The sequence below is a fragment of the Cherax quadricarinatus genome, chromosome 46 (genome assembly GCF_038502225.1).
Source record: "Cherax quadricarinatus isolate ZL_2023a chromosome 46, ASM3850222v1, whole genome shotgun sequence".
In the NCBI taxonomy this organism is placed as follows: domain Eukaryota; kingdom Metazoa; phylum Arthropoda; class Malacostraca; order Decapoda; family Parastacidae; genus Cherax; species Cherax quadricarinatus.
The window spans coordinates 6,462,881-6,527,844 of NC_091337.1; the positions used below are offsets into that span (position 1 = coordinate 6,462,881).

Here is a 64,964-nt window from a genome sequence, read left to right on the forward strand (position 1 = left end):
GCCTACACAGTAGGCTTCTTCAGTCAAGTACAGAAAAATTGACTGAAGAAGCCTACTGTGTAGGCGAAACGTTTCATAATAAAGATACCTAACTGTTGCATATGTGTCTTACCTAACAACCTGTCGGTATTTTATACCATTTTAATGTTCAACCTTTGTAACTAGTTCACCTATCATAACTTTGGGGTCCAGTCCCTGGACCCATTATGTACCTTTGTAATCTTTTGACTACCGCCCACAGGATGGGTATGGGGTGCATAATAAAGATATTAAACTAACTAATATCACAAGATGGTTTTCCGTTATTTTCATTCGCTTGATGGTTTTGTTGTCCATTTTATTGAATACAATATTGGTAAGTTTTGTCAAACGGGATGGTTTCCTTCAATACTCCAACCAACGGGTGATAATAATAATAATAATAATTTTTATTTCTATAAGTATATGAAGTCTGTCGGTCTCATTATTATTATTATAATCAAAAAGAAGCGCTAAGCCACAAGGGCTATACAGCGCTACTGTCGGCCTCAACTTTGAGGTGTATGATCCACATAAACATCCTGGATCATCTATAATATGTTCAAATACCAAGTAATGTATATCACCGACTTTCATTATTTTGTAATGTTTTAGTTTAATAATTGATGTATCAATACAAAAGGTTCATTATTGATAATCTATAATAATCACAATACCAGTTACTATAACAAGATTAGCAATAACACTAATAATCATTATACAAGTACTTACTAAACAGTGAAGAGACGTGTTTCCAGGTAGACAGCAGTGTGTTCCTGCTGTGATGCTTCTTCATTTAGTGATGTCTCTTCAGCCAGTGATGCCTCTTCAACCAGTGATGTATTTTCAGCCAGTGATGTATTTTCCAGCCAGTGAGGTCTGTTCCTGCCAGCAATGCTTCACCCAATCAGTGATGCCTCTGCCTATTGCAGTTAACTCATAAACACTTCAATCCGGCCCATGGCCTGGCAGGCAAAGCTCTCGCTTCACACGCTGAGGATCCGTGGTTCGATTCCCAGCAAGGGTGGAAACATTGGACGTGTTTCCTTACACCTGTTGTCCGTGTTCACCCATCAGTAAAATGGGTACCAGGGTGTTAGTCGACTGGTGTGGGTCGCATCCTGCGACAAAATTGACTCGATTTGCCCTAAATGTTCTGCATAACAAAAGGTTTTTTATATAGTAGTATGTTATTGATGTCAGCTATATAAATAAGTCATTACAATTATTATCGGATAATTAATTTGCAAGTAATTCATTACCACATTAACTTGCTTAAGGAAGAGTTGCTGGGATTCTTAGGATCAAGATGTTAGTTGTGTTGCCTGAGTATGTTTATTTCGGTACAGGTCCAGATAGGTACACTTATCATACATGGTAACATACGTGTAAATTTCCTTGGATAACCCCAAAAAAGTCAAAGTGATTTACTTCCAATGGGGCAGAGCTAGAATTTCTTTGCTGTGGGAGACATAGTGACGACTCTGGTTAGAAAGGGGTCGGGGGACTCGAGAAAACTTGTTTTGAAATTGTTTCTTTTTGAAACTTATAATTATTATTACTATTTTATTTGGGAGGGCATTGGTTGGCTGAGAAAATTTTGGGCGGGTTGAGTTCATTCAAGTATAGGTACACATAAATAGTTACATAAATTATCATACACAGCAGCATACGTATGTGTAGATAACGAGGATAATCCTAAAAAAAGTCAGTGACTTATTTGTACTGGGGTCCTTTTACTTCCATTGAGGTCCTAAAGTCCACCCAGGGTCCAGTCTCCTCTGGCGCTGCTTGAATAAGTTTATTTAGGTACAGGTACAGATACACATAAATACAGTTACATACATTATCATACATAGAAGCACATGAGCAGATTACCAGGGATAACCCAAACAAGCCAGACTGACTTATTTCCACTGGGGTCCTTGTGAGCGGTAGTTCAGAATAACAGGATTACAGAGGTCACAATGGGTCTTTATCAGACCCCACTGGGCATAACTACATCACAAAATGAGAAGTTAAGTTCACCGGCATCAAGCAATCCATGCCTTGAAGTTTGGCCATGGAAGTGCAACCTGAGAGTCGTCCAACAGATGGCAGGAGGTGTAGTGTCGCGTCCTGCTGGCTGCTGCTGCTGCTGCTGCTGCTGAGTTTGTTGGTAAACAGGCACTGGGACAGACATGACCACCTCTCTACTGGAAGATTCCTGACCCCATAACTTCCCTCCACCACTCTAGTTAGTCCTCATGACCTTCCTTACGTGAGCTGCAACTGGTGGTGGATGTGTGGTGTGCTGGGAGCTGTGTCTGGGATGGAGCCATGTGTTGGGTTCTCTGAGTGAATGGTTACAAAGTTTGTCACTGTTACTTTTAATGCTCACTATTGCCTCCTAATTAACAATAAGGAATGATATGCTGCAGAATAATAGAGGTTCAATTGAAGACTGATATTCGGAGGAAATCAGACATTTTATATTTAGCAAAAAAGTATACCACGGAATAAACGGTTATTTCTTGGTGAATTTATTTTCGGAGATGTTAGTAAAAACATTTTTTTTTTTTTTAGCACAAGCGAGATGTTCGAGTCAATTAACATTTATTATTAAGACTTGGCCAGTCACAGCCATGCAAACAAAGACGCAGCGAATGTAAAGGAGGACTGAATAAACCTATCATCAGCTTTGGCTGACAGATTCAGCATCAACCCTGAGACTTCTTGGTGATTCTAATAAATCCTGACCTCGGGTTTGTAGTGCTGAAGATCATCTGTATGTTCTCATGGTGCATCTATGTAGTGGACACACCTGACTGCCAACACATGTCATCACGTTACAACTGGAGAACAGCCACACCTGCCCTTGGTACCCCATGCAGGATGATACAGTTGAACACTTTCTACTTTATTGATCAAAGTTGTACTCTACCAGTTCCAAACTCCTCCATGGTTTAGTGCAGAAAAAGAAATTGACATCCTACTGTTTCAGTCCTCAGTTCTCTGGTTTTACCCCAGATTCGTATCTATGTTCTATGTGCTTCTTATTCCTTTCTCTGCATTGGCAGATTGAGCAATATCTAAGTACTGTACTAATCGAAAGCTTCAGTACCAGTCATCTAGGAGCAGGGCTTGTACAGCATAAGTCATCATAGCCTTACACATAACTTGCACATAGGAGAGAGAAGCTTGCCATGATGTTTTGGTCCGACTGGGCCAATGGTGGAGTAAGGTTATGATAGGTTATTTTAGATTGGGTTAGGTGGATTTCATTAGATTTAGTTACATTTCTTAACATTTACAAAACAAAATATCTCAAATGTAAAACCAACTTAAGATTGCACAATTTAAAATATGTTCACTGCTGTATATAATCAATTGCTAAAATCCACCAAGGAGCAGTCTTCAGTTATTTCCCTTTTTTTTCACAGGATTATAACAGTTAAACAGTTATTTTTGTGGTAGATGTAGAACTTTAGGGGTGCCTTAATGAACTAAACTTATATTTAAGCTTTGTATACATAATTTTATTTTGCAATGATCTTGAAGAGTTTCATGTTATGGGTACTTAAAAAGTGCCCAGTGATTTAATCCCATTGGAAATAAGTTACATCATTTTATATTTTTTACTAGGTTTAATCTACATAATGTACATATGTGCTCATAACATTTAGTATTATAATTGTCCAATAAGCACATGGAATGGGTTATGGGAAGATGAGCTAAAAATGTGTTATGATTTTTATAGTAGCAGGTGTAGGGGTAGTGTTTCCCATACCTCAGTCACATTTTAAACTCCATCCCAAAAGGAAGTGTCTCATTGGGTATTGCACAGCTTGTATGTTTATGGCATATAGAACTTTATAACTCATGTAGTGCCCATTCTAGAGTAAAGTGTGCATCTCCAGTTAGAGGCCTCTATATACCTGTATATAGAGGCCTCTAACAGCATCTTGCCTAGGTTCAAAATACAAGAACCTTTATCCCCGTGGTAGGTTAAAAGCTTCCCAACAATTTTTATTTAATTATTGTGCTGAGCCCATTTGATAACCTTGCTCATTTAAATAAGGAAATTTGTATTATGCCTTGTTTGTGTGTTAATTTATTTTAGGAGAATGTATAATAGTTGTAATATCTTTAACATTTAATTTTTTCCAGATTTTTATGTTATGGGTTTTGACCTGACAAGGTTCCAGGGGGAGGTGGATGAGGAGCTGCTTTGTCCTATATGCTCTGAAGTTCTGCAAGATCCACTCCAGGTAATTTTTGTAGTATTTAGATTTGCAGATTTGGCTTGAATTATTATGTTAACCATTAAACTGCTGAAGAGTCTAAAATAAATGCACCCTCAGGGCTGGCAATTTTGAAAAATAAAGTGATTGTCTTATAAAGAAATTCTCCTTGACTTTAGAAGTGTAACTAGATAACAAGAAACGCCATTACGCTGGACTTGGCTTGTCCAGTATGGTGACAAATTTCCTTTATGACGACTTTTTCTTGTCTTCAAGCCAATATACAGGCTTTTTCTTCACTGATAATCTTTGAACTACCCATATTTATCCACTTGGTACAAAATTTCATGGTGCTAAATACAGCTGCAAATTCTGAGCACTTGAGAGTATAGCAGTACAACAGAACACCTTTGCTCATTGCTACATGCTGGTCCACTGAGAGGCAGTAGATAGCTTAAACTCTTGTATTAACTCAGAGAGTTGATGAATATGAAATAGAAGACATTTAGATATGTATAGCGTCAAATATGTAATATGAATTCAGATCGGATTATTTTTGCAATCACTGCATATTTTGCTTAATGAGGAACAAGACATTATCTTGTTTTCCTGGATCTTTGGTGACTGTGACACCTTGTACTGACCCCAGAATAGGTAGAATACAAAACTGTTTTTGAGCAGTCTCTTGTTCAAAACTGGTACCAATGTTCTACCTAACCTCTCTGGTACCCCTGACTTCTGCTGTATCTTAACTTTGGAACTGGGTTTTCCTATAATGCAGCCATCTTGGCTGATGGCCATTTGCCAAAAGATGACAATTAGTTGATGATGCTCACATAGTACACACACACACACACACACATTGATCACACACTAAGAAACTTCTTCTATTAACAGGAATCTTGCAAAAACATCTGATAATTTTTTTTCACTATAATTAATAAATCCCAAAGCATGCTTGAGTGACTACAAATTTGCCAAGAACTCTTTGACCCAAGTTGGCCAAGATATATTCCAGCCTCTAGAAAAAAGTGGAATGCACATCATCCAGGTTAACGATGCTGACCAGACTGAAAAAGTAAGGAGTCTCCACATCATTGGGAGGACCACAGTAATCATACACTGACATGCCACCCTCATTTCCTACTAAGGGACTATTGTCTTCCTTACACAGTCATACTACAAGATTTCACACTGCTGTGAAAACCCAAATAAAATATAAGTCATAGTACCTCTCATAAACACACTAGATAACAGGGATATCTTGCTACTCCTACTTACACTTTGGTCACACTTCACAGACACGCACATGCATATATATATATATATATATACATACATCTAGCTTTCTCCTTTTTCTAAATAGCTCTTGTTCTTCCTTATTTCTTCTATTGTCCATGGGGAAGTGGAAAAGAATCTTTCCTCTGTAAGCCATGCGTGTCGTATGAGGCGACTAAAATGCCGGGAGCAATGGGCTAGTAACCCCTTCTCCTGTAGACATTTACTAAAAAAGAGAAGAAGAAAAACTTTATAAAACTGGGATGCTTGAATGTGCGTGGATGTAGTGCGGATGACAAGAAACAGATGATTGCTGATGTTATGAATGAAAAGAAGTTGGATGTCCTGGCCCTAAGCGAAACAAAGCTGAAGGGGGTAGGGGAGTTTCGGTGGGGGGAAATAAATGGGATTAAATCTGGAGTATCTGAGAGAGTTAGAGCAAAGGAAGGGGTAGCAGTAATGTTGAAGGATCAGTTATGGAAGGAGAAAAGAGAATATGAATGTGTAAATTCAAGAATTATGTGGATTAACCCCTTCAGGGTCCAAGGCCAAAATCTGAAGTGGTGCCCCAGTGTCCAAGAAATTTAAAAAAAATTTTTTATATTTTTTCTTATGAAATGGTAGAGAATCTTTTTGTGAAGGTAATAAAACAAAAAGTACGAAATTTGATGGAAAATTGACGAAATTATGCTCTCATGAATTTTGATGTGTCAGCGATATTTACGAATCGGCGATTTTGCCGACTTTGACTCCCATTTTAGGCCAATTACATTATTCCAGTCGACCAAATTCTTAGCTATTTCACTAGTATTACTTCTATTTTATAGATTGAGCACAAGAAATCGCCAAGTCAACTGTTTCAACTACAAAATAAAGCAACTGGAAATTGGTAATTTGGCCAATTTAACACAAAGTTCAAAATGTTCCAATTTCAAAATAGGGTCCAGAATAAACAATGTAGATATTCCTGGCACTAAACTAACATTTCCTCTGTTCATTAGTTATGTTTTGAAGCTTTACAAATAAATTCCATTTTGATTTTTTATTCACTTAATGAATTTTTATTCACACCAAAAAATAGAAGATTTACTGTTATGCAATATTGTAATAATTGTATAAATATCATCACCACATTTGTGAATGTATATTAGAACCACCAGCTGGCGTGTATTAGACGTGTGAGGTCGTTTGTTTACTCTTTAACATCAGAAAAATTTAACATTTCCGCCACTTTGAGCTCAGTTTCAAGCCATTTCCAGTGCTAAAACCAATCAAAATTATCTCTATTTCTGTAAAATGTCTTCCATTCTATCAAAGGAGACCAAGAAATCACAAATACAACTATAAAAAACATAGGAAAAAACACTGCAAAGTAGCTGTTTTAGTCGAAAATCAGTCTCAGTTTTTTTCTCTCATTATACACAGTGTGCTGCAGGATTTGTTTTATGTGGTGCACACATACCACATAGATGTATTCTCTCATACCTAGGTCCAAATTTACCACTCACAGTTTATCAGAGTGAGCTGAGCTCATGACATAGATCTACAGTTTGGACCCTGAATATAAAGCCATAGATCTATGGGATGGACCCTGAAAGGGTTAAAGTAAAGGTTGGATGCAAAACGTGGGTCATAATAAGCATGTATGCACTTGGAGAAGAGAGGAATGTAGAGGAGAGAGAGATTTTGGGAGATGTTAAGTGAATGTATAGGAGCCTTTGAACCAAGTGAGAGAGCCATTGTGGTAGGGGATCTGAATGCTAAAGTAGGAGAAACTTTTAGAGAGAGGGTGTGGTAGGTAAGTTTGGGGTGCCAGGTGTAAATGATAATGGGAGCCCTTTGATTGAACTTTGTATAGAAAGGGGTTTAGTTATAGGTAATACATATTTTAAGAAAAAGAGGATAAATAAGTATACAAGATATGATGTAGGGCGAAATGACAGTAGTTTGTTGGATTATGTATTGGTAGATAAAAGACTGTTGAGTAGACTTCAGGATGTACATGTTTATAGAGGGGCCACAGATATATCAGATCACTTTCTAGTTGTAGCTACACTGAGAGTAAAAGGTAGATGGGATACAAGGAGAATAGAAGTATCAGGGAAGAGAGAGGTGAAGGTTTATAAACTAAAAGAGGAGGCAGTTAGGGTAAGATATAAACAGCTACTGGAGGATAGATGGGCTAATGAGAGCATAGGAAACGGGGTCAAAGAGGTATGGGGTAGGTTTAAAAATGTAGTGTTAGAGTGTTCAGCAGAAGTTTGTCGTTACAGGAAAGTGGGTGCGGGAGGGAAGAGGAGCGATTGGCGGAATGATGTAAAGAGAGTAGTAAGGGAGAAAAAGTTAGCATATGAGAAGTTTTTACAAAGTAGAAGTGATGCAAGGAGGGAAGAGTATATGGAGAAAAAGAGAGAGGTTAAGAGAGTGGTGAAGCAATGTAAAAAGAGAGCAAATGAGAGAGTGGGTGAGATGTTATCAACAAATTTTGTTGAAAATGAGAAAAAGTTTTGGAGTGAGATTAACAAGTTAAGGAAGCCTAGAGAACAAATGGATTTGTCAGTTAAAAATAGGAGAGGAGAGTTATTAAATGGAGAGTTAGAGGTATTGGGAAGATGGAGGGAATATTTTGAGGAATTGTTAAATGTTGATGAAGATAGGGAAGCTGTGATTTCGTGTATAGGGCAAGGAGGAATAACATCTTGTAGGAGTGAGGAAGAGCCAGTTGTGAGTGTGGGGGAAGTTCGTGAGGCAGTAGGTAAAATGAAAGGGGGTAAGGCAGCCGGGATTGATGGGATAAAGATAGAAATGTTAAGAGCAGGTGGGGATATAGTTTTGGAGTGGTTGGTGCAATTATTTAATAAATGTATGGAAGAGGGTAAGGTACCTAGGGATTGGCAGAGAGCATGCATAGTTCCTTTGTATAAAGGCAAAGGGGACAAAAGAGAGTGCAAAAATTATAGGGGGATAAGTCTGTTGAGTATACCTGGTAAAGTGTATGGTAGAGTTATTATTGAAAGAATTAAGAGTAAGACGGAGAATAGGATAGCAGATGAACAAGGAGGCTTTAGGAAAGGTAGGGGGTGTGTGGACCAGGTGTTTACAGTGAAACATATAAGTGAACAGTATTTAGATAAGGCTAAAGAGGTCTTTGTGGCATTTATGGATTTGGAAAAGGCGTATGACAGGGTGGATAGGGGGGCAATGTGGCAGATGTTGCAGGTGTATGGTGTAGGAGGTAGGTTACTGAAAGCAGTGAAGAGTTTTTATGAGGATAGTGAGACTCAAGTTAGAGTATGTAGGATAGAGGGAAATTATTTCCCAGTAAAAGTAGGCCTTAGACAAGGATGTGTGATGTCACCGTGGTTGTTTAATATATTTATAGATGGGGTGGTAAGAGAAGTAAATGCGAGGGTCTTGGCAAGAGGTGTGGAGTTAAAAGATAAAGAATCACACATAAAGTGGGAGTTTTCACAGTTGCTCTTTGCTGATGACACTGTGCTCTTGGGAGATTCTGAAGAGAAGTTGCACAGATAGGTGGATGAATTTGGTAGGGTGTGCAAAAGAAGAAAATTAAAAGTGAATACAGGAAAGAGTAAGGTTATGAGGATAACAAAAAGATTAGGTGATGAAAGATTGGATATCAGATTGGAGGGAGAGAGTATGGAGGAGGTGAATGTATTCAGATATTTGGGAGTGGACGTGTCAGCGGATGGGTCTATGAAAGATGAGGTGAATCATAGAATTGATGAGGGGAAAAGGGTGAGTGGTGCACTTAGGAGTCTGTGGAGGCAAAGAACTTTGTCCTTGGAGGCAAAGAGGGGAATGTATGAGAGTATAGTTTTACCAACGCTCTTGTATGGGTGTGAAGCATGGGTGATGAATGTTGCAACGAGGAGAAGGCTGGAGGCAGTGGAGATGTCATGTCAGAGGGCAATGTGTGGTGTGAATATAATGCAGAGAATTCGTAGTTTGGAAGTTAGGAGGAGGTGTGGGATTACCAAAACTGTTGTCCAGAGGGCTGAGGAAGGGTTGTTGAGGTGGTTCGGACATGTAGAGAGAATGGAGCGAAACAGAGTGACTTCAAGAGTGTATCAGTCTGTAGTGGAAGGAAAGCGGGGTAGGGGTCGGCCTAGGAAAGGTTGGAGGGAGGGGGTAAAGGAGGTTTTGTGTGCGAGGGGCTTGGACTTCCAGCAGGCATGCGTGAGCTTGTTTGATAGGAGTGAATGGAGACAAATGGTTTTTAATACTTGACGTGCTGTTGGAGTGTGAGCAAAGTAACATTTATGAAGGGGTTCAGGGAAACCGGCAGGCCGGACTTGAGTCCTGGAGATGGGAAGTACAGTGCCTGCACTCTGAAGGAGGGGTGTTAATGTTGCAGTTTAAAAACTGTAGTGTAAAGCACCCTTCTGGCAAGACAGTGATGGAGTGAATGATGGTGAAAGTTTTTCTTTTTCAGGCCACCCTGCCTTGGTCTTCCTTTGCAGATGACACCCGAATCTGCATGACAGTGTCTTCCATTGCAGACACTGCAAGGCTCCAGGCGGACATCAACCAAATCTTTCAGTGGTCGGTTCCTGACCAGCCGGGCTGTGGCTCGTACGTTGGTTTGCGTGCAGCCAGCAGTAACAGCCTGGTTGATCAGTCTCTGATCCACCAGGAGGCCTGGTCACAGACCGGGCCGCGGGGGCGTTGACCCCCGGAACTCTCTCCAGGTAAACTCCAGTGTGATAATAAAAAAAAAATAACCTCTCATCACCAGAGTTGAAACTTATGTCTGCCCAGTGATAGTACCCAATCAAGGTAACTAATCTGATACTTGATTGCCATGAACTTCCCTCACTCTCAGTGAGAAAACTCAAACCAACACCACAACAGTGCCACAAATGCTAGCAGTATAGCCAGCCCTCAGAATATTGATGATCACCAGAAGAATATCCACTCTGCAGAAACACATCATAATGACCAACTATATATATAGTATATAAAAAAGGAGGAAATTGTTAAGGTTACTGCTAACTGACCTCTCAAAAGAGGCTCCTTGAAAGCATTGGTCAGTTAGGACTATTTTTCCCTTACATTGTTTGACCTGCATAATTTAACTTCCTCTTGATGACACTAAAGCTTTATTTCAGGCTCCTTCATGTGAACATGCTTTCTGCAGTGGTTGCATCAATGAATGGTTGTCCAGGCAGCAGACTTGTCCGGTTGATCGCCAACCTATTACCTCTTCTCAGCTTAAGTCCGTACCGAGGATACTTCGTAGTTTACTTTCAAAGTGAGTTTAATTTTACTGTAACCACTGTTGAGGAATGTGTGAAATGCATTATTCTTGTATTGAAATTATGAAAAAGTTACATTCTTAAGCTTTATAAGACAGGAGTAACATTTTGAGATGTTTTAAAAGTGAAATAAAAATTTTTTTATTTTAATTAAGAATTAACTGGTTGGGTTAATGAAAAAATAGTTAAATTTTTTCATTATGGAAGTATCATTGTGAAGCATAAAAAACATCCTAAAAGGCTCATTTCATAATCTTGCCTGAAGATGCTTAATAATATTCCTTGTTTGGGATAATGGTTCTTTGGGAAGGGAGTTATTTTTTAATTTGAAATACAGCAATTCTGAGTACCGTGCATTGCATCTGATCCAGTACAATTACGACTTGGACCCTTTTGATTAAAAAAAAATTGTAGTAGAAAAAATAAAAACAATATGGAGTTGAGCTCTAGTTCCTAAGCTTATTGTGTTGAGTTCCTGCTTCTGGCACTACATGAGTGATATCTTAATAAATCACTTAAATCAGTAGATCAAGTGATATGTTATTTGAAACATATCTAGTCAGCAGTAATTTAATGAATATTAAGTTGCAGTTGTGGTACAATGTGTTCTTTGATCGACTTGACTGTGTTGCTGGATCAGTATATGTTGTTTAAATGTTAACTATCAGAGTTGGTTACTTTAAAATGATAGAATAGATGACATTTCTACTTTGCAGGATGTTTCTTTCATAGTAAGAAACTGTGATTTATCTTAATAGGAAGCTAATAAAAGTCATACTTCTACTGCTAAATTGTTCTCATTTACCTCAGGCTATATATATCCTGTGACAACAAATCTCATGGTTGTATATCAGTTGTAAAACTTGATGCCTTGAGTTCTCACTTAGAAGAATGTGAATTCAACCCCAAGCGTCCGGTTCCATGTGAACAAGGGTGTGGCCTAGTTGTTCCAAAGGATGAGTTAAAGGTATGACCATCTTGTTCTCAAACCTATTTTAATATACCATTTAAATAAGACTAAATTATGAGAATGTTATTTGGTATGCAATTGCCTGTGAAAATTCACAAGGGGTTACATTTTGGAGGTCATGTGAGACTAAAAACTGTGAATAATACAAAATTGCCTTTATAACAAATTTAGTTGAAGAATTGTTTTAAGAATTAGGTTCATTTTGCATTATAGAAACCATTTTTATAATATATCACACTAATCTGGCTAATTTGGATAATCATAAGGAATATTGGCAAGAATAAAAGAGAAATTTTGGGTATGGGAAAGCTGTTGAGCCAGAAAAAACATTGAATAATCAAATCTATTTGTTGGTTGCCCTAAAGAGTAACTAGTGAATAGATAATTAATATCCAAATAATACTGAAGCCTTTGGATTTGTAAGAATGACTGCATTATACTGGATTTATCCTATACATATATAAAATTCTAAATTATAAAGTTAAGCAAGTTTGTATATAGTACTTGTTAAAGTATTCTGGGTGGAAGGTACCCAACATACATTAATGTCCACCTAGTAGGCATTTCTGTGAGACAAAAAGTTATGCTGGCCTTGTAACTTATAGGGGGACATTCTGGGATTGCTGAGGCTACTGGCTGCATCCTAAGTGCCTTCTATGCTTGTGTAATGGCCAAATTTGTGTCTGCAGTTTCCCTGTTCATGGCTGCGTATAGAGCCAAGCTCGTTGGACATTTTTGGCAATTTACAATTTAACATGAGTAGGAATAAGTCACTGACTCAAGAGACAGATGTGTAGCTCATTGGTTTACTTAAAACAGGTCATCAAATGAAAGAAATACTAGAAGTTTTTTGATGTGTGAGCACTGAGTGAGAGCTTGGTTGCATCAGTTTCTTGAGGATGGTGTTGATGTTATTCTCACACCAAAAGCATTCTCAGAAACATCCTTACTAATGTTAACCATATTTACTTACCTAGAATCACTTGAATCTTTCACACCACAGTGTGATGTGAAGATTTGTATGGAAGATGGTGCTCCTTGCCACACTGTGAAATCTGTTATTTATTGGCTTCATGACTGTGAGATACCCTTCTTTGATGACTAACCATGAAATTTCCCAGTCTTGAACCCCATTGAGACTCTTTATGCTATTATAAAGTAAGATCTACTAAGGGAAGGATATTGGCCAACTCCCATGGCTGCAGGATGCCATCTGTGAGTCAGGGGAGAATTTACCCATGAAACCCTGGAGAATGTATATTAATGACTTCCTAGACAGTTGAAGGATGTTGTAAAACATAAAGGATGACCTGTTTTGTGGTCATGGTATGAGAGGGAGGGCTGGCATACTTTAATGACAAACACTGTACCACTTAATGAGCTGTAAGGTAATATATTATCATGTTAGAATGTGCCATTTTTATTAACAGTGGACCAATCCATAATACAGAATAACAGTATTTTCTAAGTAAAAGTGGTATGAACTGTAGAGTAACTCCATATACTCTGTATATGCCATATACAGTTTCATTCAAGGTTCTAAACACTTCAATAGATTTTTCTATCATATTGTTCGGAAGTAATATGTGATCTTCCGATTTTGACCATATATTCAGTAGGGCTTTGATGTAGGATGTACCAGCTTAAAAAAATTAAACAATTAAGACATTAGCACATGGAACCAGTTAGTGACATATAAATACTAATCTCCAGTTACACTCGTTGCACATACAGCCTCTCCTCACGTAACAACGTATGTACTAGTTTACTGAGGACTCAGACTTACGACGGGCCCTCTGACCAGTATACATACCTAAATAATGTATATTAGAGCTGATTTCCTCAGTTCTGTTTATTACAATATACAGTACACTGCTGTATAAACATTTAAATTTTTTTTTTTTTTTCCAACAAGTCGGCCGTCTCCCACCGAGGCAGGGTGACCCAAAAAAGAAAGAAAATCCCCAAAAAGAAAATACGTATACTAAAAATGTTATAAATGGTGCAAAGGTGACATTAAAACAATATCAAAGATGGTTGACACACACCCACTACCATTATAGTATGCTCCTTGCTTAGCAATGAATTCATTTACAGATGTGGTCTTAGGAACGGAACTCCATCGTTAAGTGAGGAGAGGCTCTATTAAAATAAGGTTTTAAGACATTGGCACTCTGGAATTGATTAATTGCATATAAATGCCAATCTGCAGTTATGATCATTGCAAATATTGATTTAAGTAGTACTGTAGTGAATGCATCATCTCTCGAGTCTCATAATATGCACATTTCAGGATCATAATTGCCTTCGAGAGTTACGAAGTTTGATACAAAATCAGTCGGGTAAAATTGCAGAGTTACAGCAAGAGCTCGCTGAAAACAAATACCAACTCAATGAACAAAAACGGGAAATTCAACTTCTAAAGGTATTGCTGTCAAGTTTTAGCCTTTTTTTTTTTTAAGTAGTACTTGATCATTTACATTCTGGCAGTCTATCTGTCTACATTCTTTGTTTCTTCTCAGAAATTCCAATTCCTGAAAGAGTTGCTTTTGAAATGCAGTATGCTGTTCACTTTAGTACTAATCATGTAATATTCTTCAAAAGTTTACTATTCTTAAAATGTGGTGTAGTCCTGACAGAATGTGAGAATTAAGTACTGTATAAAGTTTCAGTGTGTGTTTACAGAAGAGGACACCCCAGATAAAGCAGATTCAAAATCCTTGACGGTTCACTGAAATATCCAAAATGTGTCATTTTTCAGTTTTTTGTCAGTTTGTAATGAAATCTCAAAAAATTTCCAGAGTAGATAGCATGGTCTCCTAAGACCCATGGTTTTATCTTTTCTATTTTTTTTTAACACACTGTCCCACTCTCACTAAGGTAGGATGACCCGAAAAAGAAGAAACACTTTCATCATCGCTCACTCCATCCCTGTCTTGCCAGAGGCTCTCTTATAGCACAGATCAGATGCCCCTCCAAACTGCAAGTATCCCCACCCATCCTTCAGAGTGCAGGCATTGTACTTCCTGCCTCCAGGACTGGCTAACTGGTTTCCCTGAATCCCTTCATAAATATTGCCTTGCTTACACTCCATGGGAGTATGAAGAAAAATCCTTCCTCCATAAGCCTTGCTTGTCATAAAATGCAACTAAAATGCCGGGAGCAAGTGGCTAGTAACCCCTTCTCCTGTATTAATTACTAAATATAAAAGAATTTTTTTCTGTGTCTTGATTTAAATCAGTTTCAACCAGTCTTGTTTCAATTGCCCAAAATGCTCATCATAACAAGGGACTTTTTATAAAAAAAAAGTCTTCACCATTGTCTTCATTTTGTTTAGACTTACTCTGTTTCTCATCTGTTTTAACAAGTGTTTAGTGGTTTTGTTAATCAAATTCTATGCACAAATTCCAAAAGTAAATGCATCACACATTGACCGAAGCATGAATAAAATAAGGCAGTATTACTATAGGCATAAAAAACAAAGGTAATAGGGAGAAAATTAGGAGAAATCTCTCATCATCTTCTAATCAATCCCCCTCTCTCAACCCTTCTAGTCAGTTTGGCTGCACTCTGATGTTTCATCTTTTCCTATGTCCAGCACAAACCAGTAAGATGCTACTCAAGGTGGCTACATGGTCAGTGTACTACAGCATCCACAGTGAGTTCTTTCTAGATTAGGTGCTTTCAATGCCAGACATTATTAGCATTGGCCCATTAGCAACCCTGTGGGTATCTACACCTGCAGCTTATCATGGCAACTGAACTTAGTATATTGCTCATTACACAGGGAGAATAAATTGTGAAAAATGGATTACACCTTAAGATTCATGAAAGAAAGTCAGCTCAGGTAGGAGACCAAGGTGAAGTTATTGAACCAGCAGTAACATCACACTTTTCTTCCAGTGGCCAAGAGCTACCATTCACTGTTACCCAGTTTCACAGCTTGCACAGGGAATGTGTGCCCACACCTGCAATGAAAATACTAGAAGTCTGCATGACTTAATTGAGGCTCCTGGATCTCTGGTATGTTAGAAGTACATCAGACTGAACTGCTGATTCCTGGGGGTGAAAATAAAGTACATTAATACATTACACTGTTCATATACATACAGCCTGTCACTGAGAATTTAGCAGCATTGGGACTAGGAGCTTGTCAAAATAAGAAAGTTTTCCAAGTAAAATCATAAAATTTATGGGACATAGAAAGAAAATTAACCACCCAGGAAGGTACTACTGCCCTGCCAAGTGAGTGTGAAATGGAAACCTGTAGTTGTTTTACATGATGGTAGGATTGCTGGCATCTTTTTCTCTATGGAACAATGCTCTTCTCCAGACTGAGGGACTGACCACCTCAAAACTTTAAGGGTGATGGACTGATTACATCGTCTTCAAGTATCTTCTGCTTCTATCAACTTTTCTGTACTTGACTGAAGAAGCCTACTGTGTAGGCGAAACGTTTCATAATAAAGATACCTAACTGTTGCATATGTGTCTTACCTAACAATCTTTTTTCTCTTCCATAAACATGCAAGGTTGCAGGTATGTCTTGCTACTCCTACTTACACTTAGGTCACATTACACGTGTATGTACAAGCATACATATACACACCCCTCTGGGTTTTCTTCTATTTTTTTCTTGCTTATTTACTCTTATCTCCATGGGGAAGTGGAGCAAAATTCTTCCTCCGTAAGCCATGCGTGTTGCAAAAGGCCACAAAAATGCTGGGAGCAAGGGGCTAGTAACCCCTTCTGTATACATTGCTAAATTTAAAAACAGAAACTTTCATTTTTCTTTTTAGGTCACCCTGCCTCGGTGGGATATGGCCGGTTTGTTGAAAAAAAAAATTCAATTTAATGTCAGGGCCAAGTTTGTGACTGATCTCAAGATCTGTAGTGTTTCTTGACTACTTATACATAAGAACATAAGAACATAAGAACGAAGGAACACTGCAGAAGGCCTACTGGCCCATGCGAGGCAGGTCCAAGTCCCTACCGGCTTAAGCCAATGCACCCAACCTAGTCAGGTCAGGTCACATTGACTTAAGGGAGGAACACGGCAACCGACCTGTTAGCACAAGCTATCAGGTCCAACTCACACCCACCCACATCTACTCATGTATTTATCCAACCTATTTTTAAAGCTACACAACGTTCTGGCCTCTATAACGGTACTTGGGAGTTTGTTCCACTCATCCACAACTCTATTACCAAACCAGTACTTTCCTATATCCCTCCTGAATCTGAATTTTTCCAACTTAAAACCATTGCTGCGAGTCCTGTCTAGGCTAGATATTTTCAGCACACTATTTACATCCCCTTTATTTATTCCTGTCTTCCACTTATAAACCTCAATCATATCCCCCCTAATTCTACGTCTTTCTAGAGAGTGCAGTTTCAGGGCCCTTAGTCTATCCTCATAGGGAAGGTTTCTGATACATGGGATCATCTTTGTCATCCTCCTTTGTACATTTTCCAGAGAATTTATATCCATTCTGTAATACGGTGACCAAAACTGTGCAGCATAATCTAAATGAGGCCTAACCAAGGATGTATAGAGTTGAAGAACAACCTGAGGACTCCTATTATTTATGCTTCTTGATATGAAGCCAAGGATTCTATTAGCTTTATTGCGAACACTTATGCACTGTTGTCTTGGTTTCAGATTACTGCTAACCAGAACTCCTAAATCTTTTTCGCAATCCGTAATATTAAGATCTACATTATTTAGTTTATATGTGGCATGGTTATTGTCCTGTCCAACATTTAGAACTTTGCATTTGTCTATATTAAACTGCATCTGCCACTTCTCCGACCACTGCATCAGTCTATTCAAATCTTCCTGGAGTGCTCGAATGTCCTCGTCAGAATGAATTCGACGGCCTATTTTGGTGTCATCGGCAAACTTGCCGATGTCGCTCTTTATGCCCTCATCTATGTCGTTTATGTAGATTGTGAACAGCAGGGGGCCCAACACTGACCCCTGTGGAACACCGCTCGTGACGCTTCCCCACTCTGATTTCTCCCCATTTATGCAAACTCTCTGCTGCCTATTTGTCAACCATGCCTCTATCCAGGAAAAAATTTCTCCTCCTATTCCATGTGCTTTAATTTTCCTCAATAGTCTCTGATGTGGGACCCTGTCAAAAGCCTTACTGAAGTCCATATACACAATATCATATTCATTACCATGATCTACCTCCTCAAATACCTTAGTGAAAAAAGTTAATAAATTCGTAAGGCAGGAACGCCCCTTTGTAAAACCATGCTGAGATTCGTTGATTAATTTATGCTTTTCAAGGTGGCTACGAACTGCCTCGGCAATTATTGATTCCATAAATTTTCCCACTATGGAGGTTAGGCTTATTGGTCTATAGTTCGAAGCTAAGGACCTGTCACCTGTTTTGAAAATAGGTATCACATTTGCCATTTTCCACTTATCTGGCACCATGCCAGTTTGTAGTGATATGTTGAAAAGAATTTGCCAAAGGTGTGCTAAGCTCCTCTTTACATTCCTTTAGAACCCTTGCATACAGTTCATCAGGGCCTGGGGATTTGTTAGGTTTTAATTTATCTATTTGCCTAAGGACCATGTCACTTGTGACCCTAATAGTGCACAGTTTATTATCGTCCTGTTCTACATAATTTATCATTACTGGAATATCGCTGGTATCCTCCTGTGTAAAAACTGAGAGGAAGTATGTGTTAAAAATTCTACACATTTCCTTATCACTGTCAGTGAGCTGACCCGAGGAACTTTTGAGTGGGCCTATCTTGTCCCTGATCTTACTTCTGTATACCTGAAAGAATCCTTTTGGGTTAGTCTTCGATTCTCTTGCAACTTTAACCTCATAATCTCTATTTGCTTTTCTAATTCCCTTTTTTATTTCTCTCTTTAACTGAATATATCGATTTCTTAATTGCCCCTCTCCTCTTTTGATTTGCCTATATATGCCTCTCTTTTGACCAATCAGATATTTTAATCTATTGTTCATCCATTTAGGATCATTTTTGTTTGATCTGATTTCCCTATTTGGAACATAATTTGACTGAGCAGCTAGAACTATGCCCTGGAAAGCATCATATCGGCAACCATCACCACCTACCTGACCCCTAGTCAGGTCATTCCAGTTCAGCCCACCTAAGTAATTTTTCAGTCCTATGAAATCAGCCAAGCGAAAGTCAGGGACGGAGACTTGATTGCCATTATTAGGGGAATTCCATGATATGTTAAAACTGAGTGATTTGTGATCACTCTCCCCAAGCTCATCATTAACCTCAAGATTATTAATTAGTGTTTCCCTACTGGCAAGAACCAAGTCAAGGAGGTTATTTCCCCTAGTTGGCTCTGTCACAAACTGTTTTAAAAAACAATCCTGGATCGTATCAAGAAAGTCACCCGACTCTAAATTTCCTGTCAAATTGCTCCAGTCAATCTGTCTATAGTTGAAATCTCCCATTAGCACAACATTTTCGTATGTAGATGCCTTACGAATTTCGTCCCATAGAAGTTTACTGCACTCCCTATCAAGATTTGGGGCCCTGTAAATCACACCCAAAATTAGTTTTTCTCGGCCCTCGAGAAGCTGTAACCAAACAGATTCAGTGGCTGACGCTTCTAATTTAATATCTTGTCTAACACAACAATTTAAATTACTGCATTTTGTGGTGAAAACATACAGCATTGTATTTTGCTGAAAATAATTAGACACCTCAAATCATCCCATTGTTTAATAAAATTGACACTGCATTTTCCTTCACATTGTAAGATAAAAAAAAAAAATATATATTAATGTAGTATGTAGATGGATGGGTGGAGTAGAAGTTATTTTTTTTGCTTATTTGAAATTATGTTAGATGTGCAACACAGTCAGTCTAGAATGATTGGGCATGAAGTGCAGTGAGAGGAAAGCTGGGGTGAAATGAAAATAATAGGGTACTTATTAATACCTGTAGTTGTCTTTTGTCAAATACTGTGCAGTACACACAGCTGTACATTATATATATCATGTATAGTAGTAGCAGGCATGGGAAGTGGATAATTACTGCACACTGTATATGTAACAGTGTTTGCTGATAAGATCATTGATTACTATATCATTGTGTTGCTTGTGTGTTTTGTTTTGGTGGCTTACCAATCAACTGTTAGAGATTTTTTTTTTTTTTTTTTTAGATCCCTGTTGCTTAAATTACATAACTCACTTATAAAAACCAACATGTTAACTCTTGAAACATTGTAGTTTAGACCATGACTGGGAAGAATGTCGTACAAACACACACACCTTGCCAATTTTTTTTTTCCTGTCCACTCACCCTTGGGAACACCCATAATTTTTGGGGAAACTATTGGTAAATATTATAAGAGATTTCCTGATAGTTCTCCATGGGAAAGTGGAGAAGAATCCTACCTCCGTATGCCATGTGTGTCAAAAGAAGTGACTAAAATCCTGGATGCAAGGAGCTAGCGACCCCTTCTGTAGGTTGGTAGACAGCAACCACCCAGGGAAGTACTACCGTCCTGCCAGATGACTGTGAAACAAAAACCTGTAACTGTTTTGCATGATGGTAGGATTGCTGGTTTCTTTTTCTGTCTCATAAACACGCTAAGATAACAGGGATATCTTGCTACTCCTACTTACACTTTGGTCACACTTCACAGACACGCACATGCATATATATATATATACATACATCTAGGTTTTTCTCTTTTTTCTAAATAGCTCTTGTTCTTTTTTATTTCTTCTATTGTCCATGGGGAAGTGGAAAAGAATCTTTCCTCCGTAAGCCATGCGTGTCGTATGAGGCGACTAAAATGCCGGGAGCAATGGGCTAGTAACCCCTTCTCCTGTATACAATTACTAAAAAAGAGAAGAAGAAAAACTTTATAAAACTGGGTTGCTTAAATGTGCGTGGATGTAGTGCGGATGACAAGAAACAGATGATTGCTGATGTTATGAATGAAAAGAAGTTGGATGTCCTGGCCCTAAGCGAAACAAAGCTGAAGGGGGTAGGAGAGTTTCAGTGGGGGGAAATAAATGGGATTAAATCTGGAGTATCTGAGAGAGTTAGAGCAAAGGAAGGGGTAGCAGTAATGTTAAATGATCAGTTATGGAAGGAGAAAAGAGAATATGAATGTGTAAATTCAAGAATTATGTGGATTAAAGTAAAGGTTGGATGCGAGAAGTGGGTCATAATAAGCGTGTATGCACCTGGAGAAGAGAGGAATGCAGAGGAGAGAGAGAGATTTTGGGAGATGTTAAGTGAATGTATAGGAGCCTTTGAACCAAGTGAGAGAGTAATTGTGGTAGGGGACTTGAATGCTAAAGTAGGAGAAACTTTTAGAGAGGGTGTGGTAGGTAAGTTTGGGGTGCCAGGTGTAAATGATAATGGGAGCCCTTTGATTGAACTTTGTATAGAAAGGGGTTTAGTTATAGGTAATACATATTTTAAGAAAAAGAGGATAAATAAGTATACACGATATGATGTAGGGCGAAATGACAGTAGTTTGTTGGATTATGTATTGGTAGATAAAAGACTGTTGAGTAGACTTCAGGATGTACATGTTTATAGAGGGGCCACAGATATATCAGATCACTTTCTAGTTGTAGCTATACTGAGAGTAAAAGGTAGATGGGATACAAGGAGAATAGAAGCATCAGGGAAGAGAGAGGTGAAGGTTTATAAACTAAAAGAGGAGGCAGTTAGGGTAAGATATAAACAGCTATTGGAGGATAGATGGGCTAATGAGAGCATAGGCAATGGGGTCGAAGAGGTATGGGGTAGGTTTAAAAATGTAGTGTTAGAGTGTTCAGCAGAAGTTTGTGGTTACAGGAAAGTGGGTGCAGGAGGGAAGAGGAGCGATTGGTGGAATGATGATGTAAAGAGAGTAGTAAGGGAGAAAAAGTTAGCATATGAGAAGTTTTTACAAAGTAGAAGTGATGCAAGGAGGGAAGAGTATATGGAGAAAAAGAGAGAAGTTAAGAGAGTGGTGAAGCAATGTAAAAAGAGAGCAAATGAGAGAGTGGGTGAGATGTTATCAACAAATTTTGTTGAAAATAAGAAAAAGTTTTGGAGTGAGATTAACAAGTTAAGAAAGCCTAGAGAACAAATGGATTTGTCAGTTAAAAATAGGAGAGGAGAGTTATTAAATGGAGAGTTAGAGGTATTGGGAAGATGGAAGGAATATTTTGAGGAATTGTTAAATGTTGATGAAGATAGGGAAGCTGTGATTTCGTGTATAGGGCAAGGAGGAATAACATCTTGTAGGAGTGAGGAAGAGCCAGTTGTGAGTGTGGGGGAAGTTCGTGAGGCAGTAGGTAAAATGAAAGGGGGTAAGGCAGCCGGGATTGATGGGATAAAGATAGAAATGTTAAAAGCAGGTGGGGATATAGTTTTGGAGTGGTTGGTGCAATTATTTAATAAATGTATGGAAGAGGGTAAGGTACCTAGGGATTGGCAGAGAGCATGCATAGTTCCTTTGTATAAAGGCAAAGGGGATAAAAGAGAGTGCAAAAATTATAGGGGGATAAGTCTGTTGAGTGTACCTGGTAAAGTGTATGGTAGAGTTATAATTGAAAGAATTAAGAGTAAGACGGAGAATAGGATAGCAGATGAACAAGGAGGCTTTAGGAAAGGTAGGGGGTGTGTGGACCAGGTGTTTACAGTGAAACATATAAGTGAACAGTATTTAGATAAGGCTAAAGAGGTCTTTGTGGCATTTATGGATTTGGAAAAGGCGTATGACAGGGTGGATAGGGGGGCAATGTGGCAGATGTTGCAAGTGTATGGTGTAGGAGGTAGGTTACTGAAAGCAGTGAAGAGTTTTTACGAGGATAGTGAGGCTCAAGTTAGAGTATGTAGGAAAGAGGGAAATTTTTTTCCCAGTAAAAGTAGGCCTTAGACAAGGATGTGTGATGTCACCGTGGTTGTTTAATATATTTATAGATGGGGTTGTAAGAGAAGTAAATGCGAGGGTTTTGGCAAGAGGCGTGGAGTTAAAAGATAAAGAATCACACACAAAGTGGGAGTTGTCACAGCTGCTCTTTGCTGATGACACTGTGCTCTTGGGAGATTCTGAAGAGAAGTTGCAGAGATTGGTGGATGAATTTGGTAGGGTGTGCAAAAGAAGAAAATTAAAGGTGAATACAGGAAAGAGTAAGGTTATGAGGATAACAAAAAGATTAGGTGATGAAAGATTGAATATCAGATTGGAGGGAGAGAGTATGGAGGAGGTGAACGTATTCAGATATTTGGGAGTGGACGTGTCAGCGGATGGGTCTATGAAAGATGAGGTGAATCATAGAATTGATGAGGGAAAAAGAGTGAGTGGTGCACTTAGGAGTCTGTGGAAACAAAGAACTTTGTCCTTGGAGGCAAAGAGGGGAATGTATGAGAGTATAGTTTTACCAACGCTCTTATATGGGTGTGAAGCGTGGGTGATGAATGTTGCAGCGAGGAGAAGGCTGGAGGCAGTGGAGATGTCATGTCTGAGGGCAATGTGTGGTGTGAATATAATGCAGAGAATTCGTAGTTTGGAAGTTAGGAGGAGGTGCGGGATTACCAAAACTGTTGTCCAGAGGGCTGAGGAAGGGTTGTTGAGGTGGTTCGGACATGTAGAGAGAATGGAGCGAAACAGAATGACTTCAAGAGTGTATCAGTCTGTAGTGGAAGGAAGGCGGGGTAGGGGTCGGCCTAGGAAAGGTTGGAGGGAGGGGGTAAAGGAGGTTTTGTGTGCGAGGGGCTTGGACTTCCAGCAGGCATGCGTGAGCGTGTTTGATAGGAGTGAATGGAGACAAATGGTTTTTAATACTTGACGTGCTGTTGGAGTGTGAGCAAAGTAACATTTATGAAGGGATTCAGGGAAACCGGCAGGCCGGACTTGAGTCCTGGAGATGGGAAGTACAGTGCCTGCACTCTGAAGGAGGGGTGTTAATGTTGCAGTTTAAAAACTGTAGTGTAAAGCACCCTTCTGGCAAGACAGTGATGGAGTGAATGATGGTGAAAGTTTTTCTTTTTCGGGCCACCCTGCCTTGGTGGGAATCGGCCGGTGTGATAATAATAAAATAAAAAAAGAAGGAACTGTTTCATCTTTTTTGGGTCACCCTGCCTTGGTGAGAGATGGTCGTTGTGTTAAAAAAAAAATGAGTCAAACATATTTTGATTGACTGCTTTACTAATTCAAAAGCAGACAGCTTCATTAATGACAACTCTTTCAATGTTGTAACGACCTCAGTGTAGCCACTCCAGTCTAGCCTCTCTTTTCTTTGAAACTCTGATATGCTTACTCTGCCCTCCTTTCTGATGATACTTGCTTTTAGTGCGGACTCTCCCATTCTTAACTGACACTGATTTACCATATCAACCATGACCCTCTTCCTCTTCACTAGATTTTTGCTGATGCCCTTCCCCATAACACTTTCATATTTCCCCTCCTACATTTCTCACTTATGCCATGTAGCAGTAAATGGACCTTGTTGGTTAGTGCTTTCCATGAATATAACAGCATGGAGGTAGCAGGTACAGTGCATGCACTCTGAAAGTGGAGTGGAGATATTACAGTTTGGAGGATCACTTGAATTGAATGAGTGATAGTGAGTGTGTTTTGTTTTTGGGTTACCCTACCTTAGTGGGTGACAGCCAGTGTGTATAAAAGTATTTTTCTCCAAAGTTGCACCTTTAATTCAGGCTCTCCTGTAACCTCTTTCCTTTGAAAATGACTTGTCATCAACTATGACTCTCCACAGTTATACCCAACCTTCACATTTCTACTCTAATAACATTAGCACAGCATTTGCCATGCAATAGTGAATAACCCACATATATTTAGTACTTATCAGTGACACTAACAATTATTTTCCAAAATCCTACTTATAATTAAGGAAAAACACAATAGAAGAAGTTATTGTATAACTATATTTTTCTGCAAGGCCTGTATTGTTGGTTTATTTACATGCTTGTTTATTATTATTACGTATAACCAAAACAAGCACTAAACCCACTAGGGTCATACAGCGCTGACATGCTTGTTTTTTATTATTATCACAATGGCCGATTCCCACCAAGGCAGGGTGGCCCGAAAAAGAAAAACTTTCACCATCATTCACTCCATCACTGTCTTGCCAGAAGGGTGCTTTACACTACAGTTTTTAAACTGCAACATTAACACCCCTCCTTCAGAGTGCAGGCACTGTACTTCCCATCTCCAGGACTCAAGTCCGGCCTGCCGGTTTCCCTGAACCCCTTCATAAATGTTACTTTGCTCATGCTTGTATAATCACAATTAAAATAAATATTTAGTTTATATGAGGCGACTAAAATGCTGGGAGCAAGGGGCTAGTAACCCCTTCTGTATATATTACTAAATGTAAGAGGAGAAACTTTCATTTTTCCTTTTGGGCCACCCCGCCTCGGTGGGATACGGCCGGTGTGTTAAAAAAAAATATATATGTATATATATACATGTATATATTTTTACTGCTTGATCTGTCATAAGTACTACAGGTTGAGTGTACCTTTTCCGAAATACTTGGGGCTAGAAGTGTCTTGGATTTCAGAATTTTTCAGATTTTGGAATAGGAGATAGCTTGAGGATGGGATGAAAATCAAAACACAGAATCCATTATATTTCATATGCAGCTTATACATATAAACTGAAGGTAGTTTTATACAGTATTTTTAATAAAAACAACATTTTTAATAAAGGTAGCACAGCAGCAGCAGAATACCTGCATCAGCTGTTAAAAAACAACAAACAGCAGCAGGCTTTCACTCTCCACCTACGATGCTATGTTTTGTATGTTTTTGATTAAAGGCTCTGTACACCTCCTTAATGCTGACTGGAATTTTGCATTTATGGCATCATGTAAGTGCTTGAAAAAAGTTTTGGATTCCAGAGGTTTTCAAATTTCAGAATTTTGTATAAGGGATACTACACCTATACTACCTAGGATTAATGTGCCCAAGTATTGTGTGTGCTTCTTTTATACAAAAGGGTAATGTGAGAGAGAGAGAGAGAGAGAGAGAGAGAGAGAGAGAGAGAGAAGTAGAAAAATAAGTCTGTTAAGTACAGTATATCAGGTGGAGTATATGGCAGATTTGCTATTAATAAAAACTGACTGGAAAGACAGACAGTATGACTGTTGAAGAATGAAGCAGGGAAATCACAGAATGTAGTAAAACAAAAGAAAAATGGCAGGAGTGTATGAGTTTATGAACAAAAAGATTGTCATTGAGTGGAAACAATCTAAATGAACCAAGATAGTGATACGGATGGTTTTATACAAGTATGAAGCATAGGTTGACTATTGCAGCAAGGAGGAATTTGGGTATAGGAAATGTCATACCTAAGATCTGTGTATGGTGTAAATTTTATGCCAGGAATAAATTGGAGAAGATAGGGGTGTTAGTATAAAATATATACCTGTGAGAGAGCAAGTATTGAGGTGGTTTTAGTCATGTAGAAATATTGGAGCAAATTAATTTTGTAAAAAATATGGGTAAATGAAAGGTGCAGAAGCATCTAAAGAAGAATCAGAGGGAGGGTGTGAGAGTTGAGAAGTAGGAATTTACACATTCAATAATATGTGAGGATATAAGACTAGGAAGTAGAAAGAAGTAATGTATGGAATTTAAAATACTGTTGGAATATGATGTAGGTAATAATGTTAATCAAGGAATTTTGGGGATAATTGCAAGTGCAGTATTCTGTTTTTCAGTAATTGTTTGCTGTCTTTAAATATTATCCTCAGTGATTTGCTATCAGAAATAAAGAGTGCCTCCATACGTGTGGAGCATCTAAGTGTCATTGGCACTGCCACCAGTACTGTTGTGCACTGGATATTCAGTTTGTTCAGCAGTTTAAATTATTTTATGCTCAATTTGTCGTTAAACAACATTTCCCAATAACAGCTTATTAAGCACCAATGTAATATTTATTTATTTATTTTTTCTTTTTTTTTTTCTTTTTTTTTTTAGGATTTTATGCGAGCTATGAGAATCAGTAACCCACAGATGAGAGCAATAGCTGATCAAATGGAGCAAGATGAGGTTGTGAGGTGGGCCAGTTCTCTAGCTCGTGCACGGGTCACTCGCTGGGGTGGTATGATTTCCACTCCTGATGCTATGTTACAGGTAAAGTGCTGTATAAATTGGAATACTTTAAAGTTTAGGCTGTTATATTATACACGTACTCTAGTGGTAATGACTTAAATTACCTTGAATTTAACAAAACCTTTAATATACTTTTTATATGTACGGTAGACCCCTGCTTAATGATCATTCACATAATGTAAATTTGTATGATGACCAAAAAAAACGTAGGACCCTCCCCCACTTAATGACCTCCTCAACTGTATGATGACCAGGCAAAGTTCGTGAATACGTATATTGTTTATCACCTCGCAGATCTATAGAGATGGGACTAAATCACCTGTTTTCTGCATCATCCATCAACACAGTGTTTTCATATCTTCTGCATTATTAGCTAAAATGTGAGAAAAGTTGGGATAATGCTTATATGTATACAGGAGGGCCCCGTGCATTCAGCACCTTTTCGGTATTCCACATTTTCGTTGGCTTTCAGTTGATTCATTGTTCATTACGTTCGATGCTTTTACCACTTCTGCCATTTTTTGCACAACAGTTGTGTAAAGACAGGGCGACCACTGCCATATTTTAAGGTAAGTATTGTATGTACTTTTTTTTTTTTTTTTTTTTTATGCCTAGCTGTATTGAGTGCTTAATATATGATAGTGTAAACACGTTATCAGGCATTTTAAATACATTCAGTAATGAAATAAGACTTTTTCCACCTGCTGGCAATTTTCGCTTATTGCTCAGGGTCGGAAACCTAAGACCCATACAGATGGTGTCCTCTTGTAATTTTTTATCAACTTGGGAGAGACAGGTGGAGAATACAAAGAGAAACTGGTGGAGAATACAAAGAGAAACTGGAAAAGAGAACTGTTGGAGGATACAAACTGTATCCTCCACCAGTTCTCTTTTCCTTCACCAGAGACAGGTTCATTGTTTAGTAGATGTATAGTGCTATATCATTCCTCCCATCCCCCATTTTATGGGGACATAACACACGAAAAATGGCAAATTATTAAAATATTGAGAGAAGTGCTATACAGTGGAACCACTACTTACGAGTTTAATCCGTTCCAAGACCTTGCTTGCATCTGGATTTGCTCATTTACAGTCAATTTTCTTCATTTAAATCAATTGAAATGGAATTAATTTGTCCCAGTGGAATTCCGGGCACAAGAAAATACTTCAATAATTTCCCTAATATCAACTCTACAGCTTATTTATCTATCACACTTCATGTAATATGACATAATAAACAATATTAATAACATAGAAACATATACACTAAAATGAATAAAATAAATGTCATTACATATGTGACTAGTGGTGGTGACAGCGGCCGTTGTTGTTGTTGGGGTTTATAGGGCCACCACACCAGCCATTCCTGCTCTTGACTACATGTGTAGAGAATGTAGGATAACCCAGAAAAGTCAGAGTGACTTACAAGTGTTACACTCTTAATGCTACACTTAATTGCTATACTCTTAATGCTACACTTAATTGCTACACTTAATTGCTACACTTAATTGCTACACTCTTAATTGCTACATTCTTAATGCTACACTTAATTGCTGCACTCTTAATGCTACACTTTGCCACTGCTGCTTCATGTCTGCCACTGCTGCTTCATGTTGTCTGCCACTGCTGCCTTGTGTTGTCTGCTACTGCTGCTTCATGTTGTCTGCCACTGCTACCTTATGATGTCTGCCACTGCTGCTTCATGATGTCTACCACTGCTGCTTTATGATATCTGCCACTGCTGCTTCATGATGTCTGCCACTGCTGCTTCATGATGTCTGCCACTGTTGCTTCATGTTGTCTGCCACTGCTACTTCATGTTGTCTGTCACTGCTGCTTCATGTTGTCTGCCACTGCTGCTTCATGTTGTCTGTCACTGCTGCTTCATGTTGTCTGCCACTGCTGCTTCATGTTGTCTGTCACTGCTACTTTGTTGTCTGCCAGTGCTGCTTCATTTTGTCTACCACTGCTACCTCATGTTGCCTGCCACTGCTGCTTCATGTCTGCCACAGCTACCTCATGATGTCTGCCACTGCTGCTTCATGATGTCTGCCACTGCTGCTTCATGTTGTCTGCCACTGCTGCTTCATGTTGTCTGCCACTGCTGCTTCATATTGTCTGTCACTGCTACCTTATGAAGTCCGCCTCTGCTGCTTCATGATGTCTGCCACTGCTGCTTCATGATGTCTGCCACTGGTGCTTCATGATGTCTGCCACTGCTGCTTCATGATGTCTGCCACTGCTGCTTCATGTTGTCTGCCACTGCTGCTTCATGTTGTCTGTCACTGCTGCTTCATGTTGTCTGTCACTGTTTGTGAAGGCTTACTCAACCCTGTAAGATCTTAAGTAGGTCTTACCAAGGCTCGCTCCTCCTTAGGAAAATTAATGCATAGAAAAAAATAATAACATACAAATATAAACACTTTATTGTTATAATTGAAAATATAAAACATTTAAATATGAAATTTTATCCTACGTGAAAGAGAAATGAAAAATGAAATATAAAAATGATATTTGAATTCAGCGCTAATATGTACAGTTAGACTGGGGTGTCTGGTTGATGTTGACACTGCGCCTTGTAGAAATTGTAGCCGTTGCTGAGGATGTGGGGGGGTCACAGCTGTTGAGTGACAACCCAACGACTAGTTCGTCACAGTGTCTCTAGCCTTGCATAATCCGTCAAGATGATAGGAACACAGGTCTTTCACCACTGCAAAGATGAGGGGTAGTTGCCTGGGGTTGGCTACACTCAGGTATGTAGATAGAAAGGTGACGTCCCAGAACTCATGTGAAGTTTGTCTCCTTCAACACTGTTACTGTGGTTGCCAGATGACCCAAGCTGACATTCCAAGCTAGAAAGAGACAAAAGCTAACCACTGCTTGTGAAATCACTCTCCATGATAAGTGTAAGGCACTTTAAAGAATGGTGAGAATTTAAAAGCAAAAAATGGGAACCAGGGCAGAATGAACTAAGTCTTAGAATTGGTTAAAAGTGAAGCTTTTAACCAATATATCCACTAAAATAGGAGCAGAGGCTTTTACTTACATTTGTGTTGGGAGCTGTGGGTCAAGTGATTATCCATATGGTCGGAACCCCACACGTCACTTTTCCAGGTGGAAAAAAAGGGGAGGGGATAGCGGGAGCTAGACACTGACCCTGCCTTAACAAGCAAACTGCTTGTGTCTGGAAAAACTCGCACGTGGATGCACTCGTAAGTAGAGGTTTCACTGTATTGTATTTATTATTGTTGAGTTGGAGGGTTGTGACAGCCCATAGGCCATCTACTCTTGTTGGGTTATCCATTCATTAAACAGGTTATACACTCATTAGAGAGGTGTTATACACTCATTAAACAGGGTTTAACACCACTGTGCCTCTTCTAACACTGAACCCATTTCTAGTGAGCATATATTTGTTAAATTTCATAATTGAAAAAATAATAGGAATTAGATAAGGGATATTATACTCGTGATTCTCATATGAACTTATAACCTAAACTTCTATTTGAAAATGTGATATGTTAATGAACAATTACTTCAGTCCCTGTCTGGGTGGTTAAGCAGCGATCTGCTGTACTTGATTGTTGCCATGTTAGAACTCAGGCCACAAGTTAACTTGGCACTGAAAGTTTGAGTTGTGTTACTGGAAAATATTTGAGTAAATTGATTGCATCATTATTATTACTAAGAGTTTCAAGACTTTAAGATGGCATGTGTTCCCACACACATATACCCCTGCATGGGCCCCTTCAAGCTGACCATATATATTGTAAATTGTTGAGAATCTTTTTCAGAACACTCTCATCAGTATTGACAGTTCTTTTGTGTAAATGACATACACTTCTTTGTGTGGAAAGATGAAAAAGTTTCATTAGCTCTTTTTCAGAATTCTATTTTGTACAACATAGTCACTCTTTATGAGGGCAATATGTAAGCAGTTTATAAAACACTTTTAGCACTAGAACTGTTTATCTTAAAAATAGGATATCTTGCACAAAGGCTCTTAACACCATGTCAGTCTTAATGCAGGTTGAATTTGAAAGGATTTACTCTGCCTTATTGTGAGTCTTAGTGCACCTCTTACACTCAGTAACTGTGAAAGGAATAAGGCTCACTGAATTAACTCTTGAGAAAAAATTAACTAGGTGAGTTATCCAAAGTTTTGGAAAATTACTTGATATGGAAAGGGAGGAGATGATGTGATTTGGAGGGTCATTTGAATGGTGATGTCCACAAATTTCTGCCAGGATAGCTGCTGAGTGAATGATGGTGAATGTGTCTCCTTTTGGTCACTCTTCCATGGTGGAAAATAGTTACTACTGTAATTTTTTTTTTTCAACAAGTCGGCCGTCTCCCACCGAGGCAGAGTGACCCAAAAAGAAAGAAAATCCCTAAAAAGAAAATACTTTCATCATCATTCAACACTTTCACCTCACTTATACATGATAACTGTTGTTGCAGAGGTGCCCAGATACAACAGTTTAGAAGCATATACTATAAAGATATATAACATATCCCTCCAAACTGCCAATATCCCAAACCCTTCCTTTAAAGTGCAGGTATTGTACTTCCCATTTCCAGTACTCAAGTCCGGCTATATAAAAATATGTAACCGGTTTCCCTGAATCCCTTCACTAAATATTACCCTGCTCATACTCCTACAGCTCGTCAGATCCCAAAAACCATTCGTCTCCATTCACTCCTATCTGACATGCTTGCGCATGCTTGCTGGAAGTCCAGGCCCCTCGCCCACAAAACCTCCTTTACCCCCTCCCTCCAGCCTTTTCGAGGACGACCCCTACCCCACCTTCTTTCCCCTACAGATTTCTGACTAAGTGCACCACTCACCCCTTTTCCCCTCATCAATTCTATGATTCACCTCATCTTTCATAGACCCATCCGCTGACACGTCCACTCCCAAATATCTGAATACATTCACCTTCTCCATACCCTCTCCCTCCAATCTGATATCCAATCTTTCATTACCTAATCTTTTTGTTATCCTCATATCCTTACTCTTTCCTGTATTCACTTTTAATTTTCTTCTTTTGCATGAATTTGGTAGGGTATGCAAAAGAAGAAAATTAAAAGTGAATACAGGAAAGAGTAAGGTTATGAGGATAACAAAAAGATTAGGTGATGAAAGATTGGATATCAGATTGGAGGGAGAGGGTATGGAGGAGGTGAATGTATTCAGATATTTGGGAGTGGACGTGTCAGCGGATGGGTCTATGAAAGATGAGGTGAATCATAGAATTGATGAGGGGAAAAGGGTGAGTGGTGCACTTAGGAGTCTCTGGAGACAAAGAACTTTGTCCTTGGAGGCAAAGAGGGGAATGTATGAGAGTATAGTTTTACCAACGCTCTTATATGGGTGTGAAGCATGGGTGATGAATGTTGCAGTGAGGAGAAGGCTGGAGGCAGTGGAGATGTCATGTTTGAGGGCAATGTGTGGTGTGAATATAATGCAGAGAATTCGTAGTTTGGAAGTTAGGAGGAGGTGCGGGATTACCAAAACTGTTGTCCAGAGGGCTGAGGAAGGGTTGTTGAGGTGGTTCGGACGTGTAGAGAGAATGGAGTGAAACAGAATGACTTCAAGAGTGTATCAGTCTATAGTGGAAGGAAGGCGGGGTAGGGGTCGGCCTAGGAAAGGTTGGAGGGAGGGGGTAAAGGAGGTTTTGTGTGCGAGGGGCTTGGACTTCCAGCAAGCATGCATGAGCGTGTTTGATAGGAGTGAATGGAGACAAATGGTTTTTAATACTTGATGTGCTGTTGGAGTGTGAGCAAAGTAACATTTATGAAGGGGTTCAGGGAAACCGGCAGGCCGGACTTGAGTCCTGGAGATGGGAAGTACAGTGCCTGCACTCTGAAGGAGGGGTGTTAATGTTGCAGTTTAAAAACTGTAGTGTAAAGAACCCTTCTGGCAAGACAGTGATGGAGTGAATGATGGTGAAATTTTTTTTTTTCGGGCCACCCTGCCTTGGTGGGAATCGGCCAGTGTGATAATAAAAAAAATAAAAAAACTTTTATTAACTCCACACCTTCTCCTAATTTCCACACTCCGAATTTTCTGCATAATATTTACACCACACATTGCCCTTAGACAGGACATCTCCACTGCCTCCAACCGCCTCCTCGCTGCAGCATTTACAACCCAAGCTTCACACCCATATAAGAGTGTTGGTACCACTATACTTTCATACATTCCCTTCTTTGCCTCCATAGATAACATTTTTTTGTCTCCTCATATACCTCAATGCACCACTCACCTTTTTTCCTTCATCAATTCTGTGGTTAACCTCATCCTTCATAAACCCATCCGCTGACACGTCAACTCTAAAAACATTCACTTTTTCCATACTCACTCCCTCCAATGTGATATCCAATTTTTCCTTATCTAAAAATATATATACGTATTTAATAAAAACCTTAAAAATTCTTTTTTTTTTTTTCATGGATTGTGCATTAGCTCTGTTTTTTTTAGGCTGTGATCCGGCGTGCTCTGAGTGAGTCTGGATGTCCCCCACATATTATAGATCAACTTATGGAGAATGCCCATGAACGAAGGTGGCCACCAGGGTTGTCTACGCTGGAGACCAGGCAGGTAGTGTGTACCTTAGAGAAGTTTGAACACTTTTATTTGTAGTCTTATTACATATTTGTTTATATAGGAAACAAGCCATCAGGTGGAAAGAATAAGACATAATATGCAAGGAAATTAACATAGAGTATTTCATTCATGAAGGGGCTTTGTGACATACATGAAGAATATATTGTATAAAATATCTTAGAGTAGAGTAAGTGAGGTTAAGGGGGTTGACTACAGTACTTAACATGTGTTGTGTTACCTGACCTGTACCCTGACTTTACCACATGTTTCATGTGTTCTCCATGTACTTGATTAAACCCATTTGTGGGTGAAACATTGTACATTAAAGATTTCTCAGAATATTATGTCTTATTCTTTCCTTAGTATATATTGTTCTGATATTCTTAATATTTTTTGAAAAAAAAATAATCCATAATTTTGTTATTTTATATATTGTATTCATTGAATAGCACATCTGTGAAATATACCTTCTGAAATTTGTAGAAACTCAGGTTCAGTTACTTATGTCCTTCAGATTTCCATATCCCGCCTTATCCTTGTTTTAGGCTTTTTATAAGGTTTTTTAAATCATGCCTGTTATTGCCTAAATTTATGATTTACCTCTTGTGTACCAGTATATTATGTTATTATTGATGGCCATGCACCTCTGACAATACAACTGTTGAATGAATGACGGTGAATGGGTTTCCTGATTTTTTCAATTACTTAAAAGACAAAGAAGGAAATTTTGAAATTGGGTGGTTGAATGTGTGTGTTGTAGTGCAGATAAGAAGGAAAATTGATTATTAATGTTATGAATGAAGAGAAGCTCAATGTCCTAGCAGTAACTGAGATAAAGCTAAAATGTGTGGAAGAATTTCATTGGGAAGGGGTAAATGGGATTAAATCAGGTGTAAATGAGAGAATCAGAGCTAAAGGAAAGAAAATTGGGGCTGTAAGTGTATAAATTCAAGACTTATGTGGATTAGGATAAAGATGGATGTGAGAAGTGTATGCATTTGGGACAAGAGGTTTGTAGAAGAGAGAGAAGTCGAGATTTGGAGAGGTCTTAGGTGATTGTTTAGGGAGCTTTGAACCAAATGAGAAAATAAGATTGTGGGAGGGGACCTAAATGCTAAAGTTGGTGAGACTGTTATTGATGGTATAACAGGTAAATTGGGAGTGCCATAGGTAAATGACAATTGGGTAGCCCCTTAATTAAAGTTGTGTATAGAAAGGAGTTTGGTAATAGGTAATACTTATTTTGAAAATAAAAAAAAAAGCATAAATAAGTATACGAAGTGAGTGTAAAACAGAAACCTGTGATTGTTTTACATGATGGTAGGATTGCTGGTGTCTTTTTTCTATCTCATAAACATGTACATGCATATATATATATATATATACAGGGCCAGATTAAGAAGTCTCCGGGCCCTAGGCTATTCAGATTGGCGGGGCCCCTTTGAGTTACGGGCAAGCGAAGCAACCCCTTCCAGTTTGGGGGTGGGGGGTCGGTGTGAGCCTGTTTAAGGTCTAATTAAATACATTCTGGCTATTTAGATTAAATTTAATAGGGAAAGTACATCAAGACAACCAAAACCATTTACCAACAGCCATTATAACTATCTTGTTAAATCATGCATTTTAAAGAGAATAAACTCAAGACAGCATAGTATTACTAGATAACGTGTAATTACTACAGAAAATTGGAGAGGAATCTCCCATACTCACCCATTAGCGGGAAAACACAGCTGTTCTGATGTAAACAAAGGCGTGTTGAGTGTTGCCATCTATGGTTAGGTTTATTTATTTTTATTTTATTTTATTTCATTATTTATTTTTGTTTTGATTAATTTTTAAAAATCAATTTTACTCTCCAAACACTTGAACTTTTTAGGTAGGGACCCCTTTGCACTTGCACCATGTGCGCAGTCTTGGATGAGCCCCTGAACCCCTTGGACCGCAGGGCCCCCAAATGCGCGGGGCCCTAGGCAAATGCCTAGTTTGCCTATGCGGTAATCCGGCCCTGTATATATATATACAAACCCCCTCTGGGTTTTCTTCTATTTTCTTACTAGTTCTTGTTCTTGTTTATTTCCTCTTATCTCCTTGAGGATAGAACAGAATTCTTCCTCCATAAGCCATACTTGTCGTAAGAGGTGACTGACATGCTGGGAGCAAGGGGCTAGTAACCCCTTGTGTATACAAGTACATTACTAAAGTTAAAAGGTGAAACTTTGGTTTCTCTTTTTGGGCCACTTTGCCTCGGTGGGATATGGCCAATTTGTTGAAAGAATAAGAAATAAGTACATGAGATATCAGTTTATTAGACTGTAGTAGTAGTAAATAAGTGGTTAATGGGTAACCTTATGAATGTGCATGTTTTTATAGGGGCAACAAATATATATCAGAAAATTATTTAGTGGTAGCTACAATAAGAGTAAGGGATATCTAGAGTACAGGGAGAATGGCATCACTGGGTAAGAGAAAAGTGAAGGTGAATGAACTAATGGAGGAGACAGTTTTGGAAAGATATAAGCAACTAGTGGAGGAAAGGTGAGATAGAGAGAGCACAGGAAAAGAGGTCAGAAAGGTATAGGAAAAATTAAAGAATGCAATACTAAATAAGTACTGGATAAAGAATTATTGGTGGAATGATTAGGTAGAGAGGATGGTAAGGGAAAAGGTTACAGACTTCAGTCCTTCCTTCATACCAGACTGATGCAATATTCAATAGCGTGCCTGAGCGTGTTAACCTTTTCTGGGTTTCGGACGTACTAGTACGGCTTATGCACCGCGGTTTTTGACGTACTAGTATGCCTAAATTCTAGCACCCTCAAATCTAGTGAGAGAAAGCTGGTAGGCCTACATATGAAAGAATGGGTCTATGTGGTCAGTGTGCGCAGTATAAAAAAAATCCTGCAGCACACAGTGCTGCAGAAATGTTCGATTTTTACCAAAGTTCAAAAGTAAACAAATCATGCCAAGCGTCCAATACACGTCAATTGGTGAGTCTAATATTCTTTCACAAGTGCGCTGATATTATTTATGCCATTTCTACACTAATGCAGTAGTCTGCATAACAGTAAATCTTCTACTTTTTGTAAGAATAAAAATTGAAAGTGGAAAGCCAAAGTAATATAAGAGGGGCCTGGGGATGTGACTAACGAACAGAGAACTTGTTATTTTAGTGCCAGGAATGTCTTTCTTGTTTATTCTGGACCCTGTTCGGAAATTGGCATCTTTTGAAATTTGTGTGAAATTGGCAAAATTGCTAAATTCTGACCACTTTATTGGATAGTTAAAATCGGTAAATGGGTGGTTTCTTGTGCTCATTCAATAGAAAAAATGGAGTTCTAGCGAAATAGTTATGATTTTTGTCGACTAGTACACTGGAATTGGCCGAAAGTAGGGCACAAAGTGGGCAAAATCGCCGATGCGTAAACATCTTCGAGACCGCTAACTTCGCAAGAGCATAATTCTGTAAGTTTTCCATCAAATTTCATACTTTTGGTGTCATTATGATCGGGAAAAGATTCTCTATCTTTTCATAAGAAAAAATATTTTTTTTTTTTTTTAAATTTGACAACCCTGAGAACAAGTCTCAGAGAGGGCCTGGCGACCCTGAAAGGGTTAAATAGGAGTGAATGGAGACGAATGGTTTTTGGGACCTGATGAGCTATTGGAGCGTGAGCAGGGTAATATTTTGTGAAGGGAGTCAGGGAAACTGGTTAGCTGGACTTGAGACCTGGAAATGGGAAGTACAGTGCCTGCACTTTAAAGTAGGGGTTTGGGATATTGGCAATTTGGAGTGACTATCTAAACTGTCGTATCTGGGCACCTCTGCGAAAACAGTGATTATGTATGAGTGATGGTGAAAGTGTTGACTGATAATGAAAGTTTTTTCTTTCTTTTTGTTTTTTATCCTTTTGGGTCACCCAGCCTTGGTGGGAAACATCTGACATATTAAAAAAAAAATAAAAACATTTTTCTTTCTTAAATTCAATACCCTTCTTAGCTGATAATATACTGTTGAAAAACTACAGTAACTTGAGGCCAGAAATATCTTTTAATGAACTTTATGAAAGATATCCCTCCCACTCTCATCATTGTTTGATTATAAGAAAAAACTTATTACTGTAATTGGATTTTAATTATTCTATAAACTTTTGCCTCTTCAAGGGGGGCTCCTTGCTGTGGTGAAGAGGCTCTTGGTCTGAGGAATCAGACCTGTTGGTCTCCTTCCTCAGACCGAACCTAATTACCCCCCAATCCCCCCCTCCCTATCCCATCCTCCCCTTTTTCCTTTCCTCCTCCTCCTCCCCACCCCTCCCTTTTGCCCTTCCTCTTTTTGGCCTTTGGGATTTCTCCCACAGGCGTGCTAGTTCCTAGGTAGGGGAAAGGATACCGGGGTCCATCCCATTCCGTTGAGGTTCTTGGCGGTGGCGTAGTTTGCCGTGGAATCTGGATCGCCTGGGGATATCCCGATCCCTCTCTGGTACCCCGGAGTAGCTTTGGGTGTCTTTCGGGCGACGGGTGTATCTCTGGAAGCCACCTTTCGGATTCCGGGGGTGGTGGCCGAGGGAGGTATGCTTTGTGGCGGATATCCGGCCGCCCTCTTTTTTGACCACCGAGGTAGCTCGGCAGATGTGAGGTTGCTATCCCGGATTGCTGGTTTACTGGCATGAAGGGTAGGGTATGGCACGGGTTCCATGCTGCATCTGCGCTACTAGCGGTGCTGAGGTCCTCTTGGGTGCGGAGGGAGATTTCCGGCCCTTTCATTCCTCCTGGGAACTATTCCTCCCCGCTCCCCCCTCTTTTTTTATTCTTTTTTTTTATTTTTGTTTTCTTTTCTTCTTTCTTTTTTTTCTTAAAAACAAAAAGCAAAGGAGTAACCTAACCATGGAGAACCCAATCCATGAACCCACTACCCCCGGGCCCCTTCTTGATACCGCACCCCATTCTGACCCTGCCTTGTTTTTAGACCACTCTTCGGACACTCCTGATGCCCCTGTACCTCTTGCTGGTGCTGTTTCCTCACCTGCTTCAGGTACCGGGGCTTCGACTGACTCCTGCGATTTGTCTGAACTCCGCTCTCCTTTGACTATGCTTCCGGCTTCTCCCTCTACGGTATGGCAATTTTCGAATCGCCCGCCCATTTCACACCGGACCAACTCCGGTCCTACTCCTAAACGCCAACGTCAATCTCCTGATGATGCTCCTTCGTTACCTTCCCATTCTACTCGGAAAAGACCGACACGTCATGCACTCCCTCTCCACGCTCAGTTTCGGACCACACAATGGACTAAATTCTTTACTTTAAGACCGACTTCTTCTGCCTACCTTTCTGACCATAGTATTGGCAAAGCGCTCCTGCGTCATGTTGGTAGAGATATTTCATTTCATGCTCTCAAGAGCGGTACGCGCATCGTCACTGTCCAGAATGCTACCCAAGCTCATGATCTTTCTCTCCTTTCGAATATCGATACTACTCCTGTCACTATTGAAAAACATCTTTCTCTCAATTCTTGTAGTGGTACTGTCATTCTGCCCCATACCATAGTCCAACAGAATTTCCAGTCATGTGGCAATGACATTCTTGAACAGCTGGAACTCCAGGATCTCCCAATCCTCAAAGTAGACACTTATGTCCTTCCTGCCCGTGGGCGGAGACGTTACCCTTGCAATGTGGCTCGTTTAACTTTTGACAGCCGAGAACTCCCGTCTTCTGTATATGTCGCGGGACATCAGTTACAAGTTCGAAAGGTGATACCTACACCGCAACAGTGTAGAAATTGCTGGTGTTTTGGTCACCCAGCGAAATATTGCAGATCTACAGCCGAATGCCCAGTCTGTGGTGCCGACGACCATTCTAATACATCTTGCAGTCAACCTCCATCTTGCCTTAATTGTAATGAAGCTCACCCTTCGTACTCCCGACGTTGCCAGGTCTACTTAAATGAACGTGAAATCCGTTGCCTCAAAGAGGCAGGTCTCCCTTATGCTATGGCAGTTACTCATCTCCGCCTCCAAGGGAGACTACCCCGTGTTTCTTATTCTCGTGTTTCAAAACATCCCCCCACTTCTGGGGTCCCATCTTCTGCAGCCTCCTCTGTTGTTACCCCTCCCAGAGCCACTCCGGCATCTAATCCTTTTGCTGTCCTTGGCTCTGACGTCCCGACTACAATTCAGTCTGTTCTTACATCTTCGCGTCCTTCCTCACAAGCCCCAGTATCGACAAGACCTCGTACGACACCTCATACCAATTGCCCCTCTACTTCTCAGAAGTCCAAAAAATCCACATTGCTCAAATCTTCTTTGCCCCTTCCTTCCCTTCTTCCACCTCCACACTTTACCTCTCCAGTCTCTGGGCGTAGTTCTTCCCCTCTCTCTGGCTCTATTACAAGTGTGGAGATTCACCCTCCTCCTCGTACTATGCCTTCCACCCCCGTCCCCTCTCAAGTTTCTGCCTCTTCTGCCACCTCCCAGGTTTCTGCCTCTTCTGTCCCCCCCCCCCCCCCGCACTTCATCTCCAGTCCCTTACACTCTTTCCTCCCCCTCTACTTTGGTACAGTCCATTACTGTCCCAATCTTTACTCACCCTCCCCCTTCTATCTCCAATATGGTCTCCCATACATCTTTGAATTCAGAAACACTTGAAGCCATTTCAGAATATATTGCAGAGACTAAACCTTCAATGGACACTGATTCACTTCCTGTTCCTTCTCTTCCCTCTTCTCCATCTTCACAACCCCATTCTTCGCAACGCTCTGTTCCTTCGCTGCTTGAACGTCTTCCAATGCCACCACACGTTGACTTTTCTAACCCCTCTAGTCCGTAGGTGCCTTTCCCTACGGATTCCTGGTATTTTCTTCATCGCCAATCATGGCCTATTTACAGTGGAATATCCGCGGCCTCAGGGGTAATCGGGGCGAGCTTCAGATGTTGCTTTCCAGGTTTTCCCCTGTTGGTGCTTGCTTACAAGAACCAAAATTACACTCGGCTGTTTTCCAACCTATCTCAGGCTATAATTTATTGCATTCTTCGGATCCTTTCTCAGATGGGACCTTTAATGAAAGTGCCCTTCTTCTATGCAATGATATTCCGTACTGTCAACTATTTGTCCATACCTCGCTGCATTACACTGCAGCCCGTATCCACTTGAATAAGTGGTTTACAATATGTGCTTTATATCTCTCTCCTTCTCGAGCATTTTCTATCCCAGACTTTGCCTTTCTTGTTTCATCCTTACCACCACCACCACTTCTGTTACTTGGGGATTTTAATGCCCACCATTTCCTCTGGGGGGGGGGGTCTCATTGTGACTCACGTGGCGTCCAGTTGGAGGCTTTTCTCGCCTCTCACCCCCTCCATGTTTTAAATACGGGTACTCCCACCCATTTTGATCCTCGTACTCATTCTCTCTCCTGCATCGATCTATCAGTCTGCTCTTCCTCCACTGCACTAGACTTCACCTGGTCTGTTCTACCGGACTTACATGACAGCGATCATTTTCCAATCATTCTTACTTCCCCTTCCTATTCACCACCTTTCCGTAGCCCTCGCTGGCAATTTGATCGGGCAAATTGGGATCTTTACTCACACCTCACTGCTTTTAGTGAGGTTCCTTCTTCATCCTCCATTGATGAGCTCCTACACCTCTTCTCGACGTCAGTTTATACCGCAGCTTCTCATTCTATACCCCAAACCTCAGGCAGGCATTCTCAGAAGTGCATGCCTTGGTGGTCTCCTGCTTGTGCTCGTGCAGTACGTTTGAAACACGCTGCATGGGGCAGGTACCGGTACAATAGAACCGCTGAGAGACTTCTTGATTTTAAACAGAAGCGTGCGATCGCTCGCCGTGTCATCCATGAAGCTAAACGCACTTGTTGTCGAGACTATGTTTCCACCATCACCTCTGCTTCTTCTATGAGTGCAGTCTGGAAAAAAGTGAGGAAATTGAGTGGTAAATACTCTCCTGACCCGGCTCCTGTTCTACAGGTCGCTGGTGTTGATGTAGCAAACCCTCTCGACGTTGCCATTGAACTTGGCACACATCTGGTCTGTATTTCCCGGGGGCTCCATCTATGCCCCTCGTTTCTTTCCTCAAAGTCTGCCAGAGAGTTAGTACCCTTGGACTTTTCTTCTCTCAGAGAAGAACAGTATAATGTGCCTTTTACACTTCAAGAACTAGAGACAACGCTCTCAGCTTGCCGATCATTGGCAGCTGGGCCAGACGACATTCATATTCGTATGTTACAACATTTACATCGGTCAGCCCTTGAAGTCCTCTTACACCTCTTCAATCTTATTTGGGCACAAGGAGTTCTTCCCCAGCTGTGGAAATCTGCCATTGTTCTCCCTTTCCGCAAACCGGGTACTACAGGACATGATGCCTCCCACTATCGTCCCATCGCTCTTACTAGTGCAGTTTGCAAAGTGATGGAACGTCTCGTAAATCGACGTTTAATGTGGTATTTAGAGACACACAACAGTCTCTCCGCTAGTCAATATGGCTTTCGTAAGGGTCGTTCTACCATAGACCCCTTACTATGCTTGGATACGTATGTTCGTAATGCCTTTGCGAATAATCACTCAGTTATTGCCATATTTTTTGACCTTGAGAAGGCATATGACACAACTTGGAGGTATAATATTTTGGCCCAGGCCCATTCCTTAGGCCTCCGAGGCAATCTACCATCCTTCCTTAAGAACTTTTTAACTGACAGACATTTCCGTGTTCGAGTCAATAATGTTCTTTCCCCGGACTTTGTCCAAGCTGAAGGTGTCTCTCAGGGATGTGTTCTAAGCACAACACTTTTTCTCCTTGCTATAAATGATTTGGCCTCTGTTCTTCCACCCAATATTTGGTCATCACTCTATGTTGATGACTTCGCTATTGCTTGTGCAGGCGCTGACTGTCATCTTATTGCAGTTTCTCTCCAGTATGCGGTCGACCGTGTTTCCACTTGGGCCACCACGCATGGGTTTAAATTTTCAAGTACCAAAACTCACCAAATTACTTTCACTAGACGCTCTGTCATCTCCGATCATCCTTTGCATCTCTATGGCTCCCGTATCCCAAACGTGATACAGTCAGGTTTCTAGGCCTTCTCTTTGACCGTAGGTTATCCTGGAAACCTCACATTACCTCTCTGAAGGCAACTTGTCACAGCTGGCTAAACCTTCTTAAAACCCTTGCTCATCTTTCCTGGGGAGCTGATCGTCAAACTCTGCTTCGCCTACATTCAGCCCTCGTTTTATCGAAACTCGATTATGGTGACCAGATTTATTCCGTGGCCTCTCCTGCTACTCTCTCTAGCCTTAACTCTATCCATCACCAAGGATTACATTTGTGCCTTGGTGCTTTTCGCTCTTCCCCTGTTGAGAGCCTCTATGCAGAAGCGAATGTTCCATCCTTGTCTGATCGCCGTGATGCCCATTGCCTTCACTACTATGTACGCTCTCACGATCTCCACAATCCTTCCATTTATAGAATGGTCACCGATATTAGTAGACATTCTTCATTCGTTAGCTGCCCCTGTTTGCTCCGTCCCTTTTCTCTTCGCCTACATTCACTCTTGTCTTCCCTTCATTTACCACCTTTATATGTTCATGTAGAATCTCACTTTTCCCTACCCCCCTGGGAAGTTCCAGCTGTTCGGGTCTGTTCTTTCTCACTCCCTTACTCGAAAGCTCAACTGCCTACGGTGGCTTCCCGCTCTCTTTTTCTTGATCACTTCCACTTCCATTCTCATGCCACTGCTGTGTACACAGATGGCTCTAAGTCTTCAGACGGCGTCGGATTCGCAGCAGTGTTTCCGGACAGCGTCGTGCGGGGGCATTTACTATCTTCGGCTAGCATTTTTACTGCTGAACTGTATGCCATTCTTGCAGCACTTATTCGTATCGCATCTATGCCTGTGTCATCATTTGTGGTAGTCTCAGACTCCCTTATTGCTCTACAGGCTATACGAAAATTTGATACATCTCACCCCCTTAGCGCTTCTTTTTGATTATTTATTTTATTTTTTTTTTTTATTATCACACCGGCCGATTCCCACCAAGGCAGGGTGGCCCGAAAAAGAAAAACTTTCACCATCATTCACTCCATCACTGTCTTGCCAGAAGGGTGCTTTACACTACAGTTTTTAAACTGCAACATTAACACCCCTCCTTCAGAGTGCAGGCACTGTACTTCCCATCTCCAGGACTCAAGTCCGGCCTGCCGGTTTCCCTGAATCCCTTCATAAATGTTACTTTGCTCACACTCCAACAGCACGTCAAGTATTAAAAACCATTTGTCTCCATTCACTCCTATCAAACACGCTCACGCATGCCTGCTGGAAGTCCAAGCCCCTCGCACACAAAACCTCCTTTACCCCCTCCCTCCAACCCTTCCTAGGCCGACCCCTACCCCGCCTTCCTTCCACTACAGACTGATACACTCTTGAAGTTATTCTGTTTCGCTCCATTCTCTCTACATGTCCGAACCACCTCAACAACCCTTCCTCAGCCCTCTGGACAACAGTTTTGGTAATCCCGCACCTCCTCCTAACTTCCAAACTACGATTATAAACTTTTGTGTGCTGGAACACACTTAATATAGCCTGGACTTTCCTATAAATGATTTTAAAAAAACTTACTCCCCTAAGTAAGTTTTTTAAAATTTTGTAGCACTTATTTCCCAGAGTAGAGGAAGAATTGACAATTAATTTATTCTATATTTTTATATTTATTGACTCCTGTTGAAGTATAGTAAAAGCAAGCATTCATGTCTGTTTAATACTTGGTATACTATTTTGATAAAATTATCTCAGCTTTCTGAAATTAATCTTGGTGTTAATTCTTGCAGATGAACCGCCGACACTATGAGAGCTACATTTGCAAAAGAGTGCCAGGGAAGCAAGCAGTGGTGGTGATGGCATGCGATAATCGTCATATGAATGATGATATGCTTCTTGATCCAGGACTGGTAATGATCTTTGCCCATGGTATAGAATAAGAAGCAGTGAGTGTGGCTGGTGCTATATATGAATTTAGATTATGTCATTATTATTTTCTCTTTATGCTCTTTGATTTTTTGTGTATGAAATGGCTACAGCCTATGCATAATAAACTAATGTACATTGGATTTGATTCATGATTAATTGGGAAAATTTAATGTTGAAGTTTTATTTTGTATTGCCATTGTTTTAAATTTAGCAAGTTTTGTCTCTTTAGTTTATTAAAAATCAAAAGGAATATAAAATTGTCTATCAAAGCTGAGCTTAGATTTGTATATTGGTTGAAAGTGCATTATTGCTACCTATATTTCATTTCTCTGGCATTTAAACAAAAAGACAGTAAATTAATCTGTTTAATATTTTAGTGGCTAATTTGTCCTGCAGGATTCTTTTATGCTCGCCTGTGATAGCCATTTGTAAGTGGTTATTAATTTGACTCATACTGAAATTAAGTTTTAGATATACATAGTATCTGAAATGTCTACTGCTTTGCAGTGTTCATTTTAACATTGGCAACTAGAAATATGGTGGTGTGGTGAAGCTACTGTTAGGTGTTGCATTCCAACTGTCTTATGAATTGTACTCTTGTTGCTGATGATGTTCACACAACTCATCACCTATAATTTGTATTGTCAGGCTGAATTACTATGCAGCTTACTACTGGGAACAAATACAAATTATAATCAGTTTATTAAACTGGGTGTGCAATGTATAGTTTTACTTTCATGTCTCTTGTTTACATAAATTGTATTTGCCTTGTCTTGTATGGAATGTGGAAATTTTTTACTTGAAACAAATAGCATTCCATATAATTTTTTTAATGATATTTTTAAAAAATAAAATGAAAAATTAATGCAATAGGTTTATTAACTCATACTGATGTAGAAAATTAGACTATCAGTTTTTTCTGTGGTTAAGATTGTGTTTATTGACAAAAAAAAAAAATTGTTTATGTGATTGTCCCAAGATTCAGGAGGTTTTATATATGCTATGAGAACTACTCTGAAAAAAGGAAGAGGCATATTGGATATTTGATATGCATTATTAGATCTCTTATATTGATATTCTTTACTCTATTAATAATTTAGTTAATTAATTAGCAATAATTTAGGACTTAAATATATTTAATGTATATATTGTATTTCAAGATAACGTGTTTATATATTTGTAATTATTTTTATGTTTAATGTTTTGTTTATCAGTGAGTGAGTCTGACCCTTTCATGTTTAGCCCTTAATTGGATTATTATTATTATTATTGTGAGTGAGTATTGTTTGTCAAGTTTTGTATCTTAGGGGAAAGGGGACAAGAGAGAATACAGGAATTATTGAGGAATAAACTTAATGAGTATACCAGGTAAATCTTATGATAGAATTATTTTGAAAAGATTAGGGTTAGACAGAAAGTATGATTACAGAGGAGCAGGGAGGATTTAGGAAAGGTAGGGGAAGTGTTGACAAAGTGTTTACACTGATGCATATAAGTAAGTAGTGCTTAGATAAGGGTAAAGAGCTGGTTGTTACATTTATGGATTTAGAAAAGGCATATGATAGGGAGGATAAGAGAGCCATGTAGCAGATGTTGCATATGTATGAAATTGGAAGTAGGTTAGTAAAAGCAGTAAATAGTTTTTGTGCAGAGAGTGAGAGGTTACTCTTTCTTAGTTAAAGTAAGACTTAGATGGGCTGCATGATGTCACCATGGTTGTTTAGCATATTTATATATGAGGTTGTAAAAAAAAAGCAAATATGTACTGCAGTGTTTGGAAGGGGTGTGGGATTCAAAAATGTTGGATCTGATACAAAGTGGGAATTATAACAGTTGCTCTTTGCTGGCGACACTATTCTGTTAGGGGATTCCGAAGGTAAATTACAATGGTTGGTGGATGAATTTGGGCGGATATATAAAGGAGGGGTTTGGGATATTGACAGTTTGGAGGGACTTCTAAACCGTCGTATCTGAGCGCCTCTGCAAAGACAGTGAATATGTATGAATGAGGTGAAAGTGTTGAATGATGAAAAGTATTTTCTTTTTGGGTCACCCTGCCTCGGTGGGAGACAGCTGACTTGTTAAAAAAAAAAAAATAAATAAATAAAAAGGAAATTGGTTCATTTTTTTTTATAAAAGTTCTTGGTGTACTCTAGGTATACTGTCATTCTTTTGAAAAGCAAACTCTTGCATTATCAGTGTGACTTAACACTTCTTGTATTCAAAATCATTGTGTTCACCAAGAAACGAATTCACACCAATATATGATATATTTTGTGCTTTCGCCAGAAAGGTTCATGTTCTATGAGCTGCCATTATCCAACAAGTCATGTTGATCTTTACATAGAATATTTTGAATATAACATTCAATATTGCCAAGATTTAAGTCCTAGGACACAATATGATATAAGCATGTTTAACACACTTTCTTGGAAAATTTAACTGATGTAGTTCTGAGCATTAATTCAAGTTGAAGTGGTAGTGGTAGAAAGTGGTAAAATAAAAACAGCATATTAGAATCCAATGTTTGCTGCAAATCTACACGTTCTGTCAATTATTTACATAATGTCACCATTATGACCAGATTAATCCTTTCACCACATCAGCGTCTTTTTTATAAAAAATTAAACTTCTCATATTATCTTTTGCTTTATTTACTCAATAAGCAGAAACCATGAGGTCTTTATATTTGCCACTTATTTTCCCTAAAAACTATTAAATAATTAATTTTAAGTAGATTGTATTGTTTTATAAAAGTACAGGAAGGCCCCGCTTTACGGCGTTTCACTTTACGGCGTTCCGCTAATACGGACATTTCAAATTATGACCAAAACTCTCTATACGGCTCCCCCCACCTGACTTTCTAATATGGTCACCGTGCCCCACCCTGTTTGTTTACATTCTCCATGAGCTCAGTAAGCACTAAGTCTCTCCATTTTGTCTGGAAACTCCAAAATTTCAAATGTTTTTAAAAGTTATTTCATATTTTATATATACTCTGATAATTATACTTATGTATACCTGTACCTAAATAAACTTACATACTGTGCTGGCATGCAGGTACACATTAAAATTGGTAAGTGTTTTATGTCTCCAGACATCATATTAGTAATGATAATAATAATCATCGAGTCATTTAAATGTCGTATATTACGTTAATATACACATTTTCATTAATCCATCCATGATATTTTTTTCAAAATTATATAATAAACACGATGCATAACATATAAATAAGATAAATACACCCCACAGTAGAATAAATAAACATAAATGTGAGATGTGGTAGCAGACGACTTGCACAAGTAACGCCATATTAGAAATGATAATAATAATAACAATACTCACCGAGTCTCATTAAATGTCGTATATTACGTTAATACACACATTTTCATTAATACATCCATGATATTTTTTTTCAAAATTATATAATAAACACGATACATAACATAAAAAGATGATAAATACACCCCACAATAGAATAAATAAACATAAATATAAGATGTGGGAGCCACATAACTTGTACAAGTGATGGCAAGAATAACATTTTCTCTAATCTAACATAAGAGAAAATGTGTTACTGGGGGTAACTGTAGAAAATTATTCCTTTCGTATGTATGTAAGTAAGTTTATTCAGGTATACACAAATACAGTTACATAGATTATCATACATAACAACATACGTGTAGAGAACCTAGGATAACCCAAAAAAGTCAGTGTGACTTATTTCCATTGCCTTCACTCAGAGCTTCATTTCTTCTCAAAATGATGTTACATGAGAATGGGAGTGTTCTTCTTTATTAATTCTACCGTATCAATGTAGAGACAACCTGTACACAATGTAACTTGTACACAAACCAGACGTGTACACTTCGTTTGTTTACTAAACTTACGTTCGCCTGGTTTGTTTACATAACTCTGCGCCTGTCCCCTCTCATGTACTCATTCTTTCTCTCTCTCATTTATTCGTTTTATCTCATTTACTTACTCCTGACCCTACATTAAGACTACAAATATTTTAAGGTAAGTAATGAGTGAACTGTATATACATTTTATCGCTCTGGGATGCTTAAATATCATAGAATAGTATGTGTGGGTGGGGTGGCCTGGTAAGGTAGCCTGGCTATTACCATACATACCACACTTGATTTCTTACAATAAATACTACTTGTCTCACCCTAGATTAAGACTATAAATATTTTAAGGTAAGTAATGAGTGCACTATGTGTGTATTGTACTTTTTTATTGTTTTTTGATGCCTGGTTCTATTGCTAACTTAATATATGTTAGTGTAAACTTGTTATCTAGTGTTTGTATGCATTTATAAGTGGAAAAAAAGGGTGTTCCACTTTACGGCGGTAGCCTGGAACCTAACCTGCCGTATAAGTGGGGCCCTCCTGTATATTGTTGTTGGTACAGTATGTTAAACACACAATTCTTGCATTATAGAACTTAGAACACTATAATCCCTCAGTTTATATATAAAAAATATTACAGAGCCCTTTATACTATTACATATAAAGAAAATCCTAACACAACTCTTCATGTGTATAAGGAAAACCATAACAATCTCTGATTTTATATATAAAGAAAACAAAGCTTTTCAAAGCAATGAATCTTCTACTGCTTTAAAATAATTATGGTTTTCATTTTATATACAAAAACTCAAACTAAAAGAAATTTTCAAGGATTCAATCTTTTCAAATACATATATGGGTAAAGAACACACACAAAGAATATTGCATGATTGTGTGTGGTGGTGGGTCATTATTCATCCATCTAGCGTGAATCAGTTTAGCAAGTTTATCTGTTCTGCTTATATTCTAGATACATCACATTATAATAGGTTTCTGTTACAGTGTACATTTATTTTAACAGTTGTTTTCTGCCAAGGCAGGGAAGCCTAGTAGATGACAAATGAAAAAATTTAACCTAAGGGAGGTTTTCAATTTTTTTTTTTTCCATCATGAATTTGTGGCATACTTTACATTATATACATACATTCAACAGATAATCTACTGACTAAATGTATGAAAATAGTGCTTTGTTTATTGAAAAAAAGGAATATGGTATTTAAATGATTACAGAGCTGCACACATGCATGGATTGGTAGTATTAATTGAGTAATAGGGGGGCCTAGTTTTCCACCTCATCTCTCAACTGCCTTGGTTCTGGAGACCATCTTGTTACATATGCCTCACACAAGTACCAGTTAATGCTTGTGCAAATCACAACATTTGGCTAATGGCCATTTGAGCTGTGATGAATTAGGATTTGATTGTGTATTTCAGACCTTACTGGGCTATCTTAGGTGAATGATAGTGATTGGTGTGCCATATTCCAGTGCAACCCCCTATGGCCCTTTATACAGAAATATACTTTTCATGGTACCTGCTCTCTTGAAATGTACAGCAGAACTACTGTGCTCACACATTGCAATGCCTGTCACACACTACCTTGACAAAAGGCACCAGCTCTTCCATTATCTTCCAAGTATTTATTAAAATTTACAGTACTTTACATCTCCAGTCTGCTTGTAATAAAGTTGGTAGAATTACCGACAATATGTAAAGTAAAAGGACACAAGTGCAACTAATGTGACATTTTATTGTGGCAACGTTTCACTCTTCAGGAGCTTTGTCAAGCCGTAACGGCTTGACAAAGCCCCTGGAGAGTGAAACGTTGCCACAATAAAAATGTCACATTAGTTGCACTTGTGTCCTTTTACTTTACAGTCTGCATGTAACTGAGTACACATTAGATGCTTGTAAGTACTGTACTCATTTCAATGCTTGTAAGTATTGTACTCATATAATGCTTGTAATTAGTACTTCACTTGTATCAAAAGATGTGTGTAAGTTTTCCTCTTCAGCTGTGTTGTTACCTTTTTAAATAGATGATTCAATCCAGTCTTCTTACACATACTTAAATTTGGTTTCATAACTTTGAATTAGAACCTAGAACTCTTTAATACATATGGATACAGTACTATGTCAGCATTTTTGTTTGTCTTCTTCCCTAGACTATACCTAAAGCCATAGTATATATACATATTAAGAGTTGGGAGTAGGTCAGATTAAATATTTTTAGAGATAAATTATAACAATCTGAATAAGGAAAACTACTTTCTGCAAAGAGTACCATGAGCTACAACTGGAAGAGCATCATGCCAGTTTAATCCATACAGTATAATGCTGGTGATGAATCCTTAAATTAAACTACTATTATATCTAATATGTCATCTTGTTTACCGTCTATGCATAAGTGCACTGGTGCTCCCTCAACTGTCAACATAAGAGAGTATACAAGCTCACAGGTCATTCAGTAAAACCCATTAAGCACAGCTGGCAAGAGAAGGTGGCAGACACTGCTTCCTGGGCCTCTTCATAGAAAATAGTTTTTCTATTCATGAAAGCAATACATTCTTTGTTAAGGTTCACTCTTGTCTTCCCTTCAGTTACCACCTTTATATGTTCATGTAGCATCTCACTTTTCCCTACCCCCCTGGGAAGTTCCAGCTGTTCGGGTCTGTTCTTTCTCACTCCCTTGCTCGAAAGCTCAACTGCCTACGGTGGCTTCCCGCTCTCTTTTTCTTGATCACTTCCACTCCCATTCTCATGCCACCGCTGTGTACACAGATGGCTCTAAGTCTTCAGACGGCATCGGATTCGCAGCAGTGTTTCCGGACAGCGTCGTGTGGGGACATTTACTATCTTCAGCTAGCATTTTTACTGCTGAACTGTATGCCATTCTTGCAGCACTTATTCGTATCGCATCTATGCCTGTGTCATCATTTGTAGTAGTCTCAGACTCCCTTAGTGCTCTACAGGCTATATGAAAATTTGATACATCTCATCCCCTAGTTCTCCGTATCCAACTTTGGCTACGCCGTATCTCTACCAAACATAAAGATATTGTTTTTTGTTGGGTCCCTGGTCATGTCAACGTACAGGGCAATGAACAGGCAGACACTGCTGCGCGGTCAGCAGTACATGACCTACCAATTTCCTATAGAGGTGTTCCATTTCTGGACTATTTTGCTGCAATAGCTACCCACCTTCGCACCTGTTGGCAACAACGTTGGTCAACTCTGCTCGGTAACAAACTTCATTCTATTAAATCGAGCATAGGTTACTGGCCGTCTTCTTGTCATCAGTGCCAAGGTTGGGAGACCACTCTCTCCCGCCTTCGCATTGGTCACACTCGTCTTACTCATGGGTATCTCATGGAGAGGCACCCTGTTCCTCTCTGTGAGCAGTGTCAAGTTCCAGTATCGATTAGCCACATTCTGTTAGACTGCCTTCTCTATCAACGAGCACGCAGAATTTACCTCCAACGTCGTCTTCGTTCTACTACTCTCTCTTTACCTTCCCTTCTTGCTGATGGACCCTCCTTTAATCCTGACTCTCTCATTGACTTCTTGACAACAACTGATTTACTCCACAAACTCTGATGATACTTTTCGCACTCCCCTCAGCCCTTTCTAGTTCAGTCTCTTGCTGCCCTTTACCCTTTCACCATCCACTCCCCCGCTGTTATCTGTAACCTATTACTCATCCATCTCCCTTTTGCCACCTGATGCCCTCGCTTCCTTCCTGCCCTGCAGCGCTGTATAGTCCTTGTGGCTTAGCGCTTCTTTTTGATTATAATAATAATTTGTTAAGGTTCATGAACCACTTGTGGGAATTTTATCTCCAGTATCCAAAATCTTGGATTCTCCAAAATTTTGAATACTTGGAAAAACTCATCAGTTACTTGAGCAATTAACCTAATTGCTAGACAAACACACATCAGTTTAAATGAGCATAGATGATCTCGTATAGGCCCTAGGTAAAGAGCTTTACACTTTGCATTCATAGATAGGGACTGGTTTGAGCTCATCTTGCTAACTAACCTTTAGTGCTTTCTTTGATTATAATAATGATCCTTGCTAACTAGAAAAGTCCTGATAATTGCATACACAAACAGGTGTAACATCACAAGCAACAATTTGTAATCATGCACATGCACCAAGAACCCAGTTGTTCCTGTGAAGAACTTCCAATGTCACTATTTAGAAAACCATCTAGTCTAGATTTCGTGGCTACTGAATAGTCATATAGATATATTTCTCCCTATATTTATACTACTATAGGCCATAATATGCCTACAGATAAAATTCTATGTCAAGATGGTTATCATGTTCAATATTAGTTTATAGACTTAGTCTTGGCTGAGGTAAATACTTAAATCAATGTGAACCTTTCCGCTGCCTAGTTGATGGGCAGACTAGTCCTCACATTGTGGATGGCAAGTGACCATCATTTTCCCTCAATACATATTTATTATATAAAGCTCACAGAACCTCAGCCCAAGATACATGACACTAAGAAAACATAGGAGTCACTGTCCTCAAAGAGGAATATGTGAAGACTAAGAAAGGTAACATCAGAACTGCACTAAATATTTAACCATATCGTAATAGCACGACTGCAAACAAATCGTGGAGCAGGTTTGGTTTGAACCTGTGGCAAGTGAGTCCTAACACACTGGCCATAAAATATGCCATCTAGTATCACCTGCTTCGCAGATTCTTATTATAACACAATCCAGAGATATAATAAATGTGTTAGAATGTTAGTGTGGTACAATGATGGATTGTAGTATTGTAGAAAATTCTATCTCCTGGAAAAAGGAACTATCAATAATGATGACTTATCACACTCCTAGTGAATATAGTCAAGCACCCACCAGGCCAAAACATTATTTTTCTGAAGAAAATACAAGAAAAAGAGAGCTTACAAATTCCCTAGAAGATGGAAAAAAGGCGATTGGTGTGTTAAGGTATATGTGGAGACAAAAAACGTTATCTATGGAGGCAAAGAAGGGAATGTATGGAAGTATAGTAGTACCAGCACTCTTATATGGGTGTGAAGCTTGGGTGGTAAATGCTGCAGCGAGGAGGCGGTTGGAGGCAGTGGAGATGTCCTGTCTAAGGGCAATGTGTGGTGTAAATATTATGCAGAAAATTCGGAGTGTGGAAATTAGGAGAAGGTGTGGAGTTAATAAAAGTATTAGTCAGAGGGCTGAAGAGGGGTTGTTGAGGTGGTTTGGTCATTTAGAGAGAATGGATCAAAGTAGAATGACATGGAGAGCCTAGAAATCTGTAGGGGAAGGAAGGCGGGGTAGGGGTCATCCTCGAAAAGTTTGGAGGGAGGGGGTAAAGGAGGTTTTGCGGGCGAGGGGCTTAGACTTCCAGCAAGAGTGCGTGAGCGTGTTAGATAGGAGTGAATGAAGACGAATGGTATTTGGGACCTGACGAGCTGTTGGAGTGTGAGCAGGGTAACATTTAGTGAAGGGATGCAGGGAAACCGGTTATTTTTATATAGCTAGACTTGAGTCCTGGAAATAGGAAGTACAATGCCTGCACTTTAAAGGAGGGGTTTGGGATATTGGCAGTTTGGAGGGATATGTTGTGTATCTTTATATGCATATGCTTCTAAACTGTTGTATTCTGAGCACCTCTGCAAAAACAGTGATTATGTGTGAGTGAGGTGAAAGTGTTGAATGATGATGAAAGTATTTTTTGGGGGGGGATTTTCTTTCTTTTTTGGGTCACTCTGCCTCGGTGGGAGACGGCCGACTTGTTGAAATTATATATATATATATATATATATAAATATATATATAAATATATATATATACATATTTTATTTTATTTTTTTTTTTATTATCACACCGGCCGATTCCCACCAAGGCAGGGTGGCCCGAAAAAGAAAAACTTTCACCATCATTCACTCCATCACTGTCTTGCCAGAAGGGTGCTTTACACTACAGTTTTTAAACTGCAACATTAACACCCCTCCTTCAGAGTGCAGGCACTGTACTTCCCATCTCCAGGACTCAAGTCCGGCCTGCCGGTTTCCCTGAATCCCTTCATAAATGTTACTTTGCTCACACTCCAACAGCACGTCAAGTATTAAAAACCATTTGTCTCCATTCACTCCTATCAAACACGCTCACGCATGCCTGCTGGAAGTCCAAGCCCCTCGCACACAAAACCTCCTTTACCCCCTCCCTCCAACCCTTCCTAGGCCGACCCCTACCCCACCTTCCTTCCACTACAGACTGATACACTCTTGAAGTCATTCTGTTTCGCTCCATTCTCTCTACATGTCCGAACCACCTCAACAACCCTTCCTCAGCCCTCTGGACAACAGTTTTGGTAATCCCGCACCTCCTCCTAACTTCCAAACTACGAATTCTCTGCATTATATTCACACCACACATTGCCCTCAGACATGACATCTCCACTGCCTCCAGCCTTCTCCTCGCTGCAACATTCATCACCCACGCTTCACACCCATATAAGAGCGTTGGTAAAACTATACTCTCATACATTCCCCTCTTTGCCTCCAAGGACAAAGTTCTTTGTCTCCACAGACTCCTAAGTGCACCACTCACTCTTTTTCCCTCATCAATTCTATGATTCACCTCATCTTTCATAGACCCATCCGCTGACACGTCCACTCCCAAATATCTGAATACGTTCACCTCCTCCATACTCTCTCCCTCCAATCTGATATTCAATCTTTCATCACCTAATCATTTTGTTATCCTCATAACCTTACTCTTTCCTGTATTCACCTTTAATTTTCTTCTTTTGCACACCCTACCAAATTCATCCACCAATCTCTGCAACTTCTCTTCAGAATCTCCCAAGAGCACAGTGTCATCAGCAAAGAGCAGCTGTGACAACTCCCACTTTGTGTGTGATTCTTTATCTTTTAACTCCACGCCTCTTGCCAAGACCCTCGCATTTACTTCTCTTACAACCCCATCTATAAATATATTAAACAACCACGGTGACATCACACATCCTTGTCTAAGGCCTACTTTTACTGGAAAAAAATTTCCCTCTTTCCTACATACTCTAACTTGAGCCTCACTATGCTCGTAAAAACTCTTCACTGCTTTCAGTAACCTACCTCCTACACCATACACTTGCAACATCTGCCACATTGCCCCCCCTATCCACCCTGTCATACGCCTTTTCCAAATCCATAAATGCCACAAAGACCTCTTTAGCCTTATCTAAATACTGTTCACTTATATGTTTCACTGTAAACACCTGGTCCACACACCCCCTACCTTTCCTAAAGCCTCCTTGTTCATCTGCTATCCTATTCTCCGTCTTACTCTTAATTCTTTCAATTATAACTCTACCATACACTTTACCAGGTACACTCAACAGACTTATCCCCCTATAATTTTTGCACTCTCTTTTATCCCCTTTGCCTTTATACAAAGGAACTATGCATGCTCTCTGCCAATCCCTAGGTACCTTACCCTCTTCCATACATTTATTAAATAATTGCACCAACCACTCCAAAACTATATCCCCACCTGCTTTTAACATTTCTATCTTTATCCCATCAATCCCGGCTGCCTTACCCCCCTTTCATTTTACCTACTGCCTCACGAACTTCCCCCACACTCACAACTGGCTCTTCCTCACTCCTACAAGATGTTATTCCTCCTTGCCCTATACACGAAATCACAGCTTCCCTATCTTCATCAACATTTAACAATTCCTCAAAATATTCCTTCCATCTTCCCAATACCTCTAACTCTCCATTTAATAACTCTCCTCTCCTATTTTTAACTGACAAATCCATTTGTTCTCTAGGCTTTCTTAACTTGTTAATCTCACTCCAAAACTTTTTCTTATTTTCAACAAAATTTGTTGATAACATCTCACCCACTCTCTCATTTGCTCTCTTTTTACATTGCTTCACCACTCTCTTAACTTCTCTCTTTTTCTCCATATACTCTTCCCTCCTTGCATCACTTCTACTTTGTAATAACTTCTCATATGCTAACTTTTTCTCCCTTACTACTCTCTTTACATCATCATTCCATATATATGACGTGCCGAATAGGCAGAACTTGCGATCTTGGCTTAAATAGCAACGCTCATCTTGCCATATAGGACAAGTGAAAATTTGTGTATGCAATAATTTCTCCAAAATCATCCTGAACCTAACGATAAAAATATATTTCACTGTGTTTGCTTAGTATTAAATTATTGTAAACAAATCTAAAATATATTTAGTTGGGTTAGGCTAAAATAAATTGTCCTTGTTATGATAAGGTTAGGTAAGTTTTCTAAGATGCTTTTGGAGCAAAATTAAAATTTTTTACATTAACATTAATGAAAAAAATATATCTTTAAACGTACAAGAGATTTTTTTAGAAAGGACTTAATTTTAAACGAGTTATTGCTAACTGACCAGTTTTACATATTCGGCACGACATATATATATATATATATATATATATATATATATATATATATATATATATATATATATATATATATATATATATATATATATATATATATATATATATATATATATATATATATATATATATATATATATATATATATATATATATATATATATATATATATATATATATATATATATATATATATATATATATATATATATATATATATATATATATATATATATATATATATATATATATATATATATATATATATATATATATATATATATATATATATATATATATATATATATATATATATATATATATATATATATATATATATATATATATATATATATATATATATATATATATATATATATATATATATAGATATATATATATATATATATATATATATATAAATAAATATATATATATAAATATATATATATAAATATATATAAATATATAAATATATATAAATATATAAGTAGTAGGTTGGTAGACAGCAACCACCCAGGGAGGTACTACCGTCCTGCCAAGTGAGTGTAAAACGAAGCCTGTGATTGTTTTACATGATGGTAGGATTGCTGATGTCTTTTGTCTGTCTCATAAATATGCAAGATTACAGGCATGTCTTGCTACTTCTACTTACACTTAGGTCACACTACACATACATGTACACATTTATTTATACACACTCATCTGAGTTTTCTTTGATTTTATCTTAATAGTTCTTGGTCTTATTAATTTTCCTTTTATATCCATGGGGAAGTGGAATAAGAATCTTTCCTCCGTAAGCCATGCGTGTTGTAAAAGTCAACTAAAATGCCGGGAACAATGGGCTAGTAACCCCTTTTCCTGTAAAGATTACTAAAAAGAATAAGAAGAAGAAAATTGTCAAAGTGGGAAGTCTGAATGTGCGTGGATGTTGTGCAGATGATAAGAAAGAGATGATTGTGGATGTTATGAATGAGAAGAAGCTGGATGTCCTGGCTTTAAGTGAAACAAAGCTGAAGGGGGTGGGAGAGTTTCAGTGGAGAGGAATAAATGGGATTAGGTCAGGGGTTTCAAATAGAGTTAGAGCTAAAGAAGGAGTAGCAATAATGTTGAAGGATAAGCTATGGCAGGAAAAGAGGGACTATAAATGTATTAATTCAAGGATTATGTGGAGTAAAATAAAGATTGGATGTGAAAAGTGGGTTATAATAAGCGTGTATGCACCTGGAGAAGAGAGAAGTGTAGAGGAGAGAGAGAGATTTTGGGAAATGTTGAGTGAATGCGTGGGGAGTTTTGAATCAAGTGTGAGAGTAATGGTGGTTGGGGATTTTAATGCTAAAGTGGGTAAAAATGTTATGGAGGGAGTAGTAGGTAAATTTGGGGTGCCAGGGGTAAATGTAAATGGGGAGCCTTTAATTGAGCTATGTGTAGAAAGAAATTTGGTAATAAGTAATACATATTTTATGAAAAAGAGGATAAATAAATATACAAGGTATGATGTAGCACGTAATGAAAGTAGTTTATTAGATTATGTATTGGTGGATAAAAGGTTGATGGGTAGGCTCCAGGATGTACATGTTTATAGAGGGGCAACTGATATATCGGATCATTATTTAGTTGTAGCTACAGTTAGAGTAAGAGGTAGATGGGAAAAGAGGAAGGTGGCAACAACAAGTAAGAGGGAGGTGAAAGTGTATAAACTAAGGGAGGAGGAAGTTCGGGTGAGATATAAGCGACTATTGGCAGAAAGGTGGGCTAGTGCAAAGATGAGTAGTGGGGGGGTTGAAGAGGGTTGGAATAGTTTTAAAAATGCAGTATTAGAATGTGGGGCAGAAGTTTGTGGTTATAGGAGGGTGGGGGCAGGAGGAAAGAGGAGTGATTGGTGGAATGATGAAGTAAAGGGTGTGATAAAAGAGAAAAAGGTAGCTTATGAGAGGTTTTTACAAAGCAGAAGTGTTATAAGAAGAGCAGAGTATATGGAGAGTAAAAGAAAGGTAAAGAGAGTGGTGAGAGAGTGCAAAAGGAGAGCAGATGATAGAGTGGGAGAGGCACTGTCAAGAAATTTTAATGAAAATAAGAAAAAATTTTGGAGTGAGTTAAACAAGTTAAGAAAGCCTAGGGAAAATATGGATTTGTCAGTTAAAAACAGAGTAGGGGAGTTAGTAGATGGGGAGATGGAGGTATTGGGTAGATGGCGAGAATATTTTGAGGAACTTTTAAATGTTAAGGAAGAAACAGAGGCAGTAATTTCATGCACTGGTCAGGGAGGTATACCATCTTTTAGGAGTGAAGAAGAGCAGAATGTAAGTGTGGGGGAGGTACGTGAGGCATTACGTAAAATGAAAGGGGGTAAAGCAGCTGGAACTGATGGGATCATGACAGAAATGTTAAAAGCAGGGGGGGATATAGTGTTGGAGTGGTTGGTACTTTTGTTTAATAAATGTATGAAAGAGGGGAAGGTACCTAGGGATTGGCAGAGAGCATGTATAGTCCCTTTATATAAAGGGAAAGGGGACAAAAGAGACTGTAAAAATTATAGAGGAATAAGCTTACTGAGTATACCAGGAAAAGTGTACGGTAGGGTTATAATTGAAAGAATTAGAGGTAAGACAGAATGTAGGATTGCGGATGAGCAAGGAGGTTTTAGAGTGGGTAGGGGATGTGTAGATCAGGTGTTTACATTGAAGCATATATGTGAACAGTATTTAGATAAAGATAGGGAAGTTTTTATTGCATTTATGGATTTAGAAAAGGCATATGATAGAGTGGATAGAGGAGCAATGTGGCAGATGTTGCAAGTATATGGAATAGGTGGTAAGTTATTAAATGCTGTAAAGAGTTTTTATGAGGATAGTGAGGCTCAGGTTAGGGTGTGTAGAAGAGAGGGAGACTACTTCCCGGTAAAAGTAGGTCTTAGACAGGGATGTGTAATGTCACCATGGTTGTTTAATATATTTATAGATGGGGTTGTAAAGGAAGTAAATGCTAGGGTGTTTGGGAGAGGGGTGGGATTAAATTATGGGGAATCAAATTCAAAATGGGAATTGACACAGTTACTTTTTGCTGATGATACTGTGCTTATGGGAGATTCTAAAGAAAAATTGCAAAGGTTAGTGGATGAGTTTGGGAATGTGTGTAAAGGTAGAAAGTTGAAAGTGAACATAGAAAAGAGTAAGGTGATGAGGGTGTCAAATGATTTAGATAAAGAAAAATTGGATATCAAATTGGGGAGGAGGAGTATGGAAGAAGTGAATGTTTTCAGATACTTGGGAGTTGACGTGTCGGCGGATGGATTTATGAAGGATGAGGTTAATCATAGAATTGATGAGGGAAAAAAGGTGAGTGGTGCGTTGAGGTATATGTGGAGTCAAAAAACGTTATCTATGGAGGCAAAGAAGGGAATGTATGAAAGTATAGTAGTACCAACACTCTTATATGGGTGTGAAGCTTGGGTGGTAAATGCAGCAGCGAGGAGACGGTTGGAGGCAGCGGAGATGTCCTGTTTAAGGGCAATGTGTGGTGTAAATATTATGCAGAAAATTCGGAGTGTGGAAATTAGGAGAAGGTGTGGAGTTAATAAAAGTATTAGTCAGAGGGCAGAAGAGGGGTTGTTGAGGTGGTTTGGTCATTTAGAGAGAATGGATCACAGTAGAATGACATGGAAAGCATATAAATCTATAGGGGAAGGAAGGCGGGGTAGGGGTCGTCCTCGAAAGGGTTGGAGAGAGGGGGTAAAGGAGGTTTTGTGGGTAAGGGGCTTGGACTTCCAGCAAGCGTGCGTGAGCGTGTTAGATAGGAGTGAATGGAGACGAATGGTACTTGGGACCTGACGATCTGTTGGAGTGTGAGCAGGGTAATATTTAGTGAAGGGATTCAGGGAAACCGGTTATTTTCATATAGTCGGACTTGAGTCCTGGAAATGGGAAGTACAATGCCTGCACTTTAAAGGAGGGGTTTGGGATATTGGCAGTTTGGAGGGATATGTTGTGTATCTTTATATGTTTATGCTTCTAGACTGTTGTATTCTGAGCACCTCTGCAAAAACAGTGATAATGTGCGAGTGTGGTGAAAGTGTTGAATGATGATGAAAGTATTTTCTTTTTGGGGATTTTCTTTCTTTTTTGGGTCACCCTGCCTCGGTGGGAGACGGCCGACTTGTTGAAAAAAAAAAAAAAAAAAAAAAAAAAATATATATATATATATTATATATATATATATATATATATATATATTCTTTCTTCTTTCAACGTACCAGCCGTATCCCACTGAGGTGGGGTGGCCCAAAAGAAAAAACTAAAGTTTCTCCTTTTAAATTTAATAATATATACAGGAGAAGGGGTTACTAGCCCCTTGCTCCCGGCATTTTAGTCGCCTCTTACGACACGCATGGCTTACAGAGGATGAATTCTGTTCCACTTCCCCATGGAGATAAGAGGAAATAAACAAGAACAAAAATTAGAAAGAAAATAGAAGAAAACCCAGAGGGGTGTGTATATATATGCTTGTACACGTATGTGTAGTGTGACCTAAGTGTAAGTAGAAGTAGCAAGACTTACCTTTAATCTTGCATATTTATGAGACAGACAAAAGACACCAGCAATCCTACCATCATGTAAAACAATTACAGGCTTTCGTTTTACACTCACTTGGCAGGACGGTAGTACCTCCCTGGGCGGTTGCTGTCTACCAACCTACTACCTAGAATTATATATATATATATATATATATACATATATATATATATACAGTGGACCCCTGCATAACGATTACCTCCGAATGCAACCAATTATGTAAGTGTATTTATGTAAGTGCGTTTGTACGTGTATATTTGGGGGTCTGAAATGGACTAATCTACTTCACAATATTTCTTATGGGAACAAATTCGGTCAGTACTGGCACATACTTCTGGAGTGAAAAAATATCGTTAACCGGGGGTCCACTGTATATATGTATATATATATATATATATCAACAAGGGGTCACAACTGAAAGTTGAAGACTCAGATAACACAAAGGGATGTTAGGAAGTATTTATTCAGTCATAGAGTTGTCAGGAAGTGGAACAATCTGGAGAGTGATGTAGTGGAGGCAGAATCCATACATAGCTTCAAGAGATGTGATAAAGCTCAAGGAGCAGGGAGAGAGTGGACCTAGTAGCAACCAGTGAAGAGGTGGGGCCAGGAGCTGTGAATTGACCCCTGCAACCACAATTAGGTGAGTACACACACACATATACATTCATTCATTGCAGCCTCTCTTTTTTTTCCATTCCCCATCCCTTTTTTCTCCACTGACATAGTGCTTACTAGTTCAGTTTTTTCCATAATATAATAATTATCTTTATTAGACAATTTTTCACTGTTCCATTATAAATCAGTATTGAAATCTAACTTAATTAAGGTCTTAGATGTCATGAATGCATGTACTGTACGTACTTCTCATGCCCAAAATGTGATTATCAGCTTTGCAATAAATGTAACAATGTCTAGCAAAGTTATATAATTTCTTTACTTTTTTAAATTAAATTATTATTATTGTCACTTATTACTGTTACTGTACTTATTGTGTTGTATTATGTTATATCTGTGAGTATTCTCAGTGATGTCAAGAGAAGCAGGACAGCAAAAGCAAATGCCTTTTGGTTTATTCAATGTGTGCTTTTTGCCTTTTTCATTTAAATTTTGCAGAAATCTGCTAAGTAATTGGGACAGTTTTTAAGAGTATGTTACCAGATATTTTTTATTTGGATATGTAGATAAGACTGCATAAATCTGTGAGAGGAGCAAGCATGTTACTCCTCTTTATATTATGGGGTTTGTTCTCTCTGCATCATTACTTGTGCATGATTGATGAGTGTGGCATTAATCACAGTTATAACTGATGGATGCTTCATTCAGCACAGTCATGGTTGATGGGAGCATCAGCCTACAGCCATGTAATCGTGACTGTAGGCCTCTGCCAACACAGTCATGACTGATGGGTGTAGCATTCAACAGTCATGAATGATGGGTGTCACATCCACAAATCATGACTGATAGGTGTGACATCCAGTGGTTATGATTGTTGGGTGCATCATCCAACACAGTGATCTGAGTAAACTCAACAGTATTTTAAGATCAGTTTTAGCAAATGCAGGAAAAATGTTGTGATGTAGAATGACAGATAAGTTTGTGTTAACAGGTAAATGCTTTGATCTCTTGTAGATATAAGATTGTTACTGCCTGGTCAACAGTGATTCCTTTACTATAATATACCATTATGGAGGTGATTTCTTAATTAGAACAAATGTGAAGGATCTCCATCATCATACTTATTTTTTCTTCATTCAAAATGCACTATATATTTTTTTTGTGTGTGATTTAGTCAACTTCCATGGTGGATATTCAACATCAGGTCATAAAGAATCCATGGTAACAGATTTCTTCTCTGAGTGCTTATCATTTGACTTCACAGTACTTTCAGCACAAAGCACTGTCATGGATATATGCCTTAGCCTGATATATTGTTTAACTTCTAAGATTGTTTACCTTAACTGTATAATTTTTGTTTTAATCCTTGCTTAAGCTGCAATAACAGGATCAGGATATACACTAGTGAGTAACGTCTAAGCACAAATCCATTCATTTTATAAATGGAGGGAGATCTTGTATCACTGGCAATATATTTGATGTTATTCATTTTGGGCCAACAGAGGTATAATGACTTAAGTTTCAGAAAATATGTAAACAAAATAAAGTGCAACTTACACTGTTTATATTTATGGTACATTTCTTACATTACTAATGCTTATTAAACAATGCTGTACATGAAGCAGTTTGTAAGTTGCACATATCAGAGAGACATTATGAATGTTGTTTATCACAAAGATTAAGTAACACTAATTTAAGCATTTATGGTACAAACAAACTTGCTTATAAAAAAAAAAGTAAGAGGAGTACTGGACATTGTGGTCTCACACTGGAGCTATCTTTGGTACTTTTACCATATATTTTATTTTCTCTTTGTGGCTTTGTTTGTACCATTGATCACTGTTTAATACACTTTTGTATTAGGTTCTATATTTGTATCCTTCATGTATTTTTCTTTACACTGCATTTATCCAATGCATTTATCTTTATTGGCTAGTGTTACCTAGTTTAGATTGTATATTTAGTACTCTTGAGAAAATTATCATAATTTTAAGTAAATATGCTTGTATATTAGCATATACTCTATGCTGATCAATCTTTAGTTGCACAGAAAGTAACCTTGTTTTGTTTATTGATGTTGTTCATGAAACTGTATGGTTCTGTTTTGGTTGTTAGCAGCTGATATACTAGGTATTGTGATTATAAGCTGTGATGTTATTTGTAGTGATAATGCCCAAATTGTGGACCAGGCCACAAGAGCGTTGATCCTTGGAATACCCTCCCGGTAGACTCCAGGTAGGTAGGGTAATAGGGAAAACTACAGGCTTCATCGATACCATAGGCTACTCTGGTTGGCCCTTTCCATGCCAGCCTCTTCAAGTGGAGAATTCCTTGCCACAGCAAAGGAACTCTTGATTCAAGGAATTCGTTGTTTTATCTCATTAAGTGAATCTAAATACCCTCTAACCTTCCTCATCATTTGGCCTCATTAGTAGAAAAATTTTCTCTTTTCATTAAATCCAGTTCCTAGACAGGAAAAGGAACTACTACTACTATCAGCCCAGTTTTAATGTAACTTCCATTAGCAGTGCCGCAATGATTGTGCACCCCTCTCAGTGAGATATCCAGTAACCATCAGGCAAGCCCTCTGATGATGAAAGTACTGTACTATTTGAGGTTGCATGCAACTCTGGGAGAGGCAACTAAAGGTGTATGACTTCTTTGTTGGTTTGCCCACCAATTTCATACCTAAAATATGATTGCACAGCTTGTGCTCTTATCTAAACAGACAGTTTTACCAAGCCTTGCTCAGTCATTTCTTAGGTGGCATCATGGTGTTATGTGCCAGGTAAGGTAATAAGTGATTGCCAGGGAGCAACAGCACTACTGTTGCAGTGGAAGTGATCACGGTTTAGGGTGGTTACATGGTTTCTTTTTGTTTATTCTCAGAGCTACCCCTACTCTCATATTTTATCTCATGGCAAATGGAACAAAAGCCCCCTCTGCATCCCAAGTGGCTTCAGCACCCTTTATCAACCCCAACACAGCCGTGGACCCCCCTCAGAAGCTGGAATTGCTTTTGGGTAATGTATTA

The 64,964-nt window shown here is 38.9% G+C and overlaps 1 protein-coding gene across 4 annotated transcripts; it reads left to right on the forward strand.

Annotated features, from left to right (window-relative positions):
* Positions 1 to 2,095: 2,095 nt before the first annotated feature.
* elgi (E3 ubiquitin-protein ligase NRDP1 elgi) lies at positions 2,096 to 45,176 on the forward strand. Of its 4 annotated transcripts, none has more exons than XM_053787990.2 (8): positions 2,096 to 2,254; positions 4,168 to 4,268; positions 10,652 to 10,794; positions 11,609 to 11,765; positions 14,062 to 14,193; positions 26,739 to 26,894; positions 33,358 to 33,480; positions 44,318 to 45,176. In XM_053787990.2, the coding sequence occupies exons 2-8, from the start codon at positions 4,179 to 4,181 to the stop codon at positions 44,465 to 44,467; spliced, it is 951 nt and encodes a 316-aa protein (XP_053643965.1). In that variant the 5' UTR covers positions 2,096 to 2,254; positions 4,168 to 4,178; the 3' UTR covers positions 44,468 to 45,176. The 4 variants fall into 4 exon arrangements, with proteins under 4 accessions (XP_053643965.1, XP_053643967.1, XP_053643968.1 ...); XM_053787992.2 differs by having other exon boundaries at positions 33,358 to 33,477; XM_053787993.2 differs by having other exon boundaries at positions 33,358 to 33,473; positions 44,318 to 44,452.
* The last annotated feature ends 19,788 nt before the right edge of the window (positions 45,177 to 64,964 follow it).

What these genes read in the sequence shown, in the direction of transcription:
- elgi (XM_053787990.2), top strand. Translation starts at nt 4,179, where the DNA reads ATGGGTTTTGACCTGACAAGGTTCCAGGGGGAGGTGGATGAGGAGCTG. An exon ending in CTTCGTAGTTTACTTTCAAA is followed by an intron (nt 10,795 to 11,608) that starts GTGAGTTTAATT and finishes CATTTACCTCAG; the next exon opens with GCTATATATATCCTGTGACA. An exon ending in TTCCAAAGGATGAGTTAAAG is followed by an intron (nt 11,766 to 14,061) that starts GTATGACCATCT and finishes TGCACATTTCAG; the next exon opens with GATCATAATTGCCTTCGAGA.